At 52.6% G+C, this 67,642-nt stretch overlaps 2 protein-coding genes across 5 annotated transcripts; both read left to right on the forward strand.

Annotated features, from left to right (window-relative positions):
* Positions 1 to 6,738: 6,738 nt before the first annotated feature.
* On the forward strand, positions 6,739 to 27,657 carry NRTN (neurturin). 3 transcript variants are annotated; one of them, XM_077191536.1, is made up of 3 exons: positions 6,739 to 6,820; positions 21,153 to 21,320; positions 22,639 to 27,657. In XM_077191536.1, the coding sequence occupies exons 2-3, from the start codon at positions 21,164 to 21,166 to the stop codon at positions 23,085 to 23,087; spliced, it is 606 nt and encodes a 201-aa protein (XP_077047651.1). In that variant the 5' UTR covers positions 6,739 to 6,820; positions 21,153 to 21,163; the 3' UTR covers positions 23,088 to 27,657. The 3 variants fall into 3 exon arrangements, with proteins under 3 accessions (XP_077047651.1, XP_054505931.2, XP_077047650.1); XM_054649956.2 differs by lacking the exon at positions 6,739 to 6,820 and adding an exon at positions 15,147 to 15,479 and having other exon boundaries at positions 21,062 to 21,320; XM_077191535.1 differs by lacking the exon at positions 6,739 to 6,820 and adding an exon at positions 15,147 to 15,479.
* A 14,722-nt stretch (positions 27,658 to 42,379) lies between these two features.
* On the forward strand, positions 42,380 to 59,234 carry ATCAY (ATCAY kinesin light chain interacting caytaxin). Of its 2 annotated transcripts, XM_054649942.2 has the most exons (13): positions 42,381 to 42,898; positions 43,974 to 44,101; positions 48,334 to 48,398; positions 49,171 to 49,392; positions 50,048 to 50,233; positions 50,704 to 50,806; positions 52,216 to 52,347; positions 52,741 to 52,827; positions 53,657 to 53,755; positions 53,972 to 54,007; positions 54,138 to 54,173; positions 54,942 to 54,977; positions 55,227 to 59,234. In XM_054649942.2, exons 2-13 carry the CDS (start codon positions 44,025 to 44,027, stop codon positions 55,234 to 55,236), a joined length of 1,089 nt encoding a protein of 362 aa, XP_054505917.1. In that variant the 5' UTR covers positions 42,381 to 42,898; positions 43,974 to 44,024; the 3' UTR covers positions 55,237 to 59,234. The 2 variants fall into 2 exon arrangements, with proteins under 2 accessions (XP_077047646.1, XP_054505917.1); XM_077191531.1 differs by lacking the exon at positions 43,974 to 44,101 and having other exon boundaries at positions 42,380 to 42,898.
* The last annotated feature ends 8,408 nt before the right edge of the window (positions 59,235 to 67,642 follow it).

Raw genomic sequence — 67,642 nt, forward strand, 5'->3', positions numbered from 1 at the left:
CCCATCTGTTGCCGTAATTTCCATGCTTCCCTCGCACCCCCAGCCAGCCAAACGATCCAAATGTTTTATCTGCAGCCCTGCCAGGCATCTGGAAGTTCCAGGCATCCCCATTTCCGTGGCAGAGGCTTTAACAAAAGCTTTGAAGTGGAGCCCCAGCAGCTCTCCCGGCACTGGCAGCGGTCGGAAGCCGGACCGGGCTGGCAGCTCCAGCTGCGAACCTGGCTCCGTAATGAGGGATAGCTCTGCCCAGATCCCAGCTTTTGGAGGGATTTTACCTGCCTGGAATGTGGTGGAGAGGGAGGAGCGAGCAGAGCCCCTGGGCTGAGCCCCCCGGGGCAGGTGAGTGCTCCCATTGCCTTGCCAGGAGGAATGGCATCAATCCCCAGGAAATTCCCTGAAATTCTTCTCCCCTGGGTGTGCCTGTGGGTCACAGATCCATCCCATCCCTCTTGCAGCGCAGGAATGAAGCTGGAAGAGCCGATCCTGGGGAGCCCCGTGGTTGGGGCAGGCAGGACAAGGATTGATCCTGTCCCAAAAGGAGCCCAGGCGCAGCTGGGACATTCCTGTGGAACCCAGAGAGCTCCGATGACCCCTGAGCACCCCTGCTCTGCCAGGAGGGGCACTGGGAGGAGTTTGGGGGTCGGTCTGGGGGTCAGGGCTCATCCCAGAGCCAGATATTTTGGAAAAGACCTGAGGAAGGCAGGCTCTGCTCTGGATCCTGTGGATCCCACGCTGGAGCAGCAGCGTTCATCCCCTTCCCCAGCCAGACGCTGCTCCAGGAGCCTGCATCGCTGCCTCTGAGAAAACGAAGGAAATTTGGCTGCTGAAATCCGGTGTAAAAAGTCCTCGGGTCTGCTGCTGATGGGGAACATCTGGAGCGTGGCCTGAGCGCCCGGGGAGGTGTGAAAGGAGCTGAGGGCAGGGTGCGGCACGGGGGCTGCGACAGCTCTGGGGCACGGCCCTGGGCAAAATCCCCCAATTTTTATTTTGGGGAGTGCCCGGTGGTGGCTGCGGGATGCGGCACAGGGGCTGTGGCAGCTCCAGAGCAGAGCCCCGGGCAAAATCCCCCAATTTTTATTTTGGGAGCTGTCCAATGGTGAGGGCAGGGTGAGGCACAGGGGCTGTGGCAGCTCCAGAGCAGAGCTCCGGGCAAAATCCCCGAGATTTCCATTTTAGGGGCTGCCCGATGGCCGAGCTCCGGCGACAGTGGGAGAAATGAGATCTGACAGCGCTTCCGTGCCTGCCTCGCCTCTCTCAGCCCCCCGTGGCTTTTGTGGCCCCAAAATCTCCGTGTCCCCCCCCTCCCAAACGTCCCATCAGGACAGGGACACGTGGGGAAGGTGCAGAACACCGCGATCCTGGGAATCCCATCTGTCCCCCTGCCTACACTTTGCTTTTGGGGACTCAGTTTATTAGAGCTTGAACTTTTAATCTGTTCATACTCCAGCCTGTGGCTCCAAGGAAAGAGAAGGATCTGGAAAAAGGCAGAGCCACCCCTCTCCTGCATCCCAGAGCGTGCCCAGGGCTGGAGGAAAAGGGAACCATAAAAATGGGATGGAGAGTGCTCGTAACTCACAGTGACAGAGGAGGGGTCGCCGTGCGCAGACCCCACTGCAGGAACCACTTTCAATTAGGAATTTCTTTTTTGGCAGGTTCCCAATTTTGTGTCAAACTCCTCTTTTAGCTGGGTCAGCCTCATATGTGTAATTGAGTCCCTGCTGAGTGGCGAGGCGGGAGGGTTGTCTTTGCTGGGAGGAAGGTGGAGGATTGTTCCTCACAGGAGAATTTCCCATCCAGCTCTGAAAGCTGCCTCCGAGCTGAATTTTTCCATTATCAAAGGAAAAGGAAAAAAAAAAAGAAAAAAAAGAAAAAAAAGGAGAAGAAGTTTTTTGGATACCACTGGATTTGGGTTGAAAATAAAATTATTTTTTCAAGATGTACGCCGAACAAAAAAAAATAGGATTAATCCAAGGTGTCCCTTTCCCACCTATCCAGGCTGGATTCCAAGGTCTGGCTGAGGGGGTGAGGCAGCTCAAGGGCAGGGAATCCATGGATTTGTGCTGGCCTGGATATCCCTGCCCTGCTCCTGCCCCACAGGCTGGGATGTGGCTGGGCTGGAGCAGGGTCTCCCCTTAGCTCCTCTTCAGCATCCACCCAAATAAACGTGAAAGGCTCTTTTATGGCCCGGAGCCTCCCCGTCCCCCGGGGATTTCCAGGAGAAAATCCTTGTGGAGCTGATTTTTGTTGACGCTCTGTGTAAGAGTTGCCATGGCTCTGGCCCGGCGCACCTCAGCTGGCTGGAAAAGCGGGGTTGGGAATGGGGACAGAGCGAGGCAGGGCCACTGCTGTCACCTGCCAGGCCAGGCGGGGACATGGGGACACAGGACAGAGCCGTGGGGACAGCTTAGGGACACATGGCAGAGCCTTGGGGACATGGGGACAGCCTGGGGACAAATGGCAGAGCCATGGGGACACACGGCAGTGCCATGGGGACACACGGCAGAGCCCTGGAGACACATGGCAGAGCCATGGGGACATGGGGACAGCCTGGGGACATGGGGACAGCCTGGGGACACACGGCAGAGCCCTAGGGACACATGGCAGAGCCTTGGGGACACACGGCAGAGCCTTGGGGACAGCCTGGGGACACACGGCAGAGCCATGGGGACAGCTTAGGGACACATGGCAGAGCCTTGGGGACATGGGAGAGCCCTGGGGACACATGGCAGAGCCTTGGGGACATGGGAGAGCCCTGGGGACACATGGCAGGGCCCTGGGGACACACAGCAGAGCCATGGGGACACATGGCAGAGCCATGGGGTCACAGGGACAGCCTGGGGACACACAGCAGAGCCTTGGGGACATGGGGACAGCCTGGGGACAAATGGCAGTGCCATGGGGACACATGGCAGGGCCTTGGGGACATGGGGACAGCCTGGGGACACACGGCAGTGCCATGGGGACACAAGGCACAGCCCTGTCTCGCGCCTCTCTTTGCTTTTTCCTCATTTCGCACCATTTCGCCACAATCCCCACGTATTTATTTTATTTTATTTTTATTCTCCAGCTTTTCCCAGCCAGGGCTCGGGGTGTCCCGAGCGTTTCACGGCCCATTAGGATGTGGGAATGAGTCCCCATGGCCGGGTCACCGAGCAGAGGGCAGCGAGTGAATGATGAGCTGCAATCCGGGATGGGATTGCTCGGGGTCCTGGCCGTGCTGCGATGGATGTTGGGATGCTGGAGCCCCCTCCCCGCTCGCTGCCTGTCCCTGCCCGGCTGGGCTTGGGCTTTGCTGTTCCCAGGGGATTTTTCTCCTCGTGCACGGGCAGCCCTAAACCCCCCTCAGCCCCTGGCACCGCTCAGCCCCCTCCTTAATTAACTTTGCAGACTCCACAGCCGGATTTGATGAAAAACATCCCACAAAAAGCCAATGAACAAGTCACCGAGCAGCACTGCGGCCTCTTCTAATGATATTTTCTTTGTGGTTTTGGTTTGGAATATCTCCCTCCGAACTGAAGGAAGCCGCCTGCCTCTTGGGCTGCAAGGATTTGACTTCATCCCTTCATTTTCTCTCCTTCCTAAACCCTCAGTTCCGGCCCTTGGGATTCAACGGGAGTCTGAAATTGGCCGTGGCACAGGAGGATGTTGACCCCATTCCTTTCCCTGCCTTCTTCCTGCCCATTCTTGCACCGAGATGCATCTGCACCCCAAATTTCTCGGGATTTTACCAAGCCCAGCTCATCCCACGTGTGGCTCCTTGCAGGGACCTGCTGCTGCCACCACGAAGGATTTGTCCCGTGCCCAGCTGGGACACAACATCCAGCAGCACTTTCAGCAGGTGTCACCTCTTGGCTGCATCCTTTGGGAAAGGTCTTTTGTCCAAAGGGATGTGCGGGAGCCACCCAAGCTCCTTCCCCGGGCCATCCCAGCTCCCTCCAGTATGGTTGTATTTTATCTGTGGAGCTCTGCAAGGATTTTGTTCCGTCATGCTGGAATTTTTATGACTCCTTTGTGTGTATATAATGCGATTGCCCTGGAACAGAGGGAAATTAATCATAGTTCCTTTGTTAGTTTTCAGGAATTTTTAATGTCTATGTTTTTGTTCATCTGTCATGTCCAAATGTGGGGTCCACGGGCTATTTGACGTTTCAAATGACTTAATTGCTCAGATTTCCCCCCTCGGTGTTTACAGACACTTGTTCCTCGTGGGTTTTGTGTGTGACATTCTGTACCACGGCTTTTCTGCCTGCTTCCAATTTCTCACTCCGTTCCAGTGGTTCACAACATCCCCTCTGGATCCATTCCAGTGGTTCACAACATTCCCTCTGGATCCCGTGTCCGATCCCCTCGCCTTGGGTGCCACCAGCCTGCAGCACATCCCTCCCCATGCCAGCACCACAGGGCTCCTTGGGGCTCCTTGGGGCTCCTTGGGGCTCCTTGGGGCTCCTTTTTTCAGTGTGCTGCACGAGGAACCTGTCTGAGATGTCACTGCACAGCGCCTGAGAGCAGCAAACACGGGGAGAGCCAAGGGGAATCTCCGGGATCAGCCTGGAGATGCTCTAAATCCCAGCGGATCAAGGGTGGCTCGACTGGTCAAGGAGAGGCAGCCAAGCCAAACAGGAGAGGCTCCCAAACCTCCTCCACCAGCCAGAGGCTCCCAGTTGCACTCTGGATTTTGCGATTTAGGTGCTGATATCAAGCCAGCTAGAGAGAGCAGGGCGAGGTGTGGGGATCACGGAATATTCCCCAGATCCCGCAGGGATCACGGAGCCAGGACAATCCCACCGTGACATCCCGGGCTCTGAGCAAACACCAGGGGATGGACGGACAGACGGATGGATGGATGGATGGATGGAAGCTGCCTATCACCAGCCGTGTTACACACGTCATTAGCAAAACGTTAATTAAAACAAAAGTCGCAAATTGTACCAGGCTGTGCTGCCTTTGCTGCGGCTCCGTAATGGCTCCGACGCTTCCTTGGGCACGTTCGCTCCCTCTCCGCCGAGGCTGCTTTGCATTAAGTTGTTTGTTTAGCAGCTACTGGGGGTTTTGGCAGGACAACCGCTGCCTCCCGAGGCTTGTGGAGCAGGCGGGGGCCCTGCAGCGCTGTCCCAGAGCTGCTGGACACGTCCGGGTGAAGCCAGAGAGCAGAGCCACGGCCCCAGCCCACCGGCAGCAGCTCAGGCCTTTGGCTCCTGCCAGGGCTGGGTGGCTCGGGCTCCTTGGAGCACTCCTGGGAAGGTGTCCTGATGGGCCAGGGTCACCCAGATCCCAGAGCCCTCGGTGAACCCCTCCAGCCCCGACATGTGCTAAAGGAAACAGTCCCAGCATATTAATACTTGCAAAAACAAACACCGGGGAGATGGGAGAAGGAAGGAGCCAGGCATTTAGGGAGCGTTAAGCCTCTCCTCTCTAAACTCTGATCCCGCTGTTTCCTACAGCCACTGACTCCCTGAGCATCCCCGTGCCAGGAGCAGCCTCTGGAAATGTGCCCGAGCAGGTCTGGCCCTTCATTCCAAGGGGCACCTGCACCCCTCTCAAAGCTGGATTTGCCTTTTTTTTGGGGTCTCTTCAGCATCTCCAGCACTCACATTCCTGATTTCCAGTAGGGAGAGCGAGGAGAGGAGGCAAAGCCACGGGAGATGCTGCAGGATGAGCAGCTCGATGAACCTCCTGGTCTCCTGCCTCTCCTCAGCCCTTCTCATGGAATCCTGGAACGGTTTGGCTTGGGAGATTGGGTGGGAAGGGGCCTTAAAGGCCATTTCCTCACTGCAAGGCCTGTCCATGGTGGAGTCACCACGGAGGGATGTCAGGGATGTGCAGAAGAGGCCCTGGGGACAGGGGTGGAGGAATGGCTGGACCTGATGAACTGAGAGGGCTTTTCCAGCTTAGGCAGCTCAATGATTTCATGAATCCAGCCAAGCCATTCGGTGCTCACACGGGAAATACAAAATCGCCGCTCATCTCCCAGGCACTCAGCAGCCTGTCCCGGCTGGCATCGACCTCCAGCCTGTCCCGTGCCAGGCGGGGACCCTGCCGCGCTCCCGGCGCCCTCGCTCTGCGAAACCCGGGCGGGGAAAGCCCCGATGGAAACGCAGCGGTGCCCGTGCCTGAAAGCTGCTGACGGCCCCGCCGTGCCCTGCCCAGACCGGCTTCAAAATGCCCCCAATTAACAAGGGAGGGATGCGCCCATGGCCGGGGGCGTTCGGTACCGCAGCGAGGGGAGCTTGGGGCACCGGGCCCGGGCTGGTCCTCGCCCGCGGCGGGCACCGGGTGCAGGGGCAGCGCCGAGGGGTGCGAGGGCGGCGAACCGGGGGAACGGGGCGGTGCCGTGGGCAGAACCGGGGCTCGGGGCCGGCAGCACCGGGGCAGCGTCGGCGCGTCTGGCTGAGCCCGGGCGGGGCGGGACCGGCACCGGGAGGGACCGGGGCGGCACCGGGAGGGACCGGGGCGGGGCGGGGCGGCCCCGTCGGCTCTGCTGCGAGAAGCAGCCGGTGCCTCCTCCGGGGGAGCCGCGGACTCGTCTGGCTGCGGGGCGCGGGCGGCAGCGGCACCGGGAGGCACCGGGGCGAGACGGGCACCGGCAGCGGCCCCGGAGCGCAGCCCGGCTCGGGACCGGGCGGGGCGGGGGAACCGGCCGGCTCCAAACCCGCCCCCCGGTGCGGGAGGAGGCGGCGGCCGAGCGCCCCCGCCGCGCTCCAGCCGAGCCAAACCCGCGCCAGCCCCGCGCCGCTCGCCCATGGCGACCCCCGGCCCCACGCGTGCCCCGGCCCCGGCACGGAGCCGCCGCTGAGCGCCGCGCACCGGCACCGGCGTCCAGGTAAGCGCCGCGGGCGGCCCCGGCTCGGCAGCGCCGGCCCCGGGCACCTGCCCGGCCCGGGACGCTCCTGCCCCGCGCGGCGCTGCGGCACCGGGGGCGGCTCCGGGGGTCCCGGTGAAGCCTCTGAACCCCGGGGTTTCGCCGCTGTTTGTTCCCCGCCGAGCGCCCGGCGGGTCGGATGCTGCCGCCGCCGAACGGGGCAGAACCAGAGCCCTGGGGCTCCCCCGGGGATGGGGGAGCGGGGGGAGCCAGCCCCGTGCCGGGGTCGGGGCGGCCTGGGCGGCCGCCGCGGGACTTTGCTGCATACTTGGAGCCCGTCCCGCCACGCAGGAACACAAACACGGCGCGGGACGGCTCCGGGAGCGCGGGAGGGAGGAGATGGGTCCTGTCTAAATATTAGTTTAAGGAACGGAAGGATCTCCAGCCGGCATCGCCGGCCCCGTCACCTTCTCCCAGCCCCGGCCGCGCCGCAGCGCTGACCGCGTCCAGAGCTCGGCTGGGGCTGCGGGTGAAGTTCCCCCCATCCTCCAGGGAGGGAATTTTCCCCTCTCGCCGCGGTGTCTCCGAAGGCTTTAACAAAACAAGGCAGACCTCGGGTGTCTTTATTGCACATATATGGTAGCTTGTAGCCAGCACTGATTTAAATCCCATCCTCGCTCCGGGAGCCGATCCGCGATCCGGCGCTGGGTGAAGGGCACGGCTTATCCCGGCGGGAGAAGGGGCTGGTGCCTGTTGGAGGCGCCGTGTGAGCCCTGGATGAGTGCTGAGATCCCGGTTCTAAAGGCAGGATCCCAGTGGATCCCAAATTCACCCACTCGTGCTCGCGGGGGCTCCGGGCAGGAGCCTCTGCCTGGCGCAGGGCAGAGAAACCGAGCAGGGAAGGGGCGTCCCCGTGCCGAATTTTAGGGTGCGTGAGCGCTTGGATTTGCCTTTTTCCCTTTGGTTCCGACCCAAATCTGCCCGCTGCGGCGGCTGCAGACGCTGCACTGGGCTCTGCTCCGTGCCCCGCTGTGAATGCCCTCGGTGTCACCGCCGGGCTCCGGGCTCCTCCTGCGCCTCCATCCCAGCGGCTCCGGGGCTGGGGGAAGGATTGGACGTTCCTGCTCCTGCAGCCCGGGTTTTTAAGCGGCGCTGGGTGTCGGAGGGCCGGCTCGGGCCCGGAGGAAGGGGCACGGCAGATGTGGCACATCCCGGCAGGATGGGCACGGGGGCAGAGCCTCTGCAAGGGCAGAGCCCGGCGCCTTCCAGGCCTCGTGGATGGGCTGGAAATAAAAGGAGCTGCTCTGGTTCGCTGTGGCACAGCCCAGGGACACGCAGGGACAGGGTGGGCACCCCTGGTGACCGTGCCCGGTGCTGGGCCCGGCTCTGGTGGCACTGGGTGCCCTCCCACGGCACTGCCATGAGTCACATCGGGCTCGGCCACCTCCCTCCTGGATCCCCCTTGGGCTGTGCCGGGTGTGGGGGCTCCAGGATGAGCTTTGGGGTTGATTTGCACCTTTGGGGGTCCGCAGGGATGGATGCAAGGTTGGCAATGCCCCCTTTCTGAGTTCAGGGTACCTCCCATGAGCCCCAAACGCAGCCCAGCCAATCGTGAGGCCAGAGCAGGTGCCACCTTGGCTGTCCCCATGCACACAGGGTGGGGGGTGGCGTTCAGAGCTCTGTTTTCTCCCCACCCTGTCGTGCTGAGCCAGACCATGCCCTCCCAGGGGTGGCTTAGGGGGGCACAAGGAGCTGGCAGCTGCCTCTCGGTGCCACCCCTGCCCAGGGAGCAGCTCAGGGCACCCAGCAGGGCAAGGGAGATGCTGAGGGGAAGGGAGGAGGCCCTGTGTGGGTTCCCATCAGGAGGTGAGGACAGGACTGGCGAGGGCTTTACTGGTGTGGGGTAATTTTACTGCTGTGAGTTTGTTTTACTGGTGCGGGGGTTTGTTTTACTGGTATGGGTTTGTTTCACTGGCATGGGTTTTTTTTACTGTTGTGGGGGTTTTTTAACTGGTGTGGGTTTGTTTCACTGGTGTGGATTTCTTTCACTGGTATGGGTTATTTCACTGGTGTGGGTTTGTTTTGCTGGTGTGGGGTAATTTTACTGGTGCGGGGTTATTTTACTGGTGTGGGGTAATTTTACTGGTGTGGGTTTGTTTCACTGGTATGGGTTATTTTACTGGTATGGGTTATTTTACTGGTATGGGTTTGTTTACTGGTGTGGGTTATTTTACTGGTATGGGTTATTTTACTGGTGAGGATTTGTTTCACTGGTATGGGTTATTTTATTTTACTGGTATGGGTTATTTTACTGGTGTGGGTTATTTTACTGGTATGGGTTATTTTACTGGTGTGGGTTTGTTTCACTGGTATGGGTTATTTTATTTTACTGGTATGGGTTATTTTACTGGTATGGGTTATTTTACTGGTATGGGTTATTTTACTGGTGTGGGTTTGTTTCACTGGTATGGGTTATTTTATTTTATTGGTATGGGTTATTTTACTGGTGTGTGTTTGTTTCCCTGGGATCACTTGGCATCCCTGCAGCGCAGCCATGGGGTGGCCCAGTCTCCTGGTCAAGGTGAGCCACCTACTCCAGCACCACCATTAATGGCTTGGGCTGGAGAAATCCCACCCAACTCCGATTTTTCTGGGATTTGGTCAGTCTGGAGCAGCATTTCCCTGTGAAACTTGGAGAAGAGGAAGAGCAGCTCCCTCCTGGCTGTGCCAGGCGTGCTGCAGCGCCGCTCTGGTGCACATTGGAGCGGAGCTGTGGGAAGGGAAACACCACAAACAGCTCCATTCCCATCTCTTCTCCCTCACAAAACCCCAAAACTGGCTCACTTTGCGGCCCAACATCCCAGAGCTAAATTGAAACAATCCCTTTGCCACCGTAGCGTTCTCCAAGAAGCGTTTCCTCCTCCCGCCGTGGCTCAGAGGCTCGCAGGCGATGCCACTCACAGCAGTGCTGCTTCCTGGGCTGTTTCCATCTGCATGGAACCACATCTGATTTGTTTTCCTGCAGCAGAGGTTCCCTTTGAGCTGGGTCCAGGAGCAGGGCTGGAGGGGAGGGAGCCAGGGCAGCTCTCAGGGTGTCCCAGGAGGGGAAGCTGCTCCCCCAGCATCGCTCCCAAGCTGCAATAATCCAAAGCAGGAGCTGCATTTTGCTCTGTCTCAGCAGCTTTGGTGGCGGCACAGGGGGCAGTGGTGCTTGGGCAGGGCGATGAATCCAGTCCTGGAGCTCTCCTGGGCTCTGGGGATGGAGAGAATTCAGGAGCAGGGTCCTGCTTTTGTGGCTCCAGGCCTTGGGGAGTCCCTTAATTAAATCCTGGCCTGGTTTAGAGGAGGTTGTAAACCCAGCCTTGTCCTTCCCGGTGAGAAAACTGACTTTGCTCCACGGTTGCCATGTCTGGGTCTTGCTGGTGATGGCAGTGATGCAGAACTGACCAAGGCCATGGCTCGTGGGGGCCTTTTTGCCTTTAAAAATGCTGGTTTTGGCTGAAGGAGCTGCCTGGGAGCCTGGGGTGTATTTATTGCTGCTGTTGTCACTGCCCCCAGGGCTGTGGGACGTGCTGATGGCATCTGCAGGCTGATGGCATGGTGACACAGGGTGGACCCCCCCCAGTCCTGCTGCCCTGGAGCAGAGCAGGGTCTGCAAACCAAAACCCCAAATCCCTGCGGGGTCCATCCCAGGGGTTGTGTTCTCTGTGCTGGGAGGAGCAGGCAGGGAACGCTCCCAGCGAGGGGCTGGGGTGGCTTTTCTTGGTTTTCCATGTTTTTATCCCCTCTCTGCTGCCTTCCCAAGGCTGTGCCCTCGTGCAGCACAGGGGACACCGAGGCCAGCCCAAACCTCGGGTGTGAACCCACGGCACCTTCAGCACCGAAGGTCCCAGCTGGGAACGCCCATCCCGCGCTCCCCGGAGGAAGGGCTGGCCTCTGGTTTAACAGGGCAGCTGCTCTCTTCATTAAGCGGTGTTGGCATATTGAAAGCACATTTTTGAGGCTTAGCAGCTCCTCAGAGCAGCCTGGGAGGGACGGTGCCAGCGCTGGGAGAGGATGAGGGAGGAGCAGAGCTCTGCCGAGCCGGGCTGGGCACTGACAGCATCACCCTGAACTGGGGCAAAACCCCACCTGTTTGGTGTCCAAGAGAAGTTTAGGGAGGGAAAAGGGGAGGCTGGAAGGCTCCAGGCAGGATTTGGGTGGTGGGAACCCTCTGGGCATGGACAGAGCTGTGTCCTGGCAAAGCATCACCCATGGTGGGATCCCCCTGACAGAGGAGGATGGGGAGGAGAGGGGGGTCTGGTCCCCTCCTGTCTCCAGGAGCAGGTGATGGAGTCCTGGAATGGTTTGGGTTGGAAAGGACCTCGGGCAGGGGCACCTCCCCGTCCCCCAGGCGGTTCCACGCCCTGGCCTTGGACACTGGCGGGGATGGGGCAGCCCCAGCTGCTCTGGGAGGTCAATCTGAGGATGGTCCATGTCCTCTGTCCCTGGCCACCAGCACAGGAGCTGCAGCAGGACCAGCCCCATTCCCATGGGCAGTGACAGAGAAATGCCCCAGTCCATGTTCTGCTGGAGCTCTTTGGCCGCGCCATCATCTTCCAACAGCACCTTCCTGAACTTCCTGCTGCTCTGAGCAGCCTCTGCTCCGGCAAAGGTGGGAAAAGGGCAGGAAAAGGTGCAGATTGTCCCCGTCTGTGTCACCTGCCCCGCCCCTCGCCGCCGGTGGCAGCTCCTCGGCGGCAGCGTGGGCAGGATTTGGTGGCTGTGCTCCAGTTGTAATCGGTGCTTTTATGGCAGCAGGAGCAGCGATCCCAATCTTTTACCCACAGCTGAGCTGGAGCCATGGGAGGGAGAGGCCAGCGGGGTGGGAAGGGCAGCGAGGTCACAGCTCTCCCCCCACACTGATATCCAGGGTGGGAGCAGAGGGAAAATTCTGCTTTTTAGGAAACCGCGTGGCTCTTCCCAGTGGAAAACCTCTCATCCCTGAGTGCCATTATCGGGCACGAAACAACACGACGTGAACTCGCTGCTCTTTCAAGGTAAAAAAGGGACCTTTATTTTTCTGACTCCAACATTTATAGATTACCAAAAGTGACAGTGGATTGGAGGGCGACAGTGCCAGCTCTGCAACGCCACTGGGCAAACCAACAGCCCATCAAATTTCTCCTCCTCCATAAAAGAATGCAAAACCAATGAGTTATTTACAGAAAGTGCGTGAGGAAGTTCGTTGCAAGAATGCAAACATCAGAAGGGTTAGAAAATCTTAAAAATTCAGGGCGACACCTGAGGGATCCCAGCCGGTTTTCCCTGCAGTGACAGCAGAGCTCGGGCCCGTGTCCCTGTCCCTGCTGTCACCATCTCCACATGCAAAGGCCCAGCTGAGCCAACCTGCTGCCCTTTGGGGACCCTCCAGCTCTCCCCATCACCCCCAGCCCCATTTCCCCTGAGAGGAACGGTGGATTTGTCTTTACAGACAAGCTCTGGGTCTGCTGGTGGATAAAACCAGCACTGGGAGATTAAAGAAACAATGGGAAGGATTCCCTGATCGATGAATGGGAAAAGAGATTTGCTTTTACAAAATGAACTTTAGGTTTGCTGATAGATGAAATTAGACATTGAGAGATGAAAGAAACAATGGGGAAGAAAAACTCCTAAATTCTGTAAGAATTAAAAATGAAAAGGGAGGGTTATACATCAGAGGGAAATCTTTGGTGTCAAGCATATTGGGGAGTCTGTGCCTCTCAAGTACCTCAGCTAATGGGGAAAAACCCCTAAATTCAGTTAGAAATAAGAATGAAAAGGGAGGGTTATACATTAGAGGGAAATCTCTGGTATCAGGTGTATTGGGAAGTCTGTACCTCTCAAGTACCTCAGAAATGGGGAAAGAGAGAAGGGAAATGAGGCCGGGAAATTGGGATAAAAAGGAGGCTGCATCCTCCAAAAATTGGAGAGATCCAGGAGAACGCCCCACGGCCTCTCCCTTTATTCGAATAAAGTAACAAGGACTCCCCTGTCTCCTTTTTGGACATAAACCTCTGATGTTTGCGGGGTAATTTTCGGAACACCCCCAAGCATCTCGCAGCTCTGAAATGCCCCTGGCTGCAATCCGCGTTCCCAGCTCGCTGCCGCTGCCGTCCCGGCCGCAATTCCTCCTCCGCGCTCGCTCTGCAGCAGCTCTAAGTGCTTCAATGTGTTGGCTGGAGTCGGGCAGTAAATCCTGATGGGATCCCGCTCCCTGCTCCGGCCAAGCCCCGCCGCGAGGCTTTAGCGCAAATTGGATTTGCAAACCCCGCTCGGGGCTCGGTGCCCTCAGCAAAGCGCTCGGATAACCCGGGGGAACCCGTGCGGCCGGGAATGCGGGGAGAAGCGAGCGGAGAACGGGGGCAATGCCCGGCTCGGCATCGGCATCACCTGCGCTGCCTGCTGGGGATGCGGGCGGGCGCTGAGCCCGCGGGGCTCCCGCATCCCAGCGCTGCATCCCGCAGGAGGGAGAGCTGGCTCAGGGCAGGGCCTGATTCCCGGGCGATGAGGATGGGAATTGCTCAGGTGGGAGCTGGAGGGATGCGGAGGCGCAGGGCCTCAGCGCGCCTGAGACGTGCGGAAAAGGCAGAGGTGGAACCCGGGAAAATCAGGAATTAATACCTGGATATTTCCCAGCTGGAACCCCGGGAAAATCAGGAATTAATGCCTGGACATTTCCCAGACGGAACCCTGGGCAAATCAGGAATCAATACCTGGATATTTCCCAGACGGAACCCCGGGAAAATCAGGAATCAATACCTGAATATTTCCCAGACAGAACCCCGAGAAAATCAGGAGTCAATACCTGAATATTTCCCAGACGGAACCCTGGGAAAATCAGGAATTAATACCCGGATATTTCCCAGGTGGAACCCCGGGCAAATCAGGAATTTACACCTTCAAGGTGTTTTTCCAAGGGGGAAACTGAGGCACCCTGCAGCACCATGACCCCTCCAGGGATTTGGGGAATCCACAACGGAGGAAACCCTAAAAACCAGGGAAGGGGAAAGTGGCCAAGCTGTGCTGCGGGAGGCGACCCCTCCTGCCTCTGGCCTATTCCTCCCTCCCTGATCCCACCGAGGGCTTTTCCTTTCTTGGAAAAAAGGAGATTTTGCCCCCCAGCGCAGCCGTGGCAGCTCTCAGATACCAGCGGTGTCGAAACGGGCCCAGAGCAAAGCACATCTGGGGCCTGGGCTCCGTCTCGCTGCCAAAATTTAAGCTTTTAACCCTCTTTCCCGAGGCACTGGGATTGTTCAAACAAGCCACAGTAATTAGTTTCCTCTGACAAACCGCCCCTTTTTGGCATCGGGAAGTTTATTAATTCCGGGGAGGGGGGGGGCGTCACTCCGGATCCAAAAATAATTGACATTTAGAGTCCAGGTTTTGGCACGAGAGGGAAAATTTGGGCTGGAAAAGCAGCACCGGGCGTGCAGGAGATTGGCACAGCAGCACCCAAAGGCGCCCAGCAGCGGGTGGGGGGTCCTTGGCTGCTCTTATCCCTGATTTCCTCCGTGGCCACACGAACCACGCTGGTTTTGGTGGGATTTCAAGCGATGCAATTTGATTTTCTCTGCCCTTCAGCAAAGGGGATCTGTCCGCAGGGAGTTTTCCCGCAGACATCCCCGCTCGGTTTTGGTGTTATTCACCTCGAGCCTGGCTCTGCTCCCGCTGCAGCCCTTGGGCAATACCCTGAGGGATTTTATCAGTAATTAATCTCTAATTACTCACCTCTTCCCGTGAAGGGCGGCTCTCGCTGCTGCTTAGACCTGACGGAATCGGCTTAGGGAGGGGTTTGGGCTTTGCTGCAGCCGCGGTGACCTTGGCGGGGCTGCCGCACCTTGAGGGATCGGTGGGGACACTGGGCTGGGAGCGCAAACCGGGAGCGCAAACCGGGAGCGCAAACCGGGAGCACAAACCGGGAGCACAAACTGGGAGCCCAAACTGGGAGCATAAACTGGGAGCACAATTTGGGAGCACAAACTGGGAGCACGAACCGGGAGCACAAACTGGGAGCACAAACTGGGAACACAAACTGGGAACACAAACTGGGAGCACATCATCCATGCCCAGCCCACAACGATTTTTAAACGTTTTTGGCTGCTTTTTAGCTGGAAAGGGAATAAATATCGCCGAAAGGTGCAGGATTTGATGCTGTTTGTCAGAGCCGGGCGGTGTCGGGGGCAGATCTCGGCCAGGTGTCCCCCCGGGCCCTGCACAGACACCCCCAGGTGTCCCCGGGCCGCGCTGGGTGACACTGCAGGAGCTGCGCTGCATCAAACCCGCTTTTATTTCCTGCTGATTTATATTGCAGCTGCATTCCCAGCCTCCGGCGGGAAGCCGAGGCTGCAGGGCGTGCAGCAGCATTATCTGCCCTTGCAGGGATGGGCCGGGCCCAGCCTGGGCTGAACCGGGGCTGAACCGGTCCCAGACTGGTCCCAGCAGGGGTGGAAACCCCCGCGCTCGGCCCCGCATCCAGCGGGATCCCTCCCGCTGCGGATCCCGTTAATTAATGACATGAAAGCCCACGCGAGACCTCCGGGGAAGGAATCAAAGGCTCCGCCGCAGCCTCCCAGGGCATGGATCCATCCCTGCGGGCCGGCAGCTCCCCCGCAGCCCAGCGCCGGCGCGGATGGAGGCAGCGGGGACCCCGCGGGACGCGGTGAGAGCCCTGCCCCGAGGCTTCCGTGCACGAATCCAGCCCCAAAATGGGTCTGGGGGCAGCTCCTGGGGGTGGGGAGAGACGGCGGGGGGTCGTGGCCGCGGGGTCTCTGTTTTGGGGCTACCGTGGCTGTGGTCCTGCCGGGATTTCCATCCCGGGGGATTTGGCTTCTCCCCGTGCAAAGCGGCCGGGCTCGGGCACAGGATGCTGTCCCTGCCACGCAGGGGTGGCTCAAGGTGCCCCTTGGCCCTGGCACAAATTGGGATTTTCCTCCCCTGTGCTCCTTTCCCTCCTGGAAGAGCTCCCGGACCCCTCTCTGGCAGGATTTGTTGTGTTCTGTGGGATTTGGGAATTTGGGATGGGTCATCTCCTTCCCACTGTGGGGTCTGGCTGTGCTGAGGGGCTCCGGGGGCCCTGTGCCTGCTCATTCCCAAAGGTGATGCCCTTTGGTGTCTGGGATGTGGATATGGACGGGGCAGTGTCCCCAAATCCCTGCCTTGCCCTGGTGCCTCCTCCTTTGAGCTGGTTTGGCTCTGCCGAACCCAAAATGAGGGAAAATTTCAAATCGAGCTGGGTGGGACTTGGAACAGCCTGGGAGAGTGGAAGGTGAGGAAGGTGAGGAAGGTGTGGAAGGTGAGAAAGGTGTGGAAAGTGTGGAAGGTGAGGAAGGTGAGGAAGGTGAGGAAGGTGAGGAAGGTGTGGAAGGTGTGGAAGGTGAGGAAGGTGTGGAAGGTGAGGAAGGTGAGGAAGGTGAGGAAGGTGTGGAAGGTGAGGAAGTTGTGGAAGGTGTGGAAGGTGTGGAGGGTGTGGCAGGGGTGCCACTGGATGGGCTTTAAGGTCCCTTACAACCCAAACCAGTCTGGGACTCCGTGATTCCGTGGAATGGTGGGAATTTGGCCACAGCAAGAGCTGCTCTGATGGGTGGAAGCTCCCCAGGCTTCCTCCTCCAACCACGACTTGGCGTGGCCACCACCCCTGGCGTCGCTCCCGGCACCACGGGGTGCCCTGGCCCATCCATCCCCATCCCACCAGCTCGGCAGGGGAGGCTTTTCCTCATTATTTCCACCGTGTTGAGGGTGGGTTTGTTGCTCTCCAGCTGTTTGGAGAGACGTAAACCAAACCCGCCGTAATTCAGCCCGAACGTAAATGTCACGGCAGCGTGGGAACGAGGGCTTGGCGCGCTCAGCCTGGGGCTCTGGGAGTGCTGGAGCTCCTCCTGCCCCACACCATCCCAGCATCCCAGCATCCCAGCATCCCAGCATACCACCTTCTCCTCCATCCCAGCATCCCAGCATCCCAGCATCCCAGCATCCCAGCATCCCAGCATCCCACCATCCCACCTTCTCCTCCATCCCAGCATCCCTCCATCCCAGCATCCCAGCATCCCGGCATCCCAGCATCCCACCTTCTCCTCCATCCCAGCATCCCAGCATCCCGGCATCCCAGCATCCCTCCATCCCAGCATCCCAGCATCCCACCTTCTCCTCCATCCCAGCATCCCACCATCCCACCTTCTCCTCCATCCCAGCATCCCAGCATCCCGGCATCCCACCATCGCACCATCCCACCATCCCAGCATCCCTCCATCCCACCCTCCCAGCATCCCAGCATCCCAGCATCCCAGCATCCCTCCATCCCACCATCCCACCGTCCCAGCATCCCAGCATCCCAGCATCCCAGCATCCCACCTTCTCCTCCATCCCACCATCCCACCATCCCACCTTCTCACCATCCCACCTCCCTCTCCTCCATCCCATCTCCTTCTCCTCTGTCCCATCTCCCTCTCCACCCTTCCATTTTCCTCTACACCATCCCACTTCACTCTTCTCCATCCCGTTTCCCTCTCCTCCATCCCACCTCCCTCTCCCCCATCCCATTTCCCTCTCCTCCACCCCATTTTCCTCTCCCCCATCCCATCTCCTTCTCCACCCTCCCATCTCCCTCTCTTCCATCCCATTTTCCTCTCCCTCGTCCCATTATCCTCACCCCATCCCACCTCCTTCTCCACCATCTCCCCTTCCTCTCCACCATCTCATTTCCCTCTCCTCCATCCCATCTCCTTCTCCACCATCCCATTTCCCTCTCCACCACCCCATTTCCCTCTCCACCATCTCATCTCCCTCTCTTCCATCCCATCTCCCTCTCCACCATCCCATTTCCCTCTCCTCTGTCCCACTCCCTTTTCCCCCACCCCATTTCCCTCTCCCCCCAGCGGGTCCATGCCCAGCCCCATTCCCCTCGCTGGGGTCACACTTCCCCCAGACCTTCCCCAGAGGATCAGGGCTGCATCCCAGGGCTGAGGCTGTGCCTGGTTTGTGGTTGGCCCTTTGGGGGGTCTGGGGGGAGCTGCTGGGCTGGATTTCACCGAGGCAAAGCAGAACCATGTGTCCCACACTGCGCTCTGCCTCTGCTTAGAGGGACTGGGAAGAGCTGCAGGGGGAGGAGGAGGAGCAGGGATGAGCTGAGAGCAGAGCTGGAGATGGGACAGGGACATTTTCCCCTCCTTTGTGCACCACTTTCTGTCAAAAGAGCAGGACAATCCAACAGGTCCAGCTCAAATCAGGGTTTGGGGCTTTTTTTTTTCCTTTCAATGCTCCTTGTTTTGGGGCCAGTTTTGGCATTTTGAGACCAGTTTGATCCAGGGGCACTGCAGGCTCCAGTCCTCACAGCTCAATCCCTAAGAAAGTGTTTTGGGAGCTTGTGGTAAATTTTGGGGGAGGTCTGATGCAATTTTGGAATGGTCTGAAGAAGCTTTGGGGAAAATCTGAAGGAATTTTGGGGACAGTGCGAGGAAGTTTTGGGGGAAAATCTGAAGGAGTTTATGGACAGCATGAGGAAGTTTTGGGGGAAAATCTGAAGAAGTTTTGGGGAAAATCTGGAGGAGTTTTGAGGATAATCTGAGGAAGTTTTGGGGTAAAATCTGAAGAAGTTTTGGGGAAAATCTGGAAGAGTTTTGAGGACAATCTGAGGAAGTTTTGGGGTAAAATCTGAAGAAGTTTTGGGGAAAATCTGGAGGAGTTTTGAGGACAATCTGAGGAAGTTTTGGGGTAAAATCTAAAGGGGTTTTGGGGACAATCTGAAGAAGTTTTTGGGGAAAATCTGAGGGTGTTTTTCTTACTGTCTGAGGGAGTTTTGGGGAAAATTTGAAGGAGTTTTGAGGACAGTCTGAGGAAGCTTTTGGGGAAAATCTGAGGCAGTTTTGGGGAAGATCTGAGGCAGTCTTGGGAACAGCCTGTCTCTCCACCAGCCTCATCCTCTCCAGGACAGCCCAGACCCATCCTGTGAGCAGGACCAGGCGTTGAGCTGGAGCTGCTGGAGGAGCAGCCTCTGGAGCGGCTGCCCATGGAAATTGTTTAATTCCTGCAGGATGAGTCATGAGGAGCCGGGATTTCAAAGCAGCTTGGCTCCCATGTAAGGCACTCAAATAAACAGTGTGTGGCAGGTGGAAGCTCTCTCTGATGTCCCATCAAGGCCTCTGTCTTTCCAAGTGCTTTGTGCTGCCAAAAATCCTTCGGCCACACCGTGGCTCCATCCATTCTTGAGGCTGGGCTCTGGAAAATAATGAATCAATGCCCGGAAACATGAATCGACGGAAAATTTATGGCACACTTAGAATATAATGTCTTTTGGGTCCTCTGCTTTGAAGCATCAGCACTGAAAGTTTTGGCATCTCCTTCTTTCAACCCTTCAGCAAGGAGGATTTGTGGGGGGAAAAAAATAAATTCACTTTTCTCCCTCTGTGAACTTTAAGGAGTCTGTGGACATCGGGAACAAATCCCAAGATTTGCTGGAAAAACTGGGAATGGGGTTGAAAAACGAGAGGGATGGGAAAAAGCGAGAGTGTGAAAAGTGAGGGACACCAGAGAATCCCAAACGCTCCACGTTTTGTGGGCAAAAAACGTCTGCTGGATTTTTGATTTATCAGGAAAAACAAGTGGAAACACCATCATCCCTGGAAGTGTCCAAGGCCAGGTTGGACGGGGCTGGTCTGGGGCTTTTTAGAGCAAAAGAAACCAACAGCAAAGCCTGGAATAACTTTGTTGTTATTGTTTTGCACTTTGGAGCTGGGATTTGAGTCTCTCGAAAGGTCACAGGCGAGTGGGTGGGGGCCAGGGCTGCTGGCTGCCGGAATGGGAGGCTGTTTTATGGGACGTGCAGCGAGCCTGGAACCGCTCTCCTAAAATTTTATGGGCCTGCAAGGAGCCAGAGGCCCTTCCTCAGGTGGGGGGATCGAGTGTCACAGCCCTGCCCTGGCCCAGCCTTTTCCTCCCCCGAGCAGGACAAAGGGGGCTGAGCCCCCCTGGGCGATGGAGGTTGTGAGATCCCACTGCTCATGGAATTCACCTCCCAAAACACCAAACTTCAGCTGTTAAAAGCTGTTCGTCCTCCTGGAGAGCAGAACAAAGTGTCCTTTCCCCCCCCAAGTAATACCCCCATGGAAAATTTATTTTAAAAGGAAAAATATTTGGAGTTTGCAAGGAGCTGAAATAAATACAGGAGCCAGGAGGTGGAAGGACAGGGACATCAAACCCACCAGAGCCAGGGGCTCCTCCTGCTGCCCTCTGCTTCCCAAGGGAACGTTCCAGGGAGGAGCGACACAGGCTGGGGTGGCAGGAGTGTCCCTGTCCTGTCAGGAAACCTGGGTGGAGTGAGGGGCAGTGGGAGCAGCTGTGTTTGTGGGAAGGGCTGGGACGGGGCCACCACCTCGTCCCCACTGGTGTCACCTCATCCCCAGTGGTGCCACCTTGTCCCCACTGGTGTCACCTCATCTGTGTTTGTGGGAAGGGCTGGGATGGGGCCACCAGCTTGTCCCCACTGGTGTCACCTCATTCTCGTTGGTGTTCCCTTATCCCCATTGCTGCTACCTCATCCTTATTGCTGCCACCTTGTTCCCACTGGCGTCACCTCATCCTGTGGCACCTCATGGGTGCCACCTTGTCCCCATTGCTGCCACATCATTCCCATTGGTGTCACCTCATCCCCATTGGTGCCACCTCATTCCCACTGGTGTCACCTCTTTCCCATTGCTGCCATCTCATTCCCATTGGTGCCACCTTGTCCCTATTGCTGCCACCTTGTTCCTATTGATGCCACTTTGTCCCCACTGGTGCCACCTCATTCCCATTGCTGCCATCTCATCCCTATTGGTGCCACTTCATCCCTATTGGTTCCACCTCATCCCCATTGGTGCCACCTTGTCCCTATTGATACCACTTCATCCCCATTGGTGCCACCTCATCCCCATTGGTGCCACCTCATTCCCATTGGTGTCACCTCATTCCCATTGGTGTCACCTCATCCCCATTGGTGCCACCTTGTCCCCATTGCCACCAGAAGCCCCAAGGCACCTTTTCCATGGCCATTCTCCCAGCCCAGCCCAACACACCCCTGGGCTGCCCCTCGTGCCTCAGTTTCCCCATCTCAGCACTGTGCTGGTGTTGGGAAGGGAGCAGCTGGAGCCAAGGGGATCCCAGGGGAAGGATCCCCCATCCCAAACCTCAGGGAGGGAGGGAGGCAGGGAGGTGAGGGGCTCTGGGGGCCGGGGGCACACATTAAGGATGTTTGTTTTGCCTGTTTTGCAGAGTTTCAATGTTCTGACTTGCTCTAAGATGAAGGTATGGAAGTTTGCAGCCATTGCATCGATGCTCCTCAGTTCCATGTTATCCATTTTAGTTTGTAGAGACATGTTCAGCGGAAGCCGGGAACTCAGCCCCTTGCCTTCCTCGCCGTCTTCCTCACGGGATTCCTCCTCCTCCTCTTCTTCCTCCTCCTCCTCCTCCTCCTCCTCGCTGCGGAGATCCCCGCGGGCGCTGCAACGCCACGGCTCTCTGCTGGCCCAGTGTAAGCTCCTGCTCCTCCACCCCGGGGTCTCTGTTCCCCCCAGCCCCACAGATCCCCCAAATCCCTCTGGGGTCACTCCCTGCCCTCTCCTGCATCCCAACATCCCCTTTAGGAGGGTTTGTGGCGAGCAGGAGGCACTGGGCAGCAAACTTTGGTGTGAGCACAGCAGAGCTCTCCACAGAGGGGAACTCAAACAGCTCAGTTCCTGCAAAGAAGCTGCTTTTATTCCCTTCCAAATGGCCTTTTTTTTTTTTGGTAATTTTTTTTTTTGTTGTTCCGTGCTATTTTTTACAAATGGAAAATGTCAAACAGGAGCTGAAGATGAGGGCACGGCAGCAGCTCCCCCGGCTCACCCCTCAGTACTCCCTGAGGGCTGGAAATCCCCACGTGTTTGTTTTGATTCCAAACCAGAGGAACTGCTTTTTTTGGGTGGAAATTTGGAAATCGATGACAAGCTGTCAGATCACGCTTTCCTCTGTCTTTCCTGTGCCTCCTGCGGAGCCGAGCTGGAATAACCCTGGATTTAGGGCTGGGACAGAGGGATGGGGGTGTTGCCAGCAGTGGCTGGGCACAGTTTGTGTGTTGGCTGCTGGCCCCGGGGTCTCAGGGGCTCTTGGGGCTCCCAGAGCACAGTGAAACAGCGCCAAGAGGAAATTTACTGGGGCTTCTCCCCAAATCCACCGGCCCCAAGGGACTCCCATCCTAGGGGACGTTCACCCACCTCAGGGAATTTCCATCCTGGGGATCATCCATCCACCTTAAGGCACCTCCATCCTGGAGGATCCTGAGATCCTCAGCCATGGAGGACCTCCCATCTCAGGTGACCTCCATCCAGGTGGATGTAAACCCACCATGGGAATCTCCATCCTGGGAGTTGTACACCCCAAGGAACCTTCTTCCTGGAGGATGTTTGCCAACCCCAGGGAGTCTCCATCCTGGGGGAGGTCCACCCACCCCAAAGGCACCTCTCTCCTGAGGTCATCCACCCACCACAGGCAATCTCCATCCTGGGAGTCATGCACCCCAAGGAACCTTCTTCTTGGAGGATGTTTACCAACCCCAGGGAGTCTCCATCCTGAGATTATCCACCCACCCCAGGGAACCTCCATCCTGAGGGAGTCTCCATCCTGAGGGAGTCTCCACCCACCCCAGGGAACCTCCATCCTGAGGTTTTCCACCCACCCCAAGGCCCTTCCATCCCGGAGGATGCCCAGACCCTCACCCATGGAGGATCTCCCACCTCAGGCCTTCTCCACCCACCCCAGCACCCCTCACCCTCCACGGGGCCACCCTCTAACCGCGTCCCCTCCTCCTGCAGACAGCGCCTTGCTGGAGAGCTACACGGAGGGCGAGATGCGCCAGCTGCTCTCGGCGCTGGTGGAGCGCTACCGCCAGGCCGTGAACTCGGGCGGGCACGAGCTGCCGCTGTTCCCCCGCGCCGGCGGCCGCCGCAAGCGCGCCCGCGCCCGCCACAAACCCTGCGAGCTGCGCGAGCTCGAGGTCAGCGTCAGCGAGCTGGGCCTGGGCTACGAGTCGGACGAGACCGTCCTGTTCCGCTACTGCAGCGGCACCTGCGAGGCCGCCGTGCGCAGCTACGACCTCTCCCTCAAGAGCATGAGGAGCCGCAGAAAGATCCGGAAGGAGAAGATCCGCGCGCGGCCGTGCTGCAGGCCGCTGGCCTACGACGACGACGTCTCCTTCCTGGACGCCTACAACCGCTACTACACCGTCAACGAGCTGTCGGCCAAGGAGTGCGGCTGCGTGTGACACGGGGGACACCCGGGCGCAGGGCCGGGATGGAGGCCGGGGCGGCCGGAGGAGGAGAGACTGAGCCGCTGGCGTGTCCCTCGGCGTCACCGTCACTGGACTAGAGACGTGGCCGCCGCCGTGGCGGGGCGGTTGGAGAGGTGGTGGTGGTGGTGGCTCAAGTCTGTTGTCCCCTCTGCGGGTGGCCCAGAGGTCCCTGCTGAGGTGGCAGTGGGTGTGCAACGTGCCCTCGGCGTGCACGGGCTGCACTGCGTGTCACACGTGTCACACGTGTCACACACATCACACGTGTCACCGGCTACGTTACCTGCACGGGGGTGGTGCAGTGCAGGTGTCTCTGGTGTGGGACACACACACACACACACACACAACATACACGCGTGCCGGGGGTTCTGTGTCAGGGTGTGGCACAGGGGTGTGGCACAGGGGTGTGGCACGTGCAGGGGGAGTTGTGAGCAGTGTCGGAGCTGTGTGGTACTGGACAGGGTGTGCTGCACACTCCGGGTGTGTTTTGGGCCTTGCTGCACACTCCAGGTGTGTTTTGGGGCCTGCTGCACACTCCGGGTGTGTTTTGGGGTGTGCTGCACACTCCAGGTGTGTTTTGGGGTGTGCTGCACACTCAAGATGTGTTTTAGGGTGTGCTGCACGCTCCGGGTGTGTTTTGGGGCCTGCTGCACACTCCGGGTGTGTTTTGGGGCCTGCTGCACACTCAAGGTGTTTTTTAGGGTGCATTACAGGTTTGGGGTGCATCAGGTTCCCTGTGCTGCCCCAGGGTGGGAGCTGAGTCTTTCTGTAGCTCTGGGGTTTTGTGACCACCCTGAGCTGCTGGGGGAGCTCCAGCCGCCCCAGATCCCAGTGTTTGGGGACACAGAAACGCTGAGAGTGATTTGTGTGTGGCTCTGACTCCCTCTGGCTTGTGCCCCTTCTGCCATCGTCTCGTTCCTGCAGCCCTGGGGCTTTTCTTCTTAAAACTCGGGATAATCTGAAGTAACTGGATTAACCTCCTGTGCCCCTGCCACAGGCAGCTGGGCCAGAGCGCGGCCACCGCCAGGGAGGTGACAGAACCTCCCCAGGGCCACCAGCAGAGTGGCGTGGGCAGGAGCATCCCTGGTTTGGCGTCTCCCAAAATCCCCCCAGCTCTCCTGGGAGCATCCCCCATGCTCTGCCTGGGGCTGGGATCCTGCAGGAGAGGGGACTCAGGCCTGGCTTTGGCTCTGCTCACATTTACAGCAGTGTCACTGCTGTTTACTCTGCGGGGAAATAAATGAGCCCGCAGACTCTCACATTCCCTGGGCAGGCTCGAGTTGTTGCCTGGGATTGATGGGTTTTCTCCCCTTGGCTCCCTTCCCAGAAAAGGCAAATCATAAACAGAAGGAGAATATTGGTGTCATGTCCTGGGCATTAACCAACGTGAGGGAAAACACTCCGGGTGCCACCCCCCCCGTCCTGGCTCCTCTCTCCGGACAAACGGGGGGGAAAAATCCCTTGTGCCTTCATCCTGAGGAGGAGGAGGGCTGCTGGTGGTGATCCCAGCTCAGGGATGGTGCTGCAGCATTTGGGGAAGCAGGATGGCATCCCTTGGCATGGCATGGGGAGCAGCACCTTGTGTTGGAGCAGCCACATTCCCGACCTCCACGCAGGCCCAGGCTTTGTGGGGATTTTTGGGGTTTTTTTCTTTCCTTTTTATCCAAACGCAGCTCTTGGCTGAGCGGAGCCAGGGTGTAGTGGGGGAGTATAAACACCATCCTTCAGCAGGGCTGGCAGCCCAGGAAGGCAGCCTGGAGTCTGTAACACGGAGTTTTCCTTGGATTTCGGGAAAGGCAGGAGGCAGCCGTGGGTGTGGGGTGTGAAACCTGCACCCAGGAAATGGGAACTGAGAGTGGAGAAACTCCACGCTCCAGGTGCAGCTCCTGAATCAAGGTGTGAGTTTGCAGGCCTGCATTTTGGCTGGAAATGGGAAAAGTGGCCCAAAAGGATCAGCTGGAGGATGGGAATGGCAGATGGGCAGCAGGAGCTGTGGATAAGCGGCTCACTCGAGTTCAAGGAAAAAAGAAAGCACCCAAATCTAATAATGATCATGATAATAATAATAATAATAACTGTCCTCTCAAGGGCTTGGGTGCTTTCCAGCTCTCGCTGCTATAAAGCTAAAATTAGTTTTGTTGCAGTAAGGAAAAAGGAATGGAAGCAGAGCAGGGAAGGCAGGGAAGGTGGTGTGGAAGCAGTGCAAGACCTGGTGCTGCAGAGGAGGATTTGGAGCTTGAGCTGCCTCTGCTCAGTGTTTGCAGCCTGGTCTGGGACAGTTTTGGCAGAATCCAGGGATTTAGGGTGCCTTGATGGTGGGCACCAGGCCCAAGGGACCCTCCTGTTGCCAGGGTGGTGCTGGGAGCCGCAGGAAGACAAGGGGACAAGGGACATCCCCCAGCTGCCAAGATCCCCCATTCCCAGTGCAAATCCAGCTTGGAGCCCCCAGAACCAGGAGGAAAACCTGACTCAATGCAATGGTGTGTTAAACCCAGCAGGAATAGCTCCAATCCATCACTTTTTGTATTCTTTTTTTGTTTTGTTTTTAATTTCCCCCTGCTGGCAGTGCAGCTCCAGCCCATGCGGAGGGGATGTTCCCCATCTGCCTCCCACTGCTCCTGCTGGGTTTTTTTTTTTTGGGAACAGCTGGGATTTGCAGCCACAAAACTCCCCAGTGGGGCGAGCTGGGGCATCGTGGTGTGGCCAAAAGGATGGATTCTGCTTCCATGTCTTCTTCAGGGCTCCTCCTCCTCCTCCTCCTCGTGGAGCTCCTCCAGCTGTCCCGGTGCCATCCCGCTGCCAGCTGGCCCTGGAAATGTGGTTCCAATAGAGAGGCTGAGGTTCCCCTAATGCTTTCCATTTCTCCAGCCCCCTCTGCTGTAATAGGAGCTGGAGCTGCCCGGAAGAATGTCTACAATGCAAAAAAAAAAAAAAAAAGAAGAAAAAAAAAAGTGGAAAATTCCCTCCTCAAAGCCACAGCAGAATCTCATCTGGCTCCCTCCTCAGCATCCCATGTGCTGGTTAATATTAATATTAATAATAATAATAATAACCAGTGTGCAGCAGCTGTTGGGGGGATTTTGGGGTTGGGTTTTTGTCTGTCTGGGGCTGCAGCTCCTCCCGGGAGAGGAAGGTTTGAAGAGCAGGAGGTTTGGAGATGTTTAAATCGATCCCGGTGGTTGTGACAGTGCAAAATCCCAGGGTTGTGCTCTCCCAGCCCTGCCACAGTGAGTTCTGGGATTTCCAGTGGGTTTTCCATCAGGACACGCTGATCTCGGGATCAGATCCACACATCCCACAAATCCCTTGGGATCCCGTTCGCTCCCAGGGTCCAATTTGGGATCCACGGGGGGGAAATTGGGGGAAATTGGGGGAAATTTCATTGTCGTCTTCACTCAATGGAAGCATTGGCAGAGGGAATGTTCTGGGTTTAAACAGCTCCAGGATCCTGCTGGGATAAAGGATTTTCCCAAGTTATCAAGAGAAATGATGTTTTGGTGGGATTCAGAGCCTCAGATGGTAAATTGGGAACGGGGCTGCCACGTGTTTTCCTTCTGGGCTAAACAAAGCGTGGCCTCAAAGGGGAGGCCCGAGAGAAAGGGGGAGTAAAGGGGAAAAGGAAATAAAAGGAAAAGGAGGAAAAAGGGGGGAGAAAAAAGAAAAAAAAGGGAAAAGGAGAAAAGGGAGAAAGGAAAAAGGGGGGGGAGGAGAAAAAAGAAAAAGAGGGAAAAAAGATAAAGGAGAAAAAAAGGGAAAAGGACAAAAAAGGGGGAAAAGGAATAACGGGAAAAAGGGAAAAGAGCAATTAAAATGGAAAGGTGGAAATGTGGGAGAGAAGATAAGGTAAAAAGGGAAAGAGGTAAAAAGAGAAAAAGTGCAAAAAAGAAAAAAATATAGGAAAAAAGGGGGAAGGGCAAAAAGGAAATGAAAAGAAGGGGAAAGAGGCTGAAGAGAAAGGGGGAAAAGGAAAAAGGGGAAAAAAGAAAATAAAAGAAGGGGGAAAGGAGAAAAAAGGGAAAAATAAAAAAGGGGGAAAAATAAAAAAAAAAAAAAAGGGAAAAGAAAAAAAGGAGAAAAAGGAAAAAAGGGGGAAAAGGCCAAAAAAAAATAAAAGGTAGAAAAGGGGGAAGGGGGAAAAGGGATTCCTGTTCCAGCACCACCGGCACCATCCGGATTTTGCTGTTCCCCTCCGGAACGGCCGGGCCCGTGCCCGGCTGCAGAAGTGGATGCAATGCATCTGTATTTTGGATACTGCTATTTATTGGAAGTAACTTATGTTATTTATTTAGATCCCAAAGCGCCGCCTCCCAAACGCCTCCCACGCTCGCTCCCTTTTTTATGTTATTTATTGACCCCGACGGTGCCAAGTGCAGTTTACATTTATTACATTTGTACCATTTATCCTGAACCTTGAGGGGTGGGGGAAAATAAAATAAGGTAAAATAAAATGAAATAAAAAGCTGTTTGATATTATTTTTTTTAAACAAAGCTGAACTCGGGTGTGATCTGTTCCATCCTCGTGGCAAAGTGGGAATAAAGTGAAGGATTTTTATGGATTTCTCCTCTGTCACAATGGTTGAGTGATGGTCAATCCCCACCATGGGAGTGGGGATGGCAAAGGAAAATGGGAATTTGGGTTTTTGGGGGGAAAGACTCAGAAATAATCAGCTTTGGCCCTTCTGGGAAGAGAGCTTCCAACTTGGCTCAAAAATGTGAAAATGGTGAGGAAATCACATGAAATGGGAAGGGAAAGGGAAAGGGAAAGGAAATAATCTCTGTCCTTTAACATCACCAGTCCTAGCCCAGAAAAACAGAATTTATTTTGATTTTCACTCCAAAATAGGCTCAAACCTGGCACCGGAAAATGGAGAACAATGGGAGGGGAAAAAAAAAAAAAGGATAAAAGGTTTATAGGATTTTTTTTGGGAATGGAAAAAAAGGTCTGTTTATATTCCCCCCTCATGCCACCCAGAGGCCTGACAGCCATGGCCGAGTCAAACATTCCCGAGTCAAACTCCACTTTGTAAATATTTTAGGAAGAATCTTTGGAGAGCCATAAATCTCCCCCATTGCTCGTGCACGGCGTGTGCACGCTCCAGAAACACCAAGGAAAACCCAAATCCCGCCGCCAGCCCGTGCAGAATCAAACCAATAAACATAAAAAAATGGAGAAATTAAAGTTTAATGATGCAATGGGAAGGGGCTGCTTGGAAAATCTGACTCCCGCAAAAGCACAAAAAAAAAAAAAAAAAAAAAAAAGAATAAAAAGAAATTTAGGATGAAAACAGCAGGGGAAAAAATGTGAAGTTGGGAAGTGTTGGGATCAGGGATGATTTTGGGTGTGATTCCTGGGAAATGAGGGGTGTGTTGTCAGCTTCCATAGTGTAAGTGACAAATTTTATATTACATATACTATAATTTTATATTACATGTACTATTCCAGCCTGCCATGGGTGTTTCCTTCTCTTTCCATCGGTGACCTCATCGAATATTTCAAAGCAGCTCCTCTGTACTAATGGAGCAGCCAGGAATTCTCTGGGCCAGGGCCTCCTCACCCTCCCAGGGAAGGATTTTTCCCAAATCCCACCCCAAATCTCCTCCAGGACAGGTGAAGAGGCCTCGAGCATCACGGGGGGACAGGGACAGGTTGGTTCCTTGCCGTGGCCACAGTGGATGGATCCTGCATTGAGCATTGGGATGTGAACAGGCCTGTGTGTGTAATTGCCAGGCTTAATTAGCTCCAGCTGTAAGCAGGGATGGCTGGTGTGGAATTAAAGTCACAGAGAGAACTTTGGGACAGGTTTGGGGTGGTTTGGGGGGGCAGGAGATGCAAATTCCAACGCGGCGCGGAAGATCTTCCATTCCAGGCCTTCAGTGTTTCCTAGGGCTCACCTGTGTCAGGTGTCTCCTGCAGGGCTTGGGAGCCCTCATTTGCTTGGGAACACTCATTTTTTGGGGTTGTAACTCAAGGTTTGCTCACCCCGAGCTGACCTGGCCATCCTGAGGTCTCACCTGGCCATGAGAAGGAACCAGAGTTTCTCAATATTCCGCCTAAAAACCCCATCCTTGAGAAACTCCCTGTCCTTTCCCCACTACCAGTGGCCTGAAGATTTGAGTTTCCAGCCCCAGGGCAAGACCCTGGAGCAGCAGAGAAGAAACCTCAGGCAGGCAGAAAATTCCAGACTTTTGTACCCCTAAAACCAAGAGGAACCCGAGCTCAGCAGGGTTAATTAACACAAATGAAGCAAACGAGCAAGCACGGGGCAGACTTGACGTGAGGGGAGGGATGGCTCGTCCTGAGGGCGAGTCTGGAGCAGGCAGGGAACAAAGAGCCCGTTGGGGTGACAGGAGCAGTTATTGTCTTCTGGTGAATGCTCTCACTAATCCCCAGGGCTGAGGACAAATAACTCTGTGTTTTGGAGGAGCTTCCTGGTTCCTGCCCTTCCTGACCCCACGGATGCTGAGCTCTCGGCCAGGTGAGCTCGGGGAGGAGCGAGGGCTGAGCTCAGAGAATTCACAGAATCCACAGAAATTACAGAAATCGCAGAAATCACAGAAATCGCAGAAATCGCAGAATTCACAGAATTCACAGAAATTACAGAAATTACAGAATTCACAGAAATAGCAGAATTCACAGAAATCACAGAATTCGCAGAAATCGCAGAATTCACAGAAATCACAGAATCCACAGAATTCACAGAAATAGCAGAAATCACAGAATCCACAGAAATCACAGAAATCACAGAATCCAGAGAATTCACAGAAATCACAGAATCCACAGAATTCACAGAATGACCAGGTTGGAAGAGATCTTTAAAATCATTGAGTCCAACCCAGCCCCAAACACCTCAACCAAACCCTGGCACCCAGTGCCACATCCAGGCTTTATTTAAACACATCCAGGGATGGGGACTCCACCACCTCCCCAGTCCCCAGGAATTCCCAAAATTCCCCCAAATTCACAGAATTCACAGAATGACCAAGCTGGAAAAGAGACCTTCAAGATCATGGAGTCCAACCCAGCCTCGACAGCTCAAATAAACCCTGGCACCCAGTGCCACATCCAGGCTTTGTCCAGGGATGGTGACTCCAGCACATCCCCAGGTTCCCAGAAGGACCAGCTGGCTGAAACCCACCAGCCAGGAGGGATCCACATTGGCTTGGAAGCTTTTGTTTGGCTTTAAAATCCAGCAGGGAAGGCTCTCAGCTCCTTTTTCCCCCTCTGAACACCATCAGCACCCACTTTTCTCACTCCATGGCATGAAGGACGTGCTGGATAATGCAGCCACAAGCGTGGAGGGCAAACCTGGGCGTTTCCAGAGGCAGCTCCAGAACCCTCCCATCGCCCCCAGCCTCTGCTCCCAACCTGGAGGGAGATAAAATATTCCCAGCTAATGGGTTTCCATATAAATATGAGGGCCTGCCCTCGCCAGCAGTTTACTCAGTGCCCTGACCCCTGTGTGGGTTCACAGGGAAGCTGTGGGAGGTTTTCCAAAGGAGGGATGGACACCCAGGAGCTGATTGATGGACCCAAGAGGGGCTCCTGGAGGGGAGCAGGGATTACCAGGAGATTTCACAGCTCAGGTGGATTAAGGGTGATTTGTCAGTTGTCCGCCCTGGGTCTTCACCAAAAAAAAAAACCAAAAAAACCCAAACCGAAAAGTGGCCAAGGGCTGAGAAACATTCAGGAGGTGAAACCACAGCTGGCCTTGGGGATTGAAGGGTTGAGGCTCAGCGCTGGTGGCAGCGAGCAGTGGGTGAAGCAGCCCCAAAAACCCACGGTGGCCACCTCATTTTTCTGCTCCATGCAGCCCCTGAGCTGCAGGGGACCCCCGAGGGGCCTGGAGCCCATCTCCTGCCCCCAGGCTGTGGTTCCATCCGGCAGCACCCCGGGTGTGACCCCAGCCCAAGCTGGGCCCCGTTCCTGCTGGATCCCAGCTGGATCCCAGCCCTGTCCCTGCAGCAGCTGCCCCCAATGAGCTCCAGATGGGGGGTGGGTGTGCAGGGGCTGCTCTGGGGGGAAGGAGGAGGCAGCTGAGGCTGCTGCTGCTTTCATCTGCCTGCCTCTGTTTATGGGAAGGGAACCAGTGACTGACTCTGGCCAGGGCACCCCTCCAGGAGCCCTTTTACTGCTGCCACGTGCAGGCCCCGTCCAGCAGCTCCCCAGCACCACCCCAGCCATGGCTGCAGGGCTCAGAGAGCGGCCACCGATTCCTGGGAAGCTCCCAGAGTGTCCCTGAGGTGGCCAAGCAGCAGGGAGAGCACGGCCTGCCCTGCTCAGATACCTCCCCACAGCTGTGTCCTGCTCAGACACACAGGGCTCTGGGCAACCCTAAAGGCTCTGGGGTCCCCTCCTGGCTGAGTCCTGCTGGGGTGAGGCTGGGACAGCCCTGCTGTGTCTGTCCCCAGACCCCTGGAAGTGTCCAAGGCCAGGTTGGAGCAGCCTGGGGCGGTGGGAACTGTCCCTGCCATGGCTCTGGGTGATCCTTGAGCTCCCTTCCTACCCAAACCATTCCCTGGTTCTCTGCTGGGAGGCTCTGGGGTCCCATCCTGGCTGGAATCCTGCTGGGCTGAGGGTGGGACAGCCCTGCTTCGGCTGTCCCTGGACCTCTAGAAGTTCCCAAGGCCAGGTTGGAGCGGCCTGGGACAGTGGGAAGTGTCCCTGCCATGGCTCTGGGCGATCCTCGAGCTCCCTTCCAACCCAAACCATTCCCTGGTTCTCTGCTGGGAGGTTTTCCCACCCCTCAGAGCTCCTGGAGGCCCTGCTGTGGGCACCAGGTCGAATCCCAGCGCACAAATCCCAGACACTACATTATATTAAAGAATGCTCTACTAAAGAAACACCCTCGGGGCCCATCCTCCCCTCTGAGCTGTTTTTCCCTTACTTCATCCATCAAACTTCATTGAATTGAGGATTTTTTCCCCCTCAGTCCAGCCCTGAGCCCTTTTCCACAGGGCTGGGAACAGGCCGGGCCAGGAGCTCCTCCTTTCCCAGGAGACCAAGCCAATTTTTTTTCTTTTTTTCTTTCTTTTTTTTTTTTACTCACTCTTATTTACTGCAGCTCTGCCAAGAAGGTGCTCAGTGTTTTGCAAACCCCACCAGAGCCTGTCTGCCCAGAGATTTGATTCAGGGCAGCTCCTTGTAGGGGCTGGCACAACCCCAAACTCCTGCTCTGAGCCTGGAAAGGGACTCGGAGAAATGAGAGCAGCAGCCAGAGCCTGCTCTGCTGGGAGGTGTCCCAGGGCAGGGGGTGGCACTGGATGAGCTTTAAGGTCCTTTCTGTGGTGTTTTTAGGCCTCCAGGACAAAGGAAGAATTTGACTTTATGTTCTTAGAAATCTAATTTATTTTAAAATTTTAATTATTATTTATATATTATTTTTTATTATTATTTTATTTATTTTATTATTATTATTTATAGATTAATTTTTCTTATTAATTTATTCATATTATATATATTATTTATATTATATATTATATATAATTATATATAATATATAATATATTATATATTATATATAATATAATATATATAATATATAATATATTATATATTATATATTATATATTATATATATTATAATATATATTATATATTATATCCATTAATTTTTGTTCTTATTATTTATAGATTAATTTTTTTAAAGTTCATTATTCTATGTACTTCTATTATATAAAAGAATACTATACTAAAGCTATACTAAAGAACAGAAAAAAGATACTGACAGAAGGTTTAACAAAATACTTATGAAAAACTTGTGTCTGCTTCCAGTCCCGACACAGCTAGACAGAAGTTAGTCATTAAAACAATTCACATGTTAAATAAACAATCTCCAAATCACATTCCAAAACAACAACAAAAAACAACCCAAATAAAATAATATTATTTTCCTTTTTCGCTGAGGCTTCTCAGCTTCCCAAGAGAAAAAATCCCGACAACAAGATTTTTCAAAAAATAGAACATATAACAATAATAATAAATAATTATATTAAATATCATATAATATATTTTAAATATCGTATATTATGTATTTTAATTCTATTATATTTTAATTATATATAATATATTATATTCTCAGCCCCCCTTCCCCAGGACCCCACCCAGGGGTCTCTGCCCCCCCTGAACCCAGCACAGGGAGCTCCCAGCCCTGGTTCTGCTGCTCTGCACTCCCCAAATGAGCTCAAGATGCTTCTCCTGCTGCCTCCCCCCCTGGCTGGGCAGGCTGAGCCCCTGGAGGGCTCGGGTTTTCCTGGTTTTCCTGGTTTTCCTGGTTTTCCTGGTTTTCCTGGTCTGTAAAGGTTTGGGGAATTCAGAGCAGAGCGCAGCTCGTGATGTGTCTCATTTCCCACTCTATTCCCTCCTGGAAAATGTGAAAGAGAGAGGCCCAAACAGCCCTGGCTTCACACTGTGCTGCTGCTCGGGGTTTTCTCTTCCAGCCTGGGGGATGCAGCTCCTCTGCAGGATGTGTCATGGCTGAGGAAGTTGTTTCAGCCCTCAAAAATGCCTTCAAGGCCAGGCTGGATGGAGCCTGCAGCAACCTGGGGTAGTGGAAGGTGTCCCTGTCCGTGGGGTGGAATGAGATGAAATTTAAGATCCCTGCCAAGGCACTCTGGGATCCTGCGGTTCAATGGCCACGTCTGCAGCGAGAATAAAACAACATCTGAGCTCTGCAAGGCTCCATGAGTCACCTCAGCACGGAATTCCTCCCACCAAAGGACCCTCAGCCACATCCCTCTCACCCTGCATCCATCAGCTGGCTTCTCCCTCCCTCCTCCGTGTCATCGGGAAGGAATTTGGGCCCTGTTTGATGGTCAGACAGGGATCAGAGCAGCACTGGAAGCCTCTGACCACAAAGATTTCGGCAGGGCTTTCAAGCCTGGCTCGTGTGGCCGCTGTCCAAGGAGCTGCTCCTGCCCGGGCATCCCCAGCCCCATCATAAATCAAAGCATTCCAGCCCCTGCCTCCTCTCTGTGGCCGTGAATGCTCACAGAGGTTTCTTCTTTAAAAAAAAAAAAAAAAATTTAATCTGGGCAATTGTTCAAAAATGTTAAAATTACCTGCTCCTTTTATTCTCTAATGACAGCCTGTGGAGGAGTAATTCAAGCCAGACATGAAAATGTCTGGTTTAAGGTTAAAAAGTCCCCCAAGCTGAGATTTATCCAGCAGCAGCCAGGAGAAAGCAACTTGCCTGGTGTTAATTTTTGGTTCCTCTCATTAATGAAGCCATTAATGAGGATCCCAGCCTGGGAGGTCCAGCTTTGTGTTATCCCAACTTCACATCTTCGGTGCAAGGTTTAATCTGGTTTCGTGTTTAGTTTGGTTTCATGTTTAGTTTGGTTTCATGTTTAATTTGGTTTCTTGTTTAATTTGGTTTCATGTTTAATTTGGCTTCACTTTTAATTTGGTTTAATCTTTAATCTGGTTTCATGTTTAATCTGGTTTCATGTTTAATCCGGTTTCTGGAACCAGGGCCTGATGAGGATTGAAATTCGCAGGATCATGGGATCATTAGGGTTGGAAAAGTCCTGCAAGATCAAACCCAGCCCACGACTGTGTCCCCACTCCCACTCAAACACGAAGAGCCACCTGGATCCCTCTGGATCCCTTCCAGCCCAGGAGATTCCATGATGATGATGATGATAATGATGATGATGATGATGGTGATGATGATGATGATGGTGATGATGGTGATGATGATGATGATGGTGGTGATGGTGATGATGGTGATGATGATGATGATGATGATGATGATGGTGATGGTGATGCTCTTGTCCTTGTCCCCTGCAGTGATATTTCTGGGAATCCTCCAGCCCACGAGGAAAATTCTCCACTTTAGGTGCCGAATTCGTGCCCTGAACACCTCAAAGCGAGGAGACCAAGGTGCCTCCACCCCCAGCTGATCCATCCCAGCGGTTTGCTGGGAATCCCCATGGTTTCTCCTCAGCCTTTACTCACTCCCTGCCTGTGACACCTCAGCGGGGAACGGGGCAAATCCCCAGCAGCCTTGCCCAGGCCCGAGGGAGCACATCCCAAATCCCCGCTCGCTCCACGTGGGTGCCACAAGCCCTGAGCGCTCCCAGGTGGGACCATCCCAGCTCCCAGGGGCTCCCTGGAGCAGATGTCCCAGAGGGAACGTCAGAGCCTCCAGTTCTCCCATTAAAAACCTGTTGGGAGGGATTTTCTGGCTGGGTTTGACAGGGGGAAGAGATCCCTGCGGGTCCTGGCAGCGCTGAGGATTTACGAGCTGGGGCTTCGCTTTGGGCTGCTCTGCCTGATCCTGGTATGTAGGAAAGGAGCAAAAAAAAAAAAAAAACCAAACCCCAAAACAAGGAGGGATGGTGTCTGCATTCCTGCTGCCTGAATCAGAGCAGTTTCCTGGCAGATCCAGGCCCTCCCCAGCTGCAGGGACTCGGGGAAGGTGCAGCAGCGGCTGCTCTGAGCGGATCCATCCCCACCATCCCCAGAGCCGCGTCCTAAACCAGCTCCACGCTCCCCTTCCTCTTCCTCAGGGCTGGAAATCCTTCCCCATCACTCCCCATCACATCCCTATTTTAGGGATATGGTAGAAATTATGTCCCCGTTTGCTGAAGGGCAGATTGTCACCCTGAGTTTTTAAGATTTTCTAAGCCTTCTGATGTTTCAAATTTTCTCACACGCTTTCTGTAAATAACTCATTGTTTTGCATTCTGTTATGGAGGAGGAGAAATTTGATGGGCTGTGTTTGTCCAGTGGCATTGCAGAGGTGGCACTGTCACCCTCCAATCCACCGCCACTTCTGGAAATCTATCAATGTTGAAGTTGGAAATTAAAAAGTCCCTTTTTTTACCTTGAAAGGAGCAGTGTGCCCACATCCTATTATTTCGTGTCCTATAGTGACAGGCAGATCCAAATCCTTTTCCTTCCCAGTCCTTTTCCCTTCCCAATCCTTTTCCTTCCCAGTCCTTTTCCCTTCCCAATCCTTTTCCTCCCCAGTCCTTTTCCTTCCCCCAATCCTTTTCCTTCCCAATCCTTTTCCCTTCCCAGTCCTTTTCCCTTCCCAATCCTTTTCCTTCCCCAATCCTTTTCCTTCCCCTAATCCTTTCCCTCCCCAATCCTTTTCTTTCCCAATCCTTTTCCCTCCCCAATCCTTTTCCTTCCCAGTCCTTTTCCCTCCCCAGTCCTTTTCCTTCCCCTAATCCTTTTCCTTCCCAATCCTTTTCCTCCCCAATCCTTTCCCTTCCCAATCCTTTTCCTTCCCAATCCTTTTCCTCCCCAATCCTTTCCCTTCCCAATCCTTTTCCTTCCCAATCCTTTCCCTCCCCAATCCTTTTCCTTCCCAATCCTTTTCCTTCCCAATCCTTTTCCCTCCCCAATCCTTTTCCCTCCCCAATCCTTTCCCTTCCCAATCCTTTTCCTTCCCCTAATCCTTTTCCTTCCCAATCCTTTTCCTTTCCAATCCTTTTCCCTTCCCAACCCCTTTCCTCCCCAATCCTTTTCCCTTCCCAATCCTTTTCCCTCTCCAATCCTTTTCCTTGTTTCTGATCCGGGGTGAAGGGAGCTGGGATGAACCCAACCTGCCCCAGGTGTCCCTTTTCCATCCCCTGAGGCCAGGGAAGGAGGCAGAGGAAGCTCCCAGCCCTCCGCCCTCCTGCAGGGTGTGAGCAGCTCCCAGAAACGCTCCTGGACACGAATCCCTCCGCAGCCACTTGGGACACCCATTATTTATTGTCCCTTTTTATTTATTTATTGTATTTATTGGTGGGGAATGGGAGCCACGTGGCCACCACACCCCCAGGTGGGCTCTGAGCATCTCCCCCGGGCCCAGAGCTTCCTCCTGCTCTCCCTCCTCTCCCTCCTCACCCACGCTGCCAAAAGTGCCTGGTGTTTCTCTTCCAGGCGATGTAAAAATGAAAGGAGAAAAATTAGAAGTTATTTCAAAGCTCTCTGCTTCAAAAAAAAAAAAAACATCCCAACCAAATTTAGGCAGCGGAGCCATAAACGTTGCTTTTATTGCACACACAAAATTACCCTCTGCAATATGATTCCTCTCAATTTATGGTTCTCCCAGAGCTATTAATTCAGCCCAGGTCTTTTCTTCTTCTTTTTTTTTTTTTCTTCTTTTAATTTTTTTTTTATTTCCCCCCTACTTTAAGTCAAATAATTCATAAATACTTCACTCTGGAGTGTGCTTTATGAGCATTATTATGATCACTTGAACGTGGAAACTCCTGTGAAGTTATTACGAGAGTTTTAATGCAGCACAGACTCCCCAGAGGGGCAGAACAACTCCATCACACTCCAGAGGGAAGAGCCCTCTCGTGAGGCTCTTTATTTACCCAAATAATCAGGATTCTGCAGCCCAGACATCCCTGAATCCAGTCAATCACAGCCCTGGCCTGGGTTTTAGTTCTGCTGTCGCTGGCCTGAGCAAGATGAGGGTCAGGTCTGCAGGACCCCATGAAATTTTCAGACCTAAACACACACAAAAAAAAGGTTAAAAAATATTTTAAAAATAAAAAATGGCCAGAGGAGCACCAGCAGGGCCATTGGGTTGTTGGATTGGATGATCTTAGAGGTCTTTCCCAGCCTGATGCTATGAGAAAAGGTGGAGAAGAGCAGGTAACTGAATTCCTTGGATTTCCCAGGTACGAAGGGGGCCTGAAGAACCTGGATTGCCCTGGTCTGAAGGCAAACACAATTTTTCTGTCATCCTGGCACTCATCACACGCCGCCGAAAGGCAGAAATCCACAAAGCCAGAGCTGGGAACCTCTGGAGCATTTCAGGGACAGAGAGAACCTGAGAGCCCTCAAAGCTCAGCGGGGTGGGAAAGGGGAGCTCCCAGAATGAAATGGATTTCCTGCTTTCCCCACAGGCTGTCCCAAGCAATTCTGCATTTCTGCTCCTCACTCTCCCATGTCAGCCCATCCCTGGGGGCAGCCAGGAGAGCTGTGAAGCCAAACTTGAGGGGGAGCTTGTTTGGATTGCCCAGGAGGGGCTGTGGGATGACACAGCCCCTGCAGCCCCCAAAACCCCGGGATCTTCCCCAGGACCACCCAGGCAGGGCTGCACAAGGAGCCCAGCCCTGCTCCCCAGCAAAATCCATCTTTTCCCTTGGAAAAGCCCCCCCAGCGATCCCTTTCCTATCTCCAAGGTGTCTCCCAGCCTTGGAGGTGCAAATATTTATCCATACTTGGAATTGCAGCCTGGGGCCTGGCTAAGTGCTCCCAGACTCTGCAGCAGTTGTTGTTTTTAGGACCTGAACCGTGGACACCTGGCTGGAATTAATCAGGGAGCAGGGAGGCAGAGCAGAGCCCTCATTAACCCTTCAATTAACATCAACGCCAAGGTCACTGCCAAGGGGGCAGCCTGCACCACCTGCCTGGGCATCCCAAGGGCAGGAATGTCCTTCCCTGCTTGGATTTATCACCCCAGGCTGGCTCCCTGTGCCTCAGGAAGAGCAGCAGGGATAAATGTTTACGAGCAGGTCATAAAACACAAAAACAGCTCCCAGAATCCGGGAGGAGCTGGAGCAGCTCCTCGAGGGACAGGATCCGCTCTGCACCGCCTGGCTTTGGGTGGAAAGATTGGGGAACCCCAGGGGATGGGGTATGAGGGGAAATTTCCTCATGAGATTGGATGTTGGGAAGAAGATCTTCACCAAAAGGGTGGTGGTGGTGGTGGTGGTGGTGGAGTCCCCATCCCTGGAATGTTCCAAATCATGGATGTGGCACTCGGGGACACGATTCAGCGGTGGCCTTGGCAGTGCTGGGTTGATGGTTGGGCTCCATGACCTCAGAGGGCTTTTCCAACCTTGACAAAGCCACGATTTCATGGCTCTGAGGATTTCACATCACCCACAGCTCAGAGTAGGGTCTGCTCTGACCCTTGGGCCTGCCTGCAATTGTTCCATCTAAAGGGGATCACCTTCAGCTGGCCACACCACTGTTTCCCAGTTGTTCAGTAACTGAGGGATCTCAAAGCTTGCTTTCATTTCAATCTCTCTTACAGTTTCCATATTCTCAAAATCTTTTTGCCAGGCAATCACATTGATAAGGCTTTCCTGTTTCATCTTCCCCCAACACACCAGGAGCTCCCAAACTCTGCATCCTGCATGGACAGCCCCACCTGAGCAGGTGTGGCAGCACCAGGATCCTTCTCACCTGGACACCAGACCATCCCCACTGAGCCCCACAGGAGCTGAACACCTCATCCTAGAGGAACTGAAAACACCAGGAGCTCCCAAACTCTGCGTCCTGAGCAGCTGTGGCAGCACCAGGATCCTTCTCACCACATCTGCAGCTACATCAGGGAAGGTACAGGTTGGATATTAGGAAAAAATTTTTCACCAAAAGAATAATAAAGTACTGGGATGCTCTTCCCAGGGAGGTGGTGGAATCACCATCTCTGGATGGGTTTAAAAGAAGACTGGAGATGGCACTTGGTGCTGAGATCTGGTTGAGGTGTTGGGGCACAGGTTGGACTCGGATGATCTTAGAGGTCTCTCCCAACCTCGTTATTCTGTGATTCTGGGATTCTGGGATTCTGGGATTCTCGGATTCTGGGATTCTGGGATTCTGGGATTCTGTGTGTGACCTGGACACCAGACCATCCCCACTGAGCCCCACAGGAGATGAACACCATCCTAGAGGAACTGAAAACACCAGGAGCTCCCAAACTCTGCGTCCCGAGCAGCTGTGGCAGCACCAGGATCCTCTCACCCGGACACCAACCCATGCCCAGCCCAGCCAGCTCAGCCAGGAGGGCCCAGAGAGCTCCTGGCCAGCTCTGATTGTGCCTTTCCTGAGTTCTCCTGCCCAGGGGAGCCCAGGGGGCCGGGGCAGGGAGGATTTGGGAGGATTTGGTACTGATCACCCGGGCTGGGGCGAGGTTTGGCTCCTGCTGAGATGTAAACAAGGCCCGGAGCAGGTCAGGCCCTGGTGCCCCCTGGTCACGAGTGCTTTCACTTGGAATAAACACCAGCCCTGGGGCAGGGCCAGAATCCCTCCCAGATGCTTTTGGGGGCCTGATTTGAGATTTCAAACCTAAACTGGGGGGGTCAAGTAACTCCCACCCACGGCTTTGTCTCTCCAGAGTCAATTTTCACCCCAAAACATCGTCCAAGGATGGTTCCTATGGGAGGTGGCCATGGCTCTGCTCCCCCTCAGGCCCCCAAACCCATCCAGCCTGGCCTTGGACACTCCCAGGGGTTTCTCAAAGCCTGGACTCTGCAAACAGCTGCTCTGGCCTTTAGAGATTCAATTAAAAAATTGGGAAATGCAAGATTTTTCCTCCTTAGGTCAACCCAGAATGAAACTTTCCCATTTGTCCCAGCAAAACAGGGTTTGTTTTGTTTTCTTCCTTAAGTGGAGTCAGTGAAAACATCTTGTTCTCCCCAAAATAAAACATTTCTGGGTTTGCAAATGCATCTTTGAAGGCTCTTGTGGTCCCCTGCTTTTCTTGATTAAAGGCAGGCAGATTTCAACCGGGAAATGCCACAGCTCAATAAAAGGCAAAGCGTTTAATTTCAAGCATATCTCAAACAAAGCTGCAGCTTTTCATCCCCAAAATACTCCTTTTGGTTTTGCTTCAAGTTGTAAATAATTTCAAAGGACCCAAAATAACTTTTACTTTCCCTACAACAAATGTTTCATCTTAATTTCAGCTCGCCCAGCTCCCAGTGATTGGAGCCAGACTGTTCCCAGAGGTGCCCAGTGAGTGGACAAGAGGCCAGGGCATGAGTGGAGACCCAGAAATTCCCGTTAAACAGAGGACAAATTTTATGTTTTATGTTTAATATTTTACATTTTATATTTTATATCCTATATTTTATATCCTAGATTTTATATTCTATATTTTACATTTTACATTTTACATTTTATATTTTATATTTTATATTTTATATTTTATATTTTATATTTTATATTTTATATTTTATATTTTATATTTTTATTTTATATTTTTATTTTATATTCTATATTTGATTTTTGAAATGTTTATATCTTGTATTTTAATTTGCAAAAAATTATATTTTCTATTTTAATTTTTATCTTTTAATTTTTAAAAATTCCATATTTTGATTTTTTTAAATTGTATTTTATATTTTAATTTTTTAAATTTTGTATTTTAAATTTTATCTTTTATATTCACTTAAGGGTGGCCGAATGCTGGAGCAGATTGGGCAGGGCAGTTGTGGAGTCTCCATCCTTAGGGAGAATCAGCTCCTGACCTGGAGAACCTGGAGGAAGGAGCCCATGGGAAAGTCTTGAGGGAGAACAGGAACCTTCCAGGTCCTAAAGGGCTCCAGGAGAGCCGGAGAGGGATTTGGGATGAGGGATGGAGGGACAGGACACAGGGATAGCTCCCACTGCCAGAGAGCAGGGCTGGGTGCGATATTGAGGAGGAATTCCTGGCTGGGAAGGGCTGGCATGGAATTCCCAGACTTAGGTTTTGGGTGAATTCGCAATTCCTGCTTTTTCCCCTTGGAGAAATCCCGCGGGAATTCTTTCCCTGCCTCCATCTCCTGGTGCGCGGGGACCTCTGCAGGTCCGAGATGCGCATCGCCCGCGGCTGGGAGGGATCCATGGCAGGGAGGGATCCGGGGAAGGCAGGGAGGGATCCACAGGGATGGAGCTACGGCAGGGATGGAGCCATGGCAGGGAGGGATCCATGGCAGGGAGGGATCCGTGGAAGGCAGGGATCCATGGAAGGCAGGGATCCACAGGGATGGAGCCATGGAAGGCAGGGATCCATGGAAGTCAGGGAGGGATCCACAGGGAGGGATCCACAGGGATGGAGCTACGGCAGGGATGAAGCCATGGAAGGGAGGGATCCATGGGGCTACGGCAGGGAATGATGCACCCAAATCCCAACACCCAAATCCCACAGCACCTTTCCCTTTCTTAGGGAATGATGCACCCAAATCCCAAACCCCGCATCCCAGGGCACTTTTCACTTTCAGGGAACGATGCACCCAAACCCCACATCCCAGGGCACTTTTCTCAGGGAACGATGCACCCAAACCCCACATCCCAGGGCACTTTTCTCAGGGAATGATGCACCCAAACCCCACATCCCAGGGCACTTTTCACTTTCAGGGAGCGATGCCCTCAAACCCCACATCCCAGGGCACTTTTCACTTTCAGGGAGCGATGCCCCCAGACCCCTCGGTGCCCTCCTGGCACCCCCGTGGAGCAGAGGCTGTGCCCAGCCCTGGCAGCTCCACCCGCCCAGCCGGGCACGGATTTGGAGCCTGGCAGCCAATTGGGGCGGCGCTGGCACGGGGAGGGCTCCTGTCCTGCCCCTCCCCTCCTGCAGGGCCCCCTCCCGCACTAAAGCAGGGAATTAATTCACTGATGTAGGGGAGCGCAGCCTCCGCCAGCTGCGGGCGGAAAACCATCATCACCGAATCCCAGAAACCATCGCCGAATCCCAGAAACCATCGCCGAATCCCAAAAACCATCTCCGAATCCCAAAAACCATCATCACCGAATCCCAAACACCACCAGGAGATCCCGCGGCGGGGAGGGAAGGAGGCGGCCAAGGGAGCAGCAGCAGCCATGGAGGAGCACAAATGACGCCCTGAGCCCGTCCCTCAGCCGAGCCGAGCCGCAGAGCAGCGCCTGCTGCGGGCGACGCCGACCTAAATGCATCCCCAGGCTCCTCCATCCTCATCCTCCTCATCCCCGGCGCCATCCGGGGGCTGCACCTGCTGAGCCGCATCCAGCGGGAGGAGGAGGAGGAGGAATGCCGAGCTGGCAAGGAGGAAGGCTCGGGCTCGCCTTTGTTCCCCTCTGAGCAGCGGCAGCGGTGAGTACGGGGTGGATGCTGCGGCAGCCGCCGCCAGCCGGGGTTTCTCCTTCCCTTCTCCTTCCCTTCTCCTTCTCTCCTCCTTCCCTTCTCCCTCCCTGCTCCCTCCGTCCCTCCATGATGCCCGCGGGGCTGGCACGGAGCAGCTGCCGGCGGCGAGGGGGGGGAAGCCGGGATTTTCCAGAGCCTGGAGGTGTCTGGGGTAGGGAGAGGCAGGGATGGAGCCAGACCGGGCCAGGGGCTCGCTGGGATAGGCGGGAATGCCAGTCCTGGAATGCCAGTCCTGGGAATGCTGATCTGGGAATGCTGATCTGGGAATGCCAATCCTGGGAATACCAATCTGGGAATGCCAATCCTGGAATGCCAATCCTGGGAATGCTGATCTGGGAATGCCAACCTGGAATGCTAATCTGGAATCCAGTCTGGGAATGCCAATCCCGGGAATGGCAATCTGGGAATGCCAATCCTGGAATGCCAGTCTGGAATGTCAATCTGGGAATGCTGATCTGGGAATGCCAGTCTGGAATGGCAATCCTGGAATGCCAGTCCTGGGAATGCTGATCTGGGAATGCCAATCCTGGAATGCCAGTCCTGGGAATGCCAATCTGGGAATGCCAGTCCTGGGAATGCTGATCTGGGAATGCTGATCTGGGAATGGCAATCTGGGAATGCCAGTCTGGGAATGCTGATCTGGGAATGCCAATCCTGGAATGCCAATCCTGGAATGCCAATCTGGGAATGCCAATCTGGGAATGCCAATCCTGGAATGCCAATCTGGGAATGCCCCAGAGCAGCTCACCCTGCCCTCCCCTCCCAGCCTCCTCTTCCTCAGCACGGAGGGGTTGATGAGCAGATTGGTGCTGGAGGAGAGAGAGGCAGGAAGGGGAGAACCTGTGGGTGTCAGGGAGAGCAGCTGGGGCCCCAACAGATCCACGCTCTGAGCCTCACCTCCTCCTTCCGGCCCAAAACGTGTCCAGAATCCAGAATTTCTGCCTTTCCCGAGCAATCCCCCTCTCACCCCGCGTTCCAGGGAGCGTGGGTGCTCCATGCCAACCCCTCTGCCTCCCCTCTGCAGCCTGAGCCCTTCCCGGGGGCATCTGCTGGCTCCAGCCCCTCCCTGGCAGCCATGGGCACCACGGAGGCCACGCTGAGGATGGAGAACGTGGATGTGAAGGAGGAGTGGCAGGACGAGGACTTCCCCAGGTGTGTTCCCCAAAAAAAAAAAAAACAGGAGAATTTTAATTTTTTTTCCCCTGTGAGAAACCATCAGAGTGGGAGGGTCCATGCCCAGGCCTCAGAGGCAACAGGAGCCTGAACTCCAACAGGGGCTCGGAATTTTTGGAGCTGCTCTGAGTGCATCAGAAATTTGGGGATGTTTTTGGCAGCCCTGTGTGGGCACGGGGAGGAGGGAAAGGAGCTGGGTGTGCAGCACAGGGAGATTGGGATGCATGGAGAGATCCACAGAGGGTGGATGGATGCACGTGGGAGTGGATTCATGGATCTGTGGACTCCTTCCCAGGCTCTGAATCCAGCAGAATCCCAAACAGAGCAGAGCAGTGCTGCTGTGCCAGGATCCTGGCATCCCAATGGGTGCCAGCCCTGCGGGGCTGACAGGAGGTGCCAAAGTGGCACCTTCCACCTTCAGATCCACTTCAGCAGCTGCACAGGGGTGCCAAACCCACCCCCAAGTGCTCTGAATCCCCAGCACATTCCCACCCCCATTCCCAGCTCGTTCCCATTCCCAGGCTGCCCGGGGCAGGGCTGGATTCTCCCTCTCCGGGGACATTCCAGGGACATCCCAAACCCACCGGGTGTGGATTCCCCTGCTCCAGGTGGCCCTGCCTGGGCAGCAGGGGTGGCTCTGGGGGGATTTCTCAGCTCCCTTCCAATGCTGCCCATTCTGGGATCTGGCTCTGGAGCCTCCCGGAGCCCCTGGTGCAGCTGCAGGTGCCCGGGGGCTCTCAGGGCTGGCCCAGCCCCTGCAGCTGCAGGCACAGGGCCCCAGCATTGCCAGGCACAGAGAAAGGGGCTCCTGTTCCCCCGGGATGAGCCTGGCTCTGTTCCTGGCAGCCCCAGCTGCATCCCCTGTGAGCCCCTCTGTGCTGCATCCCACAGGACGGGGTTTGTCCTTCCCTCCTTCCCAGCCCTGGCTGTCCCAGAGTGGATAAAATTCCCTCTGAGAGCAGAGCTGCTGGATCCCTGCCAGCCCCGGGTTTTTAATGGAGTGAAAGGAGAGAGAAGTGTGGGAAAGAAAAGGAGGGAGGGAGGGAGGGAGGGAGGGAGGGAGGGAGGGAGGGAGGGATGGATGGATGATGGATGGATGGATGGATGGATGGATGGATGGATGGATGGATGATGGATGGATGATGGATGGATGGATGGATGATGGATGGATGGATGGATGATGGATGGATGGATGGATGGATGGATGGATGATGGATGGATGGATGATGGATGGATGATGGATGGATGGATGGATGGATGGATGGATGGATGGATGGATGGATGGATGATGGATGGATGATGGATGATGGATGGATGATGGATGGATGGATGATGGATGGATGGATGGATGGATGGATGGATGGATGATGGATGGATGGATCCATGGATCCATGGATGATGGATGGATGGATGGATGGATGGATGATGGATGGATGGATGGATGGATGGATGGATGGATGGATGGATGGATGGATGGATGGATGGAGGAATGGATGGATGGAGGAATGGATGGATGGGAATGGTGGAATGGTTTGGGTTGGAAGCAGCCTCAAAACTCATCTCCCTCCCAAAGCTGGGGATTCCTCCCAGCAGACCAGGCTGCTCAGAGAATAGAGACAGGAAATCAAGGTGTAGGAAGGAAAAGATCGTCCCAGAGCTCCCTGGAAAATCCAGGATGAAGCTGGTCTGGCTCTGGGGCACCTCGGCCGCAGCCCAGGCGTCACCTGGGAGCTCTGTCCCACCCTGCCCATGCAGCAGCAAACTCCAGGCCCAGCCTCCCAGGGAAATTCCTCCTGGAAAGCTCCCAGCACCCCCAAATCCTGGAAAACACCCTGGGCATGAACCCCGGGAAGAGGCAGAGGGGAGGATGAGGCTGGAACCCTGGGAGGAGCCGCCTCCGGAGGGATTCGAGCAGGAACGATGCGAGACAGAGCCCAAACAGCCCCCAGGCAAACCAGGGAAAGCCAGCTGGGTTCTACTGGCAATAAAAATAAATAAATTGTCCTTTTCCAGCCGCTTCCCCGCTGGAAGCATCGGAATAATAGGGCAGGAGCTGCTGCATGTGGGACAGCTGCTCTCCAGCAGCTGATTTGCTGCAGAGCTATTTTTGCCTGCCTGCCATTAGCCAATCTCGCCCCGAAAAAAAATAAAAAGAACAAAAAAAGGAAAAGCCACATCCTAGACAGAGATCTGGGCCGGGAAAGCAGAAAAAACAGAACCCAGGTGCTCCCTGAGGGCCGGGGCCGACATTCCCAGCATTTCCTGGGAAGCCGAACCGCGGCAGCAGCTCCGGCCCGGCCGAGGAGGAGCCGGGAACGGAGCGGGCGGATCCTCGGGGCTGCCGCCGCCGCCCGGGCTCTGATCCCGGCCCGGCTCGGCCGGCCCGGGGCGGCGATGCCGTAACCGAGACGCGGGCGGCGCGGAGCGGGAGCATGCTCACTCCTGCGTCCGTCCCTGCGTCCGTCCCTGCGTCCATCACCGAATCCATCACTGAATCCATCACTGAATCCATCACTGAATCCATCCTTGCATCCGTTCTTGCATCTATTCCTGCACCCATTGCTGCATCCATTCCTGGATCTGTCCTTGCATCCATCGCTGCATCCATTCCTGGATCCATTCCTGCATCCCTCCTTCTATCCCTGCATCCATTCCTGGAACTATTCCTGCATCCCTCCTGCATCCATTCCTGCATCCATTCCTGGATCCATTCCTGCAGCCCTCCTTCTATTCCTGCATCAATTCCTGCAACCCTCCTGCATCTATTCCTGCATCCATTCCCGGATCCATCCCTGCATCCATCCCTGCATCCATCCTGGGACTATTCCTGCATCCTTCCTGCAACCATCCCTACATCCATTCCCGGATCCATCCCTGCATCCCGCCCCTCATCCCTCCCTCATCCCGCCGTCCCGCTCGGTCCCTGCGGGCCCGGGCACTGAGCCCCGGCTCTCGGCAGCGCTGCGCCCCCCGAATTTGTCCCGGGGGTGCTGGAGGCAGGAGGAGCCGCGGGAGGAGGCGGCGATCGCCCCGCAGCAGCCTCGGGGAAGGTGAGCGGGGCTTTTCCTCCCCTCCGCCCGCCTGAGCTGGAGCTCGGTGCGAGCAGCACGTACTCAGCTGCCTCCCCTCCCTTCCCTGCCCAGCTGGATGCTGTGTCACCAAACCGTGCCAGGCGCCAGCTCCCGGCACAAACCGCGCCAGGCCCGGCTGGGCACGGGCCAGGGGGAGCTGGACGGGGCTCGGGGGTTTTTCCTCCCGCTCCGGAGGGTGCCCTGCACGTGCCTTTGATCGGGTGCTCAGCCCTCATGAATATGCAGTGACCGGCCGAGGAGGATTATCCCTTAATCTACATATTGATAGGGTTTAATTGGGCTGGTGGCCCCGGCGCCATGGCAGCACCAGGAGGGGGAGAGGAGCGGGGCAGAGCTGGGCTGGATCCTGTCCCCGCTGTCACCTCCCTCCCTTCCGGTGTGCCGGGGCCATCGGGGGCTGCTGGACAGCGACTCTGCTCATCCTCATCCTCCTCATCCTCATCCTCATCCTCATCCTCCTCATCCTCATCCTCATCATCATCCTCATCCTCATCCCCATCCTCTTCCTCATCCTCATCCTCATCCTCCTCATCCTCATCCTCATCCTCATCATCCCCATCCCCATCCTCATCCTCATCCTCATCCTCATCCTCCTCATCCTCATCATCCTCCTCATCCTCATCCCCATCCCCATCCTCATCCCCATCCTCATCCCCATACCCATCCCCATCCCCATCCCCATCCCCATCCTCATCCTCCCCAGAGCCCTGCCAGGGAATGGGGATAAAGCCCTGGGGTGCCCTAATTAGGGGGCGCCCTAATGAGGAGCCCCAGGGCCTGGCACTGCCCCTCAGAGCTCCTACAGAATAGAAATGAGCACAATCCATGGGAGGAGAATGCTGCCGAGGCCACCTGGGGTCAGGATTTGTTCCCTGGCTGGGTTTTCCATCCCTTGGGGCAGGCTGGAGGTTAGTGGGGACTGCAGGGCAGCCAGGAGGGAAGCCCAGACCCGGGGCTGCTCCTGGGCAAATCCCCCTCGGGAATCCCTCAGGGTGAGAAAAGGGAAAGGGCAGAGCACAGCTGGGTTGGGTTTTTCCCCTGCTGCCTCCATCCCCTCAGGATGATTTCCCCCTCATTTCCCCCACTCTCTGCTGTGGTTTTGCCCCTCCTGTCCTGCAGGCCTCTCCCAGAAGAGACAGGGATGGAGTCCCTGGGAAGCCCCACGGAAGACGAGACCACGTCCTGTAAGTGCCAACTTCTGCAAGCCCAGAGGAGCTGCCAGGCAGGGAGAAAACCTTGGGTTCTCCATAAAAAACCAATTTAAAATAAAATCCTCATGCGGGGAGAGGAAACCAGCAGGGGTTTGAAGTTGTTCCTCTCCCCTGAGGAGCTGGGGGAGGCAAGTGGGATCTCAGGGGTGCGGGCACTCCCAGTGCCTCCCAGTGGGATCCACCACCCTGAGGGCTCCAGGTCCATGTTCCAGCAGGAATTGTCCATGAGGATGCCCTGCTCTGTGCCTCCAGGAGCAGCAGCATGTGTTGGAATGCCAGGCCCTTTCTTGTTCTAAAGTCAGGGGGGAATAAAACTCAGGAGATGTTTTTGAAAGTCTCACTCCAGAGTGAGGTTCAATATTACTTTTATTTATTACAAACTCATGAGATGTGAGTTCTCTCTAAGGAGTTGAGAAAGTGAGCTAAAAGGGTGTTTATCCAAGGCTATTTAAGTCTTAATTCTTTGATAAACAGTTGATATCTGTATTATTTATGCTCCTAACTCTATTATGATTACTCAAAACCCACAACATGGACATCTTTTACCTAATTAGAGAAAACTGAAGAAAAAGGAAGAAGAAGGTGTAAAACAGACAATTAACCTACCCAAAATCTTCTACCTTGGCTTCTATATATTACTATACACTAAAACCCCAAATCTAAGGGGTTTTTTTACCTTGTGAGATCACACAACACTGCCCAAACCACACACACCCTGTCAGTTTGATTTTCCTTTGAACTCCAGCTCCCCCCAACACTTTGAACTTCAACGGGGCCCATCGGAAGAGGAAGACCCTGGTGGCACCTGAAATCAACATTTCCCTGGACCAGAGCGAGGGCTCCATCCTCTCTGACGACTTCCTGGACACCCCGGATGACCTGGACATCAACGTGGATGACATTGAGACTCCTGACGAGACAGATTCCCTCGAGTTCCTGGGCAACGGGAACGAGCTGGAATGGGAAGGTAAAAGGGTGGCTCTGGGTGAGCATTTCCAGGGCTTGGGGTGGTCGTTTTTAGCTTCATTTTAAAGATTTTTGACACAGTTCACCAGCAGCAGCTGAGGACTGATAAGCAGAGGGAGATTTTAAAGTGATTTCTGTAATATTTTGGGCAGCAGGGCAAGATTAAAACCTGTAGGGTCGTACCCTTTTCTGAATGGTTTGGCAAATTTATACAACGCCATTTTTCAAAGTTATTACAACTGTGTGTTAGTAAAATAAAATTATGAATATATTCATTATTAAATAATTATTTAATAAAATAAAATTTTATTAAATTATTAAATAAAATATTAAATAAATATTAATATAAAATTAAATTAATATAAATATAAATATAAATATAAATATAAATATAAAATATTAAATTATTAAATAAAATAAAAATTAGGAATAAATTGGCCCAAAAATAAAAATCAGGAATAAATTGGCACAAAAATAAAAATCATGAATAAATTGGCCCAGATCAAGGCTGGAGGTGAAACCCCATCAGAGCATCGTCCCTGAGTGTCCTAGGCTGACACGGAAGTGAATTTTTTTGGGAACCCCATTGGGAACTGGTGCTCCCAAAGCTCTTCCCAACCTCTCCTCGAGGCAAGACCTCTTTGTGCCTTTCCCAGACGACACCCCCGTGGCCACGGCCAAGAACATGCCCGGGGACAGCGCAGACCTGTTTGGGGACGGGGGCACCGAGGATGGCAGTGCCACCAACGGGCGCCTCTGGAGAACCGTCATCATCGGCGAGCAGGAGCACAGGATCGACCTGCAGATGATCAAACCCTACATGAGGGTGGTGACACACGGAGGTGAGCCCAAACCCTGGTGGCTCTGTCGCTCTGAGGGGAGGTCGAGGCTGGCTGGATGCTGTTTAGGGGGGGAAAATCTTTGGGTTTTTTGGTAGAGGAGCGTGAAAGTGCTCAGATGGTGCTTAAAATGTTTTTAAGTGATTGTAGAATTATCATCTGGAGGGACTGTGCCAGTCCCTGGGGTGCTCCAAGGGTCCACACATGTGCAGTCAGGTTTGTTTCCAAAATCCAAGCAAAGTCAAGGAACAGCCCAGCTTTAAAAACCCAAAATCCCTTCTCTGAACCCCAAACCCACATTATAACCAAGCCCAGGAGGAAATCTCACAGTGGAAGGGGTGTGAAGAGAGAAACGCTCACCTGGAGCTGAGCAGAGACACAAAACCCACCCCAGTGCCAAATTTCAGTGCTGTTTTTCCCCTCAGCTGTCCCGTTTTTCCCTGGACAGTGTCACTTTTGTGGTTTTTGGGCAGGATACTACGGAGAAGGCCTCAACGCCATCATCGTCTTCGCTGCCTGCTACCTCCCCGACAGCAACCTGGCAGATTATCACTACATCATGGAAAACCTCTTCCTGTGAGTGCCCTGGCAGGGACAGTGGGCTGGGGGAGCACTGGGGGTGCCAGCTGTGGGTTTCTCTGGGTCTGGATTGAAGGAGCTTGGGACAGTAATTCGAGTTTGGGCTCGGGTGTTTGTTATTTCTTATCAGCAAAACAGCGTCACTGCTGTGAGTTCAGAGCTTTTCATTAGAAGGCACAAAATGGCCACAATCTCTTGTTCCAAGGGCTTTTAACACTAAACTGTCCAATTAAGAGCTGACACCTGGGTTATTTTCCCTTTTAACCCAATAACTGATCCCAAAGAGCTGCAATGGGGACTTTCCTGCCCAATCACAAAATGCCACCCAAACCCATGGAGAAGAAGGAAGAAGAAGCATGAAGGAGAAGCCCAGAATGACACCCTGTGCTCTCCATCTTGCTCCCATCCACAGCACACTAAAAATCCCAAAACCTCAATTTCTCACCCAGTGACACACCTGCACTGCTCTCTGTAATCCATTGCACACTTTTGTGGGTTATATCTTAAAGTCTGGGAAACTTTCTCCATGGATGAGGGTCAGAGCCAGTGCTGCCCTGGGGGTCAGGGCACCCCAGAGCAGACACAGAAATATTCCCTGTGGTGCCCTGGGTTTCCAGAGGAAAGCACACAACTCCCTGGAACCACAGCTGGGAGCAGGCTGGGGGCAAGCCCAGCCCTGCCAGGGGCTGCTGGGACAGTGCTGGGACACTGCTGGGACACTGCTGGGACACTGCTGGGACAGTGCTGGGACACTGCTGGGACACTGCTGGGACAGTGCTGGGACACTGCTGTGACAGTACTGGGACACTGCTGGGACACTGCTGGGACACTGCTGGGATATTGGTGGGACACTGCTGGGACACTGCTGGGACAGTGCTGGGACAGTGCTGGGACACTGCTGGGACACTGGTGGGACAGTGCTGGGACAGTGCTGGGACACTGCTGGGACAGTGCTGGGATATTGGTGGGACAGTGGTGGGACACTGCTGGGACAGTGCTGGGATACTGGTGGGACACTGCTGGGACACTGCTGGGACACTGCTGTGACAGTACTGGGACACTGCTGGGACACTGCTGGGACAGTACTGGGACAGTGCTGGGACACTGCTGGGACACTGCTGGGACACTGCTGGGATATTGGTGGGACACTGCTGGGACACTGCTGGGACACTGGCCCCAGTTCCAAGTCCAGCAAGGCCAAGCATTCAAACATTGCAGTGAATTATGGCCAGGATGGGCTCGCTGTGCCCAGGCTGGGACACTCCCTGCCCCTGAGGGGCACCCCTGGAGACCAAAGCTGTTCCCAGCCCTGCAGAGAGAGGCTCTGGAGCCGTTCCAGGGTGGCACAGGGCACTTGAAGGAAGTTTCTGGAGTCTGACTCGGGCTCCTTTTGGCCCCCCTGGCAGGTATGTGATCAGCAGCCTGGAGCTGCTGGTGGCTGAGGATTACATGATCGTGTACCTGAACGGGGCCACGCCGCGCCGGAGGATGCCAGGCCTGGGCTGGCTCAAGAAGTGCTACCAGATGATCGACAGGAGGTGAGAACCCAGCTGCTGGGGCCTCTCCAAAGGGAAATCAGAGGCTGTTCTTCCACAGGAATGAGCCTGAGCCAGCCCCACGTCCCTCACACCTGCCAGGTGCTGGAATGGGCCTCAGAAATCCCCTCATTGCACTCCCCCCGGGCAGGGACACCTTCCACTGCCCCAGGCTGCTCCAGGCCCTGTCCAGGAATGTTTGGATCAATAATGACATTTCCAGAGAGCAGAGCAGAGCAGTGCTCCACATCCTGCTGAGCTGGGATGAGCTTCCCAAGGGGTTTAACCTGCACAGACCCAGCTGAGGCTGGGCAGCCCCTGCTGGAGCCCAGCACAGCCCAGGGCAGTTGAGGGAATGTCCTTGGAATGTGACTGTGTCCCCTGCCTTGTCCCCAGGCTGAGGAAGAACCTCAAGGCCCTGATCATCGTGCACCCCTCGTGGTTCATCAGGACTGTCCTGGCCATCTCCAGACCCTTCATCAGGTGAGCACAGCAGCCCCAGGCCCAGCAGGTTTGGGGTGGGAGTTTGGAATCACGGAGTGATGGAACATCCTCAGTTTGAGGGATCCACAGGGATCATCCAGCCCAGCCCCTGGCCCTGCACAGGCACCCCAACCACCCCAGAGTGGGGCCCAAGGGCTCCTGGAGCTCTGGCAGGGCTGGGAAGGGACCATTCCCTGGGGAATTCAGTGCCCAGCACCCTCAGGGGGAAGAACCTTTCCCTGATCTCCATCCCAGACCCCTGAGCCTTTCCTGGGATGTCCTGAACCTTTCCCTGATCTCCATCTGAAATCCCAGAACCTTTCCCTGATCTCCATCCCTGAACCTTTCCCTGATCTCCATCCCAAAACCCTGAACCTCTCCCTGATCTCCATCCCAGAACCTCTCCCTGATCTCCTGAACCTTTCCCTGATCTCCATCTGAAATCCCAGAACCTTTCCCTGATCTCCATCCCTGAACCTCTCCCTGATCTCAATCCCAAACCCCAGAACCTTTCCCTGATCTCCATTCCTGAAGCTTTCCCCGATCTCCATCCCAAACCCCAGAACCTCTCCCTGATCTCCATCCCAGAACCTCTCCCTGATCTCCTGAACCTTTCCCTGATCTCCATCCCACCCCCCTGGCCCAGCCCCAGCCCTTCCCCGGGGTTTAATCCCACAAATCAGATTTTAAGCTCACCCTTAGCCAGGGCTGACCAGGCTGAAGCTGCCCCTTGTCCTGCCCCACTCAGATCCCTGCAGTGACACCTCCAGAGGTGTTTTTGGAGCCCCTGGGGTGGCACTGCCTCTCTCTGTGTGTCTCTCCCTGCCAGTGTGAAGTTCATCAATAAGATCCAGTACGTGCACAGCCTGGAGGAGCTGGAGCAGCTCATCCCCATGGAGCACGTGCAGATCCCAGAGTGTGTCCTGCAGTGAGTGCCAGAGGGACCCTGGGGCTCTGGGGAGGGCCAGCTCAGGGTCCTGAGCCCAAACCCATGGGTTGGGAGGGCAGAGCCTGGGCAAACCTGCTCCCAGCCAAGGAAAAGCCCCAGAATGGGGCGGCTCAGGGCTTCTGCCACCCTCAGCAAACACCAAATGGGGCTAAAAGGGAACAGCAGCAGCTAAAGGAGGGCTTGTCTTTGTTGCAGATATGAAGAAGAGAGGATCAAGGCCAGAAAAGAAAGGTAAGAGGAATTTGGGCAGGGGTGGAGAGTGGCTCCTCTCTCTCCAAGGCCCATCCACCACCCCAGGAAGGCACTGGGGGCTCCTCCTTCCCACTGAGGGATGGATTCCCAATGGGATTTGTGTTTACAGGGCAGAGGAGAAACAGGACATGGCTGAGAGGGAAAGGTAAGGGCCCTGATTTGCCCTCCCCCTGATTTACCCATTCCTCTGATTTACCCATTCCTCTGATTTACCCTTTTCTCTGATTTATCCTTTTCTTTGATTTACCCTTTTCTTTGATTTACCCTTCCCTCTGATTTACCCTTCCCTCTGATTTACCCATTCCTCTGATTTACCCATTCCTCTGATTTACCCTTTTCTCTGATTTACCCTTCCCTCTGATTTCTCCTTCCCTTAAAGAGTCTTTGGGGATGAGAACAGCCCCAGAGCTTGGGAGCCCCTCTGGGACCCACCAGGCCATTCCCAGAGTGTTCAGGAGCTGATAAAGGCTGGAACTGTAGGGAAGGGAAATTCTGGAGGGGTTTGGAAGATAAAATCCTTCATCAGGATGACATGGCCTGGCTCTGGCCCTGAGCAGATACAGCCTCTCTTCCTATCCTAATTCCTGAGGGGGAGCAGGGAAAGATGCCCTGGATGAGGCTGAAAAATTCCTGGAGCTCAGGGCAGAGGGCGGAGATGGGTTTGTGCTGGAGATTTATTATTTCATATTTCATATTTTATATTTTATATTTTATATTTTATATTTTATATTTTATATTTTGTATTTTATATTTTATATTTTATATTTTATATTTTATATTTTATAATTTATAATTTATATTTATATTTTATATTTTATATTTTATATTTTATACTTTATTTTTATATTTTATATTTTATACTTTATATTTCTCATGTACTGGAGATTTATTTATTTTTATTCTCTCTTTGCAGCATGCCCGTGCCCCCAGCAGAGGATCAGGAGACCAGGTTTGAGCTCTTGGTGTGGCTGGGACACGTCCTGTGCCATTTGTGATCCATGACCAGGGTCCCTGAGCCTGGTGTCACTTTGTCCCCTCTGCCCATGGAAGCCATGGCACCATCAGTGTCCCCAACGCACTTCTGCAAACCATTTCACCCAAACTCACTCCTCTTTTTTGTTGATGTGCTGGCAATAATCGCATTTTTTACCTCAGTTTGCTGCCTGACAGTGCCTCCTGTCTCTTCTTTCCTGCCCAGCATGTCCTGAGTGGGAGCAGCACAGAGGAATGGAGTAGAGAAGGAGCAGCCTGGAGTCACCCACCTCAGCGGCCTCTGGGGACGAGAGCTTGCCACCACCTTCTTCCAAGCCCTGTAAATCCTGGAGCCTGCCTCCTCTGCCTCCAAGATGCAAAGTCCTTCCACCTCTTGGGAATCGCTTTCCTTTTTTTAAAAAAAAAAAAGAAAAAGAAAAAGAAAAAGAAGAACAAAAACCGAACAAACTCCCCCTCAGAAAACAAAGCAAGAGCAGCACTTTACAGGACAGGTTCTGGTGTGTTTAGGGAATGGTCTGTGGAGAGCATTGCACAGCGCAGATTCTCACTGTGTATCCTTGGAGTAAGTCAAGAGCGTCCTCCAGTCCATGAATCTCCAGCCCAGAAAGAGAATTCATTTTGGTTTCAGTCATGAACCTTCCCTTCACTCGCTGCTGGCCAGCATGGAGCACCCCCAGGCTCCTCCAGGACACCCCAAAAGCTGAGAACAGCCACCACGGGCAATGGGAAGAGCTTCTCCCTCCTTTTTCCAGCCAGCATGAGTTTCTTCCAGAAGATTCCGAGTGCCTGCGGCCTGGGCAGCACTGCCAGCTTCCAGCGTTCCTCTGGAACTCATTCCCAGCAGGAACCCCCATGGTCCTTCCATGGTTTTTCCTGTTTTTTTTCCCTGATTTATCCCATCCAGGTGCGTGAGGCACTCTGAAGGGATCCCACGGAACCTTCTCCTGAGGGCACACACCCCAAAGGGTCGGGGTTTAGAGGGAGCTTTCCAGGATAAGGAAATTCTGCAGGCCCTGTCTTGGTCTCCACTGGACAATCACCCGCTGCTGATGCTGCTGAAGGGCTGGGAGGTTCCCTGAGGAGGGAAATGCTCCTCCAGCACATGAAATTCCACCCACAAAATTCCACATTCCTGCCTGGAATGGCCCCAGGGAGGGCGCAGAGCACAGGCCTGGCTGCTGGGCCCCACAGGCGCAGGTGGGACTCGGACTCTGGGGATTCGGGATTTGGACTCGTGAGGATTCTGTGAGCAAAGGAAAGGGGGGGAAAGAAATGAAGGAACAACAGTCTGGGCAAAATTCTGTGGAAATTCCTGATTTCAGAGGCAGAGCCAGCTTGCATGGCCTCAGGCTGGGTCCCTGGAATGTCCCAAGGCCGGGCTGGGACAGTGGGAGGTGTCCCTGGACGGGATTTCAGGCCCCTCCAAATCATTTTAGGATTCCCTGATTCCATGATCGGGTAAAACCCCTCTCAAACACCTGCAGATGAAGGATTCCCTGCCCACTCCTTCACTTCACCAACCCTGTCATGCTCCAGATGAAGAATCCCCTGCCCATCTCATCGTCTCGAGGAGAATTCTGGCAGAGCAGGATTTCTCCTGAAGGTGGGGATGGCTCCTCTGGACACACAAAGCTGCTTTTATCCTCCCTTCAGTGAACAAAACCACTCTGGATGAGCCCCTTCAAGGAAGCATCAAAATAACTTTTTAACCTTAACTCTCGTTTGAGACGTTCTCCTCACACGCTCCAGCCAGGGATGGAAAGCAGAGCTCTGCACCCACAGCACCAAAGGAAAAGAAAAATAAAATTCCACGTTCTATCTAAACAAGATAATTATAAACCAATTATTGACAAAATATTCCAAGCTGGAAGGGGCTTGGAGCGCCCTGGGGTCACGGCAGGGTGGCACTGGATGGGATTTCAGGTCCTTTCCAACCCAAACCAATGGGATTTCACAAGGAATTCTGCAAAATTCGAGGCAAGAAGAGCCCTTCAGGTGTTTGTGGAGCTCAGGGTTCTTGCAGGCGACTCCTCCCTGGTGTGCTGAGCTCCCAGCTCTGCCTGGAGGCAGAAGGAGCAGCCAGGAATCCCCAAATTCCCTCCCAGTGCCTCTGTCCCAGGGGTGAAGGAAAGACTTTGCTGATTAAACCAATTTCAGTTCCCACCATGAACAATCTCAAAGCTCCTCGTGGGGCCCAGAGGCTGGGGTTTCACTGAGAACACTTCAAGTTGATTTTCCTTTTGGTTTTTTTTTTCCTTTTCTTTTTTTTTTCCCTTTGTTTTTATGGATTTCGAGGGAAATTCACCAGATTTCCACCCCACGCTGGAACTGCAAGGGAAGTTTGCAATTATTCAACAACAAAGCGGACGAAACGTTGAGTGATGGGGTCAAAATCCAGCTCTGGAAAATGTTTGTGTATCAAAAAATGTTCAAAAACACAGCTGGGATGGAAAAGATGGATGGGGGAGATCAGGAATCCCAACCTCCTTTCGTGAGGGATCCGCACCAGGATGGAATTTGCGTTTTGGTTGTTTCATTCCTCCCCAAACCCACTCTGTCTGCACTTTCAGGAAAAAAAAGAAAAAATACAAAATGAAACTTCACCTTTTTCCAAGTAACTCCTTCAGAGCAAGGGAATTTCAGCTGGGAAAAGGACAAATCCCCAATTTCCCTTCATGAGATGGAGGTGGGCACTTGTTTCCATACAAAAAAAAAATCAATTTTTAACTTCTTGGAAGAGATTTTTGGTTTTGTTCTGTTTCAAAAAGTGCACTTTGCGATGGAGCACTCCAAGTGGTGTGCATTAGATTTTAATTTTTCACTGTTTTATAAGCATGTAAAGTTTATGTTCATGGATGGATGGATGGACACATGGATAAAGTTTTTATGTCTTTTAACACGGAGAAGAACCCTGCAGCTTCATCAAGGAGAAATTAGAAATGTCAAAAGTGAATTTTAGAGCATCCAAAAAAATTAAATTAATTATCATTGAGTTATTTCAACCAGTTGATTGCAAAGCAAAAAATCTACAAATTCTTGGACAAAACCACAAAAAAGGAAAATGTCCCTGTGCCAGAGGTGGGGTGACAAATCTCAGCTGGATGGGGAGAAATCTGCACTGCTGCTGGTGGAAGTGCATTTCCAGTAGAACTTTGACCAGTATATAAATATATAAATATGTTAAAAGAAGAAAATGAAATAAACTCATCCCTTTAGCAATACTGCTGGACTGCTCAGAGCCCCCAGCGAGCACCAAGGCCCCGTTCCTGCCTCACAAAATCATCCCTGGAGGACCAGGATCTGCACTCCTCAATTCCCTGGATTATACTGAGCACTTTCTGGTCTGATTTGACTTTTCCTGAGATTTTTCTCCCATGGGAAGCCACATTTTAGCTGCAGAAAAAAAGTTCTTTTATGCCCATATTCACCAAATCCTGGTGGTTTTACTCGGTGTGTGTTTAATGGCAGGACCTCAATTCACTCCACATCAGCCTGAAAAATCCAATTTCTTCCTGTGCAGAGCAGGAATTCCCTTCCCCTCCCTTGGAGGATTTACCCTCAGCTCCAGGAACTCCAACTTTTCTGCTTTTCCCACCCAGATTTGGGGCTGGCCATGAGTTTTTGCTGTGGTTCACCAGGAAGGCACAGGAACCAAAGCTGGATTCCAGGGCAGGAATTCATCCCAATCCTTTCTGTCCAGTGCTGTGGAAATGCCAGTGGATGTTTAGAGCTTCCATCATGGTTTATTTTTCTATCTTTATTCCCCACAGAGGTGCAGAGAAAGGTTTTGAAGGCAACAAATCCTCTTTTTTTAGAGGATTTCAAAAAAAAGCCAGGAGTCAAGGAAGGGCTGGGATGGGCCTGGAGCAGGAGAAAGGGACAAAAAAACCCCACTAAAAGCACATTTTCCTCTTTTCTATTTCCTTCTTTCCTTCCCTCCTGGCAGCCAGAAACTCAGCAGGTTTTGGTAAAATGGAGTTGACAATAAACAACAATCCCAGGGTTTTGTTTTTTGTTTATTTTTTCCTTTTTTTTTTTGGTTCCTTTCCAGCCCAACCCCACCTGTACAAACGTGTGAAATGTCATTTTCTGCAGTGGTTGTAATTAGGTGGTTTGTGCTAGCAGACTCTTCATCTGTGCCCTGAGTTTTGCTTTGTACTATTCCATAAATTCCGTGGATATTCTATTAAAATGAGACTAATCCTTCAGCCAACCCTTCCTCCTGTCAAGTAGATTTTATTCAGGATTCGGCTTCATGTGGAAAATATGAGGGAAATTCGTTGTTTGGATGTTGTTCCCTTGAAGAGAGGCATCCAAAGGAAATTCTGACGCTGCAAAATTCCAAGTGTTTTTACTGAAATAACTCCTGTTCTGGAGGATTCTTTCCCAAAAAAAAAAGAGCCATGGAAAAATTTCCTTTCCTTGGGTTTCTCTCAACCTGTTCAGGATTTTTCTGTACAGGACCCTGCTTGCCTCAAGTTGTTTAATCTCACGTTATTTTTACATTTATTTTTATAATCCAATTAATACCATGACTGGAAATTGAAGTATAAACCCAAACACACAAAAAATCAACCCAAAGACACTTAAATGGAAAAATACCCAAACCCCAATAACCCCTTTTTTATTTGTAATATCAATATTATTAATAGTTGATATTATTTAATATTTAAACCCCAACTATTTACAGTGAGATGTCTAATTTTGAGTCTAATTTAGAGAAGTCATTAACATAATTAATGAACTGGAAATAGGAATATATACAAGTCTAATCCTCTAACAGGCACTGCTGTAGTCATGCTGTGAATTCTTTCAGGAAATGCAAATTAATTGAAATTAATTTTAAATTAGGGCTACATTTCTGCTGGAAATTTGTATGAAGCAGATTTTTTGCTCTGATTTTGTTTTTTCCCAAAAACCAAAATCCCATCAGGATCAACACCATTTTTTTTCCTGCTCATCTTCTGCTTTTTTGTTTAATTTCTACAGAAAAGCTTTTTGGGGTTGCAATTTTGCAGCTCAAATATTCAATTTATGGCATCAACGACCACGTGGGAGCTTTGGGGTGACCAAATTGGGGCTTCCAGGGCCTGAAGGGACTCCAGGAGAGGGATTTGAGATAAGGGATGGAGGGACAGGACCCAGGGAGGGCAGGGAGAGGTGGGACCGGGGGAAGGAATTTGTCCCTGTGTGGAATTTAAAAAAAAACAAAAACAAAAACCCAAAAACTTGGAATTTAAATTTGTCCCTGTGTAGAATTAAAAAAAAAAACCCAAACAAACCAGAAAATTGGAATTTAAATTGGGCCCTGTGTAGAATTTTAAAAAATAAAGTAAAAACTTGGAATTTAAATTGGGCCCTGTGTAGAATTTAAAAAAACCCCAAAACTTGGAATTTAAATTGGGCCCTGTGTAGAATTAAAATTAAAAACCAACAAAAACTTGGAATTTAAACTCGGCCCTGTGTAGAATTAAAAAAAAAAAAAAAAAAAAAACCCTTGGAATTTAAATTCGGCCTATGTGGAATTAAAACAAACAAAAACTTGGAATTTTAAATTTGGCTCTGTGTGGAATTAAAAAAAAAAAAAAAAACCAAACAAACAAAAAAATCACCTTGGAATTTACATTCGGCTCTGTGTAGAATTTAAAAAAAAAAAAAAACAAAAAACCAAAAAAAAAAAAAAAAAAAAAAAAACCCCAAAAAAACCCCAAAAAAAACCTCCAAAAAAAACCCAAAAAAACACACACACACACACAAAAAACCTTGGAATTTAAATTTGGCCCTATGTGGAATTTAAAAAAAAAAAACAAAAAACAACTTGGAATTTACATTCAGCCTCTATGTGGAATTAACAAAAAAAAAAAAAAATCTTTTTCAACTTCAATCCGACTTTTTCAGTTGAGCGAAAATCCCATTTTGCCACCTCCTCCGTGCTGGGATCTCCTGTCTCTGAGTGGGGATCTCTCCTCCCACGGGCTCCTGACACTGCCTGGGGCTCCTGGGTGCAGCAGCCTCCGGGAAATATTCAATATTTAATATTTAATATTTAATATTTAATATTTAATATTTAATATTCAATATTTAATATTCAATATTTAATATTCAATATTTAATATTCAATATTTAAACCCCATTGCACACAGGATATTCCTAGGGCTCCCATCCTGGCTGCTCTCCAGTCACAAATCCAAACCCCCGGCTGCAGATGATGAGGATTTCCCCCAGAAGGAAGGGGTGAGGCTCCTCCTGCCTCGTTCCATCCCTCCAAAGGTTTCGGTCAGCTCCGTTTCCCCCGGGATCATTTCTGGGATGATTTCACCTGCCTGGGGCTCCTGCCTGCGCCGACAGAGAAATAAATCAAATAAATCAGTAAATATTCACTGTCACACTGCTGCATCTCTCAGGATCCAGTGAATCACGGCCAAGGGGAGGAAAACAAAGCGGTGATGTGAGAGGGAAAGGGCTGGAACTTTCCTTCCCTTCCCAGCACACACTTGGATCTCTCACTCGGCGCCTTGGGTCAACTTCTGGGCATGTTTGGGGCTTATTGTGGGCTCCACCTTTGCTCCAGCAATCCCAGAGGGTTTTCCAAAGGCTCCTGGAGCTCTGGCAGGGCTGGGGATGTGCATTCCCTAGGGAGCCTGGGAGTGCCCGGCACCCTTGAGGGAAGAGCATTTCCTGATCTGCATCCCAAACCCCTGAACCTTTCCTTGGATCCATCCCAAACCCCTGAACCTTTCCTGATCTCCATCCCAAACCCCTGAACCTTTCTTTGGATCCATCCCAAATCCCTGAACCTTTCCCTGATTTCAATCCCAAATCCCAGAACCTTTCCTTGGATCCATCCCAAATCCCTGAACCTTTCCCTGATCTCCATCCCAAAGCCCTGAACCTTTCCCTGATCTCCATCCCAAACCTCAGAACCTTTCCCTGATTTCTATCCCAAATCCCAGAACCTTTCCTGATCTCCATCCCAAACCCCTGAACCTTTCCTTGGATCCATCCCAAACCTCTGAACCTTTCCTGATCTCCATCCCAAATCCCTGAACCTTTCCCTGATCTCCATCCCAAATCCCTGGCACAGCCCCAGCCCTTCCTGGGCCCTGTCCCTGCCCAGTGAGGTCCCTCCTCCCCTCCAGGACCCCTCCAGGACCCCTTTTCCAGGCTGATCCCCCTTCCCCAAGCAGTGATTCCCATTATTCCAAGCTGATCCCCCTTCCCAAAGCAGTGATTCCCATTATTCCAGGCCAATCCCCCTTCCCCAAGCAGTGATTCCCATTATTCCAGGCTGATCCCCCTTCCCCAAGCAGTGATTCCCATTATTCCAGGCTGATCCCCCTTCCCCAAGCAGTGACTCCCATTATTCCAGGCCAATCCCCCTTCCCAAAGCAGTGATTCCCATTATTCCAGGCTGATCCCCCTTCCCAAAGCAGTGATTCCCATTATTCCAGGCCAATCCCCCTTCCCCAAGCAGTGATTCCCATTATTCCAGGCTGATCCCCCTTCCCCAAGCAGTGATTCCCATTATTCCAGGCCAATCCCCCTTCCCCAAGCAGTGATTCCCATTATTCCAGGCTGATCCCCCTTCCCAAAGCAGTGATTCCCATTATTCCAGGCCAATCCCCCTTCCCAAAGCTGTGATTCCCGTTATTCCAGGCTGATCCCCCTTCCCCAAGCAGTGATTCCCATTATTCCAGGCTGATCCCCCTTCCCCAAGCAGTGACTCCCCCGTTATTTTCTCCTCCCCAGCCCTGCCTTTTCCAGGCTCCCCATGTGACATCTCCCACAGGACCTGCTGGCCCCGGGAATGTCACCCTGCTGCTGGCAGCCACCAGGAGGAGATGCCAGCCACTCAAACCTCGCTCTAATTAACTCTGCTATTCCACTACCCCTCCTTTTCCTCCTCCTGAGCTGCTGCTGCAGTCCCTGGGGTTCAGGGTGAATTCTCCTCTCTTGCTGGCTCTGTTTCCCTGCTCTGCTCCCATCACGGAGCCTTCCGGGAGCTCCCCAGCCTTGGAGAAGGACCCTGAGCCACCCAGAGTTCTGGGAGGAATAAACAACCCCAAATTTCAACAATCCCAAGTGAAAATTATCCCCATTCCTTGCCTCTGACGTCCCCTCCGGGCAGGAGGAACCTTGGTGTAACCTTGCTCATCCCATAAACAATGTCCCATGATTTAGTGGAGGATTAAAATTGCGAATTAAAGCTGCAGAAGAAATGAGTCAGATTCTGCAGCAGAAAGGGCACCCAGGAACGCAGCAATCCCAGGGGAATCATTCCCCCGTGGCTCCAGGATTATTAAACTGCCTCCTGCTAAATTTAGCCAAGTTTGAACAAAGAATATTAATGTGAGCTTTCAGTAAACATGAGTATTCTAAAAATAACGCTGGGAGAGGGAACATTGCCCGTCTTTGATTCAGACTCCCTGGTGAATGGCATTTGTATGAGTAAAGTGTCAGGCAGATAACGTATCTCTGCCACAAACAAACCCCAAAAAAAGGAACTTTCAGATGACCCACGAGCAGCTCGCCAGCAATGGGGGCTAAAAAAAGCCCTTCCTGAGCATTGCCATTTGCATAACTCATCTTTTTATCTTTTTATTTGAGATTTTTATGGTTTGGGTGAAGTTTGCCGCAGCTGGGCAGCGTTGAGGTGGGTTTTGCTGGGAAGGAAGGAAGGAAGGAAGGAAGGAAGGAAGGAAGGAAGGAAGGAAGGAAGGAAGGAAGGAAGGAAGGAAGGAAGGAAGGAAGGAAGGAAGGAAGGAAGGAAGGAAGGAAGGAAGGAAGGAAGGAAGGAAGGAAGGAAGGAAGGAAGGAAGGAAGGAAGGAAGGAAGGAAGGAAGGAAGGAAGGAAGGAAGGAAGGAAGGAAGGAAGGAAGGAAGGAAGGAAGGAAGGAAGGAAGGAAGGAAGGAAGGAAGGAAGGAAGGAAGGAAGGAAGGAAGGAAGGAAGGAAGGAAGGAAGGAAGGAAGGAAGGAAGGAAGGAAGGAAGGAAGGAAGGAAGGAAGGAAGGAAGGAAGGAAGGAAGGAAGGAAGGAAGGAAGGAAGGAAGGAAGGAAGGAAGGATTCAGCAGGAATGGGATGCCCAAATACAGGCAGGCACCTCCAGGGGAGCAGCAGCTCCCAGGCCAGGCAGGAATTTGGGAATTCCAGCTATGAGGGTGAATTCCAGCTCCCAGCATGGCTGGGGTGTGAGCAGGAACAGGGGAGAGAGAAAAATCACCCCTAAAAACAAACTGGGGGAAAGGGGAGCACTGAGGGGCTGGGGAAAAAAGTTTAAAAATGAGATTTTGTACTGAGGAAAAGGAGCTTTTACACTGAGGAGTGAGTTCTATCAGTGAGCAGAAATGAGCTTTTAAACAAGGAGAAATGAGCCTTACACTGAGAAGAAGGGAGCTTTTAAATGAGGAGAAATGAGCCTTTACACTGAGGAAAAATGAGCATTTACACTGAGGAAAAATGAGCATTTACACTGAGGAAAAGGAGCTTTTAAATGAGCATTTACACTGAGGAAAAGGAGCTTTTAAATGAGCTTTTACACTGAGGAAAAGGAGCTTTTACACCGAGCAGAAAAGAGCTTTTACAGTGAGGAAAAGGAGCTTTTAAATGAGCTTTCAGATGAGAAGAAATGAGTTTTCCACTGACAGGAATGGGGACTGAGCTTCAAAAACCCCCAGGAGCAGCAGCCACAGCCGTGTCCTTCAATCCTCCCATTCCCAGGAAAAACAGGAATGTTGAAATTCCTTGTGGAGATAATGGGACACTGCTCTGATTCCCTGATCCCAAACAACCAAATCCTGCTGCTCCCACCCCGATTGTTGTCTGCTTCCAGCAGTAAAAATTCATGTTTTCTTTTGATGCACCAAAAATCCATTGTTTCTTTTGATACACCAAAAATCCATTGTTTCTTCTGACACAATTTGGGCCAAAATCTCATTATTTTTTTTTTCCCCAAGGGTAAAATCCTCACCTGTATTCCCAAGCCACGGCCCTGCAGGCAAACCCAGCTGGAACCAAATTTCAAAAACACAAATTTCAAAAGCACAAATTTCAAAAGCACAAATTTCAAAAGCACAAATTTCACCCACTGGATTGGAATTCCTCAGAACTATTTGGATCAGCAGGTCTGCAGAGCAAAGAGAACTGGAGCAGAGGGGGCCGGGTCCGGTGTCCCCTCGGAACTTGGACACAATTTTGGAGCCTCTTTGGTTTCTTTTTCCCTTCTCATGAGGTCAAGTGCAATAAAATCATCCCTGGGGTTGGGTTTCTTGACCCAGACAACTTCCTGCTTCAGGGATGGGTGAGAAAAGCAATAAAAAATTTTGAGTAGGAGCTAATTTGAGGAAAATTTATCATTTTTTTTACCTTTGTCAGCTGAGGGGATGATGTGGGGACACCCTGCAAGGGCTGGAATTTCAACTCCCCTGGGTTTGCTCAAACTCAGGAATCCAAGCTCCAGATTTCTCTGGAATTATAATTTTACCCTGGAATTTCTGGTGAGAGTGCAAGGAACAACCAAATTACTTATCAATATTTATTCTTTAATAATATTATTATAATATTCATATTATATGTTATATTATAATATGATATCTTATTTTAGAGATTATATACTATATTACAATATAATATATAATCTATAATACACAATATTTTATATAATATATTATAGATTATATAGTATATCTACAATATATATTATTTATATTATATTATATTATTATATTATATTTTATATCATATCATATATAATGTTATATTATACATTATTTTATATAATATTATAGAATATATTTCTATATACATAACATTCTATAATGTTATTGTTTCTATTTATTATTTAATAATATTATTTATTACTTATTAATATTTCCCCTAATAAGAAGAACAATGGGAACACTGGAATTAAGACTGGAAAAGCTCATTTGCTGTATTCCCATCCATAAATTCACCAGGCTCTACTTGAAACCCGATTTCTTTTCTTGCCTTCAATATCTTCCCTGTAAAACCCACAGAATCGTGACCTCTGGCAGTTAAAATTTCCCTCATTTGCAGCTCATGTTTATTCATGAGCAGCTCATTTTAGCGCTTGGCCTTGTCCCGGTGGCTGAGGAGCAGAAACAGCTTTGAAGAGAAAAATAACATTTTTTTTATTTTTAGTTCAGCTCAACGGACACAGCTGGGCTCAGACAAAGGAGGTTTGAGGCCACAAACCTTCTTCATGCCTGAAAGAGAAAATTTAAACTTAAACACAGCTCAGGAGCAAGTCTGAATAAAAGTTAATGGTGTCAAACAGAATTTGAGGAAAAATATTAAATATATATATATATATATATATAATGTTCTCCTTCAGAAACTTCCCTTGGAATCGTGGATATTTGGATTTTACACTGTAAAAGCTGAAGACCCCCAAGGTAAAATGTCAAAGAGGACCCCAAATACCCAAATTTGGTGCCACTGATTTTTTTACCGTCCCTTTACAGCTCACTGTAGGAACCTTGAATATTTTTAACAGTGACCTTTTAATCCTGCCACTCTGTGGTTTTATAAAAAGGAAGAACAAGGCAAGATATTATTTAAAAATGCACATTATAAACGTCCAAAAAGATTGTTGAAAAGCCTGACATTGCTCCAAGAACCCTAATTAAGAAATATCCGGAATAATTCGAATTAAAGCACAGGTTCCACAAGGTGCAGAGTCAACTTACCTTAAAAAGCTTTATTTTATGTGAGTTAACTGGGGAGGAGGAGGCTCTCTGGAGAGATAATAGTTTAGGAATTTGTGTCTATTTACAAAAAATAAACTGCTCCAAAAATTCCTTGTAAAGAGACATTCCAGGAAGATTCACTCCACATTCCTTTCTCTGAACACAGCTGGACTGAAAAGGAAAAAAAAAAAAAAATTTAAAAATGTAAATGGAATTCCTCCTTTTATTCCAGGAGTTTAGAGAAAAAATTCCTCCCCTAGATGAGTTTGAAATAATCAGATTTTTGGGGAATTGGGGAGTAAAGGAGGGGAATTGGGGAATAAAGGAGGGGAGAGAGCAAGGGAAAAATCCCAACTTAATCATTTCCTCTGTGGCTCCCCGGGCTGGCGGCAGGGTGACATTTCCACCTGCCCCATGACTAATTTAGGAAAAGGAAGAGCTGGCCAAAAAGTTATTTTTGGCCACCACGGCGACGGGGCCAGCGAGGGAGAGGGACAGGTGCAGGGCCAGAGTGTGACATGGGGGTGGCACGAGCCACCCAAAAATGGGACTTTGTGGGGAGGAATTCCTACAAAAATGGGATTTTTTTGAAGGGGTTGAAGCCTCCCTTTCCCCCCCCCAAAAAAATGTGGAATTAGAGGGTTGGAACAGCACAAAGTGTGGCTTGAAGGGTTGGATGAAATCCTCTTAAATTGGGGCAGTGTGGGGTTGAACACCCCAAAAATGGGAGGCTGAAGGGTGGGTGGAAACGGCCCTAAAATGTGACACTGGGGGGTGGGCTGGACCCCCCCAAAATGGGACATTTGGGGGTTAAAACCCTCTAAAATGTGACATTGTCAGGTTGAAACTGCCCAAAAAGCGACATAGGGGAGGGGTTAAACCCCCCTAAAATGTGACACTGAGGGGTTAAACCC

This window comes from Agelaius phoeniceus, chromosome 29 (genome assembly GCF_051311805.1).
Source record: "Agelaius phoeniceus isolate bAgePho1 chromosome 29, bAgePho1.hap1, whole genome shotgun sequence".
In the NCBI taxonomy this organism is placed as follows: domain Eukaryota; kingdom Metazoa; phylum Chordata; class Aves; order Passeriformes; family Icteridae; genus Agelaius; species Agelaius phoeniceus.

Bases quoted from the DNA above. Each gene is read 5' to 3' on its own strand.
- NRTN (XM_077191535.1), top strand. From the start codon at position 15,335: ATGAAAGCCCACGCGAGACCTCCGGGGAAGGAATCAAAGGCTCCGCCG. The intron at 15,480-21,152 runs GTGAGAGCCCTG...TATCCATTTTAG, and splicing joins CGGGGACCCCGCGGGACGCG to TTTGTAGAGACATGTTCAGC. The intron at 21,321-22,638 runs GTAAGCTCCTGC...CTCCTCCTGCAG, and splicing joins CGGCTCTCTGCTGGCCCAGT to ACAGCGCCTTGCTGGAGAGC.
- ATCAY (XM_054649942.2), top strand. From the start codon at position 44,025: ATGGGCACCACGGAGGCCACGCTGAGGATGGAGAACGTGGATGTGAAG. The intron at 44,102-48,333 runs GTGTGTTCCCCA...CCTGTCCTGCAG, and splicing joins CAGGACGAGGACTTCCCCAG to GCCTCTCCCAGAAGAGACAG. The intron at 52,828-53,656 runs GTGAGCACAGCA...TCTCCCTGCCAG, and splicing joins ATCTCCAGACCCTTCATCAG to TGTGAAGTTCATCAATAAGA.